Source organism: Molothrus aeneus, unplaced genomic scaffold (assembly GCF_037042795.1).
Source record: "Molothrus aeneus isolate 106 unplaced genomic scaffold, BPBGC_Maene_1.0 scaffold_49, whole genome shotgun sequence".
Lineage (NCBI taxonomy): Eukaryota > Metazoa > Chordata > Aves > Passeriformes > Icteridae > Molothrus > Molothrus aeneus.
The window spans coordinates 767,317-839,405 of NW_027099165.1; the positions used below are offsets into that span (position 1 = coordinate 767,317).

General features: G+C 45.8%; 1 pseudogene; it reads right to left on the reverse strand.

Moving 5' to 3' along the window:
* Positions 1–15,987: 15,987 nt before the first annotated feature.
* Positions 15,988–39,278, reverse strand: LOC136571015 (RNA polymerase II elongation factor ELL2-like; annotated as a pseudogene).
* Between the last annotated feature and the right edge of the window lie 32,811 nt (positions 39,279–72,089).

The window sequence follows — 72,089 nt, forward strand, 5'->3', positions numbered from 1 at the left end:
CACTGGAACTCAAAAATCACAAATGTCTGTTGGCATAAGCATATCTTTTAGCAAAAACAACTACTGCCATCCAACTACTTCATTCTGAAGGCAAAATTGGCGGAGATAACATCTAAAATGCTATGATAAATGGACTGAAAATTGTGGACTAATTACCATGAGAAGGGAGCCATCACTACCCAATAGAAGATAGAATATTAAACTTTGGAAGGAATTCTGTAATTTAGAACCAATGAAAATTAATTTCTTTGTTTACTACAAGTGTATCATAACTAGAAAAGCTTTGAAATGGTGTGCATGTGGCTGGAGCTCTCCACTATGCATCACAGCCAGGAATAAAGTAATGGCTACTCCAAATACTAAAAAAAAATTTTAGAGAGTTTCCTTTATCCTGACATATTCGGTGAGTGCAGTACAACCATGTAACCATAAGAAATCCACACATTTTGGCCATGCGCCATGCCCAGAGCATGAATTTCCCGAGTGTCAAAGCACAGAGAACATGTGACTTCCACTGGCACCTCCTCAGTGTCATCCCTGAGAGCCACTTGCATCCATGAGAGCAACATCCCAGTTCCACTGGCACCTCCTCCGTGTCATCCCTGTGAGTCGCTTCCCCCGGGCAGCTGCCTCAGAGGGGCCCTTGGAGCACCAGTGGGGCCCCAGCCCTGCCCAACGGGTCCCGCGGCCTCAGCAGCACCTGACACCAACACCATGGCCAAGCCCCCACCCGCTGCCAACCCGCAGAGCCCCACACCTGCCCCTCACCTGTTGCTCCTGGCACCCCTGGGTCACCCTGACGGGCATCGCAGTGCTGGTGGGGGCCCTGCGGGACGCAGTGCAGATTGGGGCCCTGCGGAACTCCCTGGATCCTGCCCAGGCCCGCAGCTCCGCCATCCCGCTCTGCCTCGGCTGCTCCCGCTCCCTTACAGACCCTGATCCTGCTGAAAACCTGCACAATGCAAAATACTTGTTTGGAAAATGTGTTTTTGGATGTTTGGCTATTGCGGCTTTCAAGGCTCATCAACACAAAAGGAGATGACTCCCATGAAAGAGGAAGTAGCCAGCAAGCTGGAAGTGATGGCCAGGCCTTGGAAAGGCAGGTGACTTCTTGGCTGAATTGCCTTGTTGAGGTGCAGAGCTTGAAAGGCTTCAGTGGCCTCAGACAGAGGAAAGGTCAGCAATGCTTGGGAAGAAGGGTGTACCACTGATGGTGGACACAAAGAATGCAGAATTTATGGGCACCAGGACATTTGGCAGAACCTCCAAGAAAAGGACCAAACTGATAAAGGCAATGCAGCAACTGTGCTCCATCAGCTCTGGCAGGGTAAAAGGCCATTCCAGCAAGGCCAGACCATGGCCACCCACTCAAGAAACCTCTCACTAAGAAGAAGCAAGAGACTGAGCATGCAGACTAATGAGCATGAGAAGTGAGAGGCTCATTATGGAGAGAACTAGGGAACTTGCAGGCAATGAACATTAATTGCTTTCTTTCCTCAAATATATAAATACTAAGACGCTCTGGATTCTCATGGTGCTGGCTTTGTGAATTTGTCCCTGAGCCCCTCTTTCTGCACAGAACTGTAAGTAATTACCTCCACTCACTGGGTGGATCGGCCTCTTGAACAATGGGTGCTGGAACCAGCCAAGCTGGAACAACACTCGCTGTGGCTCTGACACCTCCGCTCTCACTGCAGCCACTGAAGGCTCTGAGCAGTCCTGCCCTGTGCCGGTGACAATGGCCACGTGTCCTTGGAAACGGGGAGTTCCATGTGCCAGGCTGGCTGGGATGTCACTGAGGAGCAGGACAGGACACAGTGGGGGCAGAGGGATTTCACAATGGGCACAAGTAGGGAATTGTGGGATCTCAGCACATCGTTCCCGATGTCCAGAGATGCCAGGAGAACCCTTGGGGGTCTCGAAAATCCTGGAGTGTTGCCAGGAGTGTTTGGTGGCTTGATTTTGATCCATCCACAGAAGTAACAAGAGTTTGAGGACAAGAGAATCACTTTAGAGTAAAAGGTGTAAAAGAGACACATTTAGAGGGTGAAATATAGACTTTAAGGTTTTTGGTACAGGGGAGTTATGGAGACAAGATGGAGGGATCAGGGCGTGTCTCGTCCTTCTTCTTTCTTCTTCTTGTCCTCCATCTCCTGTGGTGATGTTGGCACTTGGGGATTGGTTTATGGTGAAGGTGCACTTGCTAATATGGGTGAAAAGCATTGGAAAATAAAGGTAAATATTATGTACGTAGATTTTAGTATAAAAAGACATGACCGCCCCGTGGGTGGTCAGAGAGTGCCTGTGACTGCTTGCAGATCAGACCTCTGTTGGGCAGACAGAAAATTTTGTAGATAAGAAATGATAAACAATCTGAAGATCGAAAAGCTGAAGAGTCCAGGCTCGTCCTTTGAAATGCGTGCCACCCAAGAACCACACTACCCGTGTCAGGGCAGAGACAGACAGCCGAACCCGACATTTGGCGTCCCTGGGTGGGCCCCCGGTGGGCACCCGGTGGGCACCCAGCGGATGACCTGGTGAGCTACTCGGCAGCAACCGGCGATCCAGCAGCATCCGGCAGCACTCGCTGAGCCACGGTGAGCTCTGGTGTGCACCTCTTGCACAGGGCAGCCTTGAAGCACCGAGTGGGCAGCTCCCGAGCTGGACTCATTCCCAGGAGAGCACTGATAACTCCTTGGGAAAACAGCCAGAAAGCAGCCAGGAGAGTCTGCAGACGCAGCAGCCACAGAGAACATTGCACTCCACTTCAGCCGAAGAAAGTTCGTAGCAGGACAGCCCGAATCGGAATCGGAAAGGCGCCTCTGAATCCATCTCCTGTGACCTGCAGGCCAGTGACCAGGAGCCTTCGGACTGCTCTGACGACAGGAATTCGGTGAGAAGGTCAAGAATTAAGAACATGGGGGGTACACTTTCCCAGGAACAAATAGAGATTCTGTCCGACCTACAGGGCGTGGCAGACACACACACTAGGGGGATCCCAAAGAAAAAGCTTAGAGAATTACTGCTGTGGGTGCGGTGTAATTACCCGTACTCAGAAACACGGTTGTTATTTGAAGTAGGCTTTTGGCAAGAAGTTAACAGATACCTATATTTTCTAGCCACCAATGATGATAAGACAGCCTTGAAATTGCTGTCTTCAGCAAGAATTATGTTAGAGGCGACCTCGACTCAGTTGAGAGGGTCAGCCAGGCAACAACTTGTTGCAGGTCCCAAAGGGGCGGAGGGACCAGAGCAAGGCTCAAAGCAGAGATTGGCTCTGATCTCAATTGGCCCGGGGGAAAAGATGCCCGAGAAAAGGGGACAAGGAGAAATGTCATTGCCTTCAGTCCCACCATCCCGAAAACCCAAGGGAACCCTAAAGCGCCCTGAGACTCCAGAGAGTGCAGGGGCTTCAGACTCTGACTCAGACACAGATGATACCATTCTGCTCCCTGATGAAATAAAGTTTTCTCCTAGTGATATTGAGGAGGCAGGTCGCTCTCTAAGAGCGTACCATCCCGATTCACAGGGGTCAGAGGGAGAGGAGGTGGAAAAGGTGGCGGAGTCGGGGAGAGGGGTTCAAAGGGAACAAGCGGGGAGGGGGGATGCGCTCTCTCGCGGCAGGCGCGGCGGCGCAGAAGTGGCGGCGGCCGGTGGGGGGGGCGTGGAGGCGATGGGGGACACGGGTTCTGGTGCGGCTTTTGCGAGCGCAACGCCGAAAGCGGCGGCAGCCTCATTTGGCGCGGTGCCAAAAGCGCGCGGGTCGAGGAAGGCTCGGGGACCGGCCGGGGAGGGCTCTCAAACCGATGCAGCAGCGTCAGACACAGGCAGCAAGGGCGGAGCAGCTGCAGAGCTCCAGCGAGCTGCCATGGGGGGACGCAGGAGACGCGCGGTGGTGACGTCAGACCCGGAAATCTGGACCCGGAGATCGGCTCGAATCGCAGCGAGAAAGGGGGCACCCGCGGAGGGGGGGCTGCGTGCTTCGGCGGGGGGTGTGGATACAGCGTCAGAGGAGGAGGAGAGAGGGACAGGAACAGACAATAGGGAGGAGACTTCGGAGGTGGAGCGGGATGGAGACAGTGACGTCAGTACAGGGGAGGCAGGGGGCGTCCCCGAAGGCACGCATGCGCGGGAAGTGCCGGCGGAGCGAGGTCGGGGGCGGGTCCGATCCTCTGTGACGTCTGGGGCGAAGAGGAGGGGCCACGCTCGGGGTTCGACATCCCGGGGCTCCACCCCCTCTCCGAGACCGATGCCTTTAGCCTCAAACCCTATGGTTCAAACCCCTTCCACTCAAAAGAAACATTCAAGTATTCAACCCTCAATGCCAGCTCAATTAACAGCCATGCAAACTCGATCTCAAACACGGTTGCAAGCGTTGCAGTCTGCCGAGCAGGAACCGATCGAGTTCGTGTCGTCATCAAGGTTGTCCAGGCAGGCGACAGCGCCACCTCGTGGAGGGACGACCACATTGCAGGACATGTCGGAACTGCTCGACAGCGCCACCACATCACCTGCTGGCCAAACTGCAACAATGCAGCAATTTTTCCCAACAATTTATAAAAAGAAAGCTACATTAAAGAAAATAAAAACAACAACAACAACACAGCAAAAGGATAATATTCCATCAACTTCAGGATCATATGAAGTTGAAGACAGCTCAGATGAAACACAGCCTCAAGAAGAATAAATGATACACATTACAGCAAGAGAGGGAATTCCAGCATGGATGCTTTCAGCGGCGGAAGCAGCAAGGAATCTTCTGCAGTCTGTTGATGCAGCAAAAAGAACACGTTCAAGAGAGCCTCAAGTTTCTTTTCCAGATTTAGGAGCAAGACTGAAGACCTCAAGTCGAAGAACGTGGAGCGAAGGATCACCAAGAACCTCCACGATTCCATTGTGCAGGCAATGGCCAATGGAGTTTCCAGAGGAAGAAGAAGAACAGCCAATAGAACCAATAGACTGGAAGGAAATTCGAAATGAATTATCAAAAGAAAAGGGTTTGATCAGAGGATCAGGAGACATAATAATGCCAGTGACATATGATGCACAAGGCCAAAATCCAAGGTGGGAAAGGCTGGGTCACGAGGTGATCAAAGACTTATCAAAAGCCATTCAGAACAATGGTCTGAATTCGCAGTTCTTCAAACAGCTCCTGAAGGGGACATTCAATACGTATGATTTCACGCCATTTGACATTCGATGTCTTGTGTCGATGATTCTCACTGACACACAAAGTCTTATCTGGGACAGAAGATGAAGAAGATATCTCACAGAGTTGAGAGCCAGCTATCAAGGTGGGCCAAACGCAAACCTCACAGAAGCACAGTTAGCAGGAGATCCTCCAGATGACAATCCAGTGGAGCAAGCAGCACGGCTTCCACGACGGGTGTTGAATGACATCAAAGAAGCAGCACGCAAAGCAATCTTGCAGATTGCGCCAGCGGGAGTTCCGGACGTCCCATTCTCATGCGTCAGGCAAGGTCCCACAGAACCATTCTCATCTTTCATAGATCGACTCTCGCAAGCTGTGGATCGACAGGTGACGATTGACGAGGCAAAGCAACCTCTCATGGAAAGTCTAGCTTTCGGCAATGCCAACCCGGATTGTCAACGGGTCATCAGCGCAATGCCAGGACGGCCATCCTTGGCAGAGATGGTGGAGGCATGCAGCAGAGTGGGAACACCTCAGCACGTCACGTCGATCGTGAGGGATGAGCTGAGAGGAGAATGGGGAGAACAGATAAGAAGAAACCCGGAGAGGCAGTCAGAAGATCAGGACAAGGTTGAAAAGATGCTGGAAAAGGTACTCCAACAACAGAGTGAAAACATAAATAAAGTTCTTGCAACCATCCAGAAGAAGAGCAATCCATCAGGAGGACAATGCTACAAATGTGAGGCGTTTGGACACTTGAAAAAGAATTGTCCACAAGCACACGCACAAGTGCAGACACAAAAACCTGCAAAGCCACTTTGTGCGCGGTGCGGAAGAGGAAGACACTCTGTGAAAGAATGTTTTTCCCAGACAGACGTGGAAGGGAATCCTCTACCGCTTCTGGGAAACGGGAGAAGGAGCGCGCCCACAAACCGTCAGTGCGTGTCGACACAAGTGATGGCGGTGACACAACAACCAACAGGACAATCATCGGGGATCGTCAAGCAGACGCCCTCAGCAAACTCCTCAGCCGATTCTCAAGCGACCCAGAACTCCTTCCACCAGGGGCACAGTGCACACTGGCAACTTCCAAATTAATTTGCTTTCTGGATGAAAGTCATGCGGAGGTTCCAACAGGAATCCGCGGAGATTCATACAAAAAACAAGATTTCTTAATAATAGGACAGGACAGGAGCAGAATCCTTGGACTTATTGTTTATCTGTCAGTTGTTTCCGCAGACAAAAATACGGAACTGACAGTTCTGGCAAAAGCACTTCGTCCACCATTGACCGTGGCGGAAAACACTCAGATCGCGAGGGCTTTTGCTCTGCCACCACATGCCATTGAAGTCATGTCAATCTTCGATGAAGAAGGGCTTCCTTTGAGAGAACATGTCGAAATACATACCACATGGGTAAAACACATAGGCCGAGATCGACCCACGCTCACATGCCAATTAACTTGTGGAGACAGAACAATAGAAGTCAGAGGCATGCTCGACACAGGGGCAGATGTCACAGTAATATCCTATATCTTTTGGCCTCGCAACTGGAGCTTGATTGCGCCCTTGGGATCGCTCGCAGGCATAGGGGGAGTTTCTCTGTGTCTGCAGAGTGAGAATGCCATCGTTGTCACGGGACCAGGAAACAAGACGGCGATCATTCGTCCTTTCGTTGTGCAGAAGCCAATCACAGTTTGGGGACGAGATCTCTTGGCACAATGGGGCACGAAGATCGAGGTGGATTTTTAGTAGGGGTCACTGCGGCACTCTCCACATTGAAGTTGACTTGGAAAACAGATGATCCAGTCTGGGTGGATCAGTGGCCCCTGGAGCGAAAAAAGTTGAGTGCATTGAAAGCCCTGGTCCAAGAACAGTTGCAGAAAGGACACATCAAGCCGACAAACAGCCCTTGGAATTCTCCAGTGTTTGTCATCAAGAAGAAGCTGTCAGGCAAATGGAGGCTGTTGCATGATCTCAGGAAGATCAATGAAGTCCTCGAAGACATGGGACCGCTTCAGCTGGGTCTTCCATCTGTTTCGATGATTCCCAGAGATTGGCCGCTTGTGGTCATTGACCTCAAGGACTGTTTCTTCAGCATTCCACTTCATCCGGATGATGCTCCGAGGCTTGCCTTTTCAGTTCCAAGTATCAACAAGGAAACGCCTCTGCAGCGGTACCATTGGGTCGTTTTTCCTCAAGGCCTGAAAAACTCGCCGACAATCTGCCAATGGTACGTGGCACGAGCTTTGTCGCCAGCGCAGAAGAAATTCCCAAAGGTGAGAAGCATTCATTATATGGATGATTTGCTCATTGCGGCGTCGACACAACAAGAGCTGCAAAAGGCTCGTGACTGTGTCATTGCAGAAGTGCAAAAGGCAGGTCTGGAAATCAGTGTTTCAAAGATTCAAGAGGTTGCGCCTTGGAAATATCTAGGGTGGAAAATCTCGGAGAAAACAATAAGGCCTCAAAAGATGGAAATCAGCACAAAAGTCAACAATCTGCATGATTTACAACAACTTCTAGGGGAAATCAACTGGATGAGGTCGATTTTGGGAATCACAAACAATGACATTCCAGCGTTGCTTGATCTCTTGAGAGGAGATGCAGACATTCGATCTCCCAGGACGCTCACAAAGGAAGCGAAGAGGGAGTTGGAAAAAGTTACTGTTGCCATTCAGAAGAGACAGGCACATCGATTCGTTGAATCGTTGCCTTTCCAGTTAGCAGTGTTGGGAAAGAAAGCACAATTCCATGGTTTGATCTTCCAATGGGACGCATCTCAGAGAGATCCTTTAATAATCATAGAGTGGATTTTCTTACCATATAGGCCTTCAAAGACAATTCTGACAGATTTGGAGATGGCAGCACAGATCATCATAAAGGGGAGAACAAGATTGCTGACAATGGCGGGACGAGAATTTTCAAAGATTTATCTGCCTTTGAAAAAAGATTATTTTGATTGGGCGATGCAGAAATCAAAAGATTTGTTAATTGCATTGTTAACTTTTCCAGGAGCTTGCACAATCAATTTTCCACAACATAGAATGTTGCAATCGCAAATATGCTACAGAGCAAAGCCAAAAATAAGTGAAGAACCTCTGGACAGGATCACAGTGTTCACTGATGGCTCAGGAAAGACACACAAGTCAGTGATCACGTGGATGAACTCAACGACAGGGGAATGGGAATCAAACGTGAAGACAGTTCAAGGCTCTCCACAAATTGTGGAGTTGGCAGCTGTTGTCCGAGCATTTCAGTTGTTCCAACAACCGCTCAATTTGGTCACGGACTCTGCATACGTTGCAGGTGTGGTCAAGCGATTGGAAGGTTTGCTCTTGAAAGAAGTCAGCAACGAAGTTTTATATTCCTATCTAGTGAGCATGAAAACAGTGCTAGAAAGCAGGAAAGAAGAATATTTCATCACTCACATCGGAGCGCACACAACACTTCCAGGATTTCTAGCGGAAGGGAATGCTCAGGCAGACAGATTGACAATGCCCATTTCACAAACACTTCCGGACATTTTTGAGCAAGCACGACTGAGTCATGCATTTTTTCATCAGGATGCGCAGGCGCTGATGGAATCCTTTCGTCTCACAAAAACTCAGGCGAGGGAAATCATTAGTGCTTGTCCAGATTGTCAACTCGTGCAACCACCTGCTTCAACAGGAGCAGTCAATCCACGAGGACTGCAAAGTCTTCAGCTGTGGCAAACAGATGTTACAAAATATCCATCATTTGGGAGACTCAAAAATGTTCATGTCAGTAGATACATTCTCAGGAGCAGTCTTTGCTTCAGCACATGCAGGGGAAACAGCAGAACATGCTTGTCGACATTTTTTACAAGCATTTGCATCATTAGGTGTGCCTCAAGAAATAAAAACAGATAATGGTCCAACATATACAGGCAGGGTGCTTGACAGATTCCTGAAAAAATGGGGTGTCAGACACACATTTGGCATTCCACATTCACCCACAGGTCAGGCAATCATTGAAAGAACACATCACACCCTGAAATCTCTTTTGGACAGGCAGAAAAGGGGGGAGCCAGAGGCGACACCACACATGAAGTTAAACAAAGCATTGTATGTGTTGAATTTTCTTAACAGTTTGTCTTCTGAACCCAATCCACCAATTGTGAGGCATTTTTCAAACAGCTCTCAGGCAAAACTAAGGGAAAATCCTTTGGTTTTGATCAGAAACCCAGAGACAGGACAAATAGAGGGTCCTTTCAAACTAATCACTTGGGGCAAGGGTTTCGTATGTGTTTCCACAGGGCGAGGGCTGAAGTGGGTGTCAGCGCGACACATGAAGCCATTTCGGACAAGAGAGCAGGAGAGCACAGATCCCAGAGGCAGAGAAACGAGTACGCAGACGGAGGAAGAAACTCAAGTTGTGAGCAGCGACTCAGAAGAGGGACGAAAAGAATAAAAACTTTGGGAGTTTTTTCCTTTGTGGCTTTGAGTGGGAGCATGATAATGAAATTTTATAAGGGTGAAGTCTTGAGCTTCATGATGCTCATGCTTTCATCTGTTGCTTTAAGCAACGGAGCAAATCTACCCGTCAGTCAACCAAAACAAAATGTTTGGGAAACGTTAGCCCAGGCAGCAAATTTAGAAAGTATCTGCCTGACACATTTGAAACCAGGGAAACCATTCACAGCATGCATGGTTGGGTTGCCAGTGGGCGAATGGCCAATTCCAGGGCATTCTCCAATGGAGATTTCGCAGGTCATCAAAGATCCTGTGAATGAATGGTGTGCTTGGACACATCTTTTACCTGTGGCTTCTACCAAACCGCAGGAACTGGAAATTTTCAGGTCCACAACAATGGAATTATGCATGAAATTCGAAATTTCGAATGTGTCAAGGACAAACAAAAGCGTTGATGTCACACCAAATCACAAATATTATAGAAACACATCAGCTTGATGCAATCACACTGTGACGACAGCCAAAGGATCAATCCAGGTCCCAGTGCAATTGCCACGTGGATTGTTTTTAATTTGTGGGGACAGAATTTGGCACGGCATTCCTGCAAATGCCAAGGGAGGTCCATGCAGCATTGGGAGAATTTCAATGTTATCACCAGATCTGAAAGTATTGAGAGAGCAAAAACACAAAGAAAAAAGGTTCTTGCAACATTACAGTGCAGACTGTGATGATGAAGTGTACACCTGGGACAAGGCAAGGAGAATTGCGGCAGCAATTTTCTCACCTCAGACAGCGTCGGGGGTGGCCTTGACTCAACTGGACCACATGGGTTGTTGGTTGAGCAAGCATGCTCAATCAATCTCTCTCGCTTTGAGTGATATGTTAAAAGACATAAGCAGTGTGAGAGAGGCAACTCTGCAAAATAGAGCAGCAATCGATTATCTATTGCTTGCTCATGGACATGGATGTGAAGAGTTTGAGGGAATGTGCTGCATGAATCTCTCGGATCATTCAAGATCAATTCATGAAAGTATTCAAAATATAAAAGACAGTATAAAGAAACTAGGCAAAATCACTGGGTCATGGATTGATGATGTGGCGGGATTTTTTGATCTTTCTCCCTTAAGGAGAGGGTTTTTAAAAATGGGATTTTATATTTTAATAATACTCTTAGTCCTCATGCTCATCGTCCCATGCATCTTTTTGTGTGTGAGATGTGTCATGAGTCAAGTTGCCAAAGAAGTCTTCTTGGTGCAAACAGAAGGGGGAGATGTGGGATCTCAGCACATCGTTCCCGATGTCCAGAGATGCCAGGAGAACCCTTGGGGGTCTCGAAAATCCTGGAATGTTGCCAGGAGTGTTTGGTGGCTTGATTTTGATCCATCCACAGAAGTAACAAGTTTGAGGACAAGAGAATCACTTTAGAGTAAAAGGTGTAAAAGAGACACATTTAAAGGGTGAAATATAGACTTTAAGGTTTTTGGTACAGGGGGGTTATGGAGACAAGATGGAGGGATCAGGGTGTGTCTCATCCTTCTTCTTTCTTCTTCTTGTCCTCCATCTCCTGTGGTGATGTTGGCACTTGGGGATTGGTTTATGGTGAAGGTGCACTTGCTAACATGGGTGAAAAGCATTGGAAAATAAAGGTAAATATTGTGTACGTAGATTTTAGTATAAAAAGACATGACCGCCCCGTGTGTGGTCAGAGAGTGCCTGTGACTGCTTGCAGATCAGACCTCTGTTGGGCAGACAGAAAATTTTGTAGATAAGAAATGATAAACAATCTGAAGATTGAAAAGCTGAAGAGTCCAGGCTCGTCCTTTGAAATGCGTGCCACCCAAGAACCACACTACCCGTGTCAGGGCAGAGACAGACAGCCGAACCTGACAGGGAATGCCCTGCCCTGTCCCATCACTGACTCTGCTCATTCCCAAGTGCAGAAAGGGGCAGCCCACCAAGCCCAGCAGCTGCAGCTGTGCAAACCAGGGCTAATGAAGTGTTTCTACACAAAAGCGCTGCACTTGGCTCTCTCTGAGGCAAAGGAGCCGCTGAACACCTCTCACCAGGGCAGCAAGGTGCAGCCCTGACAGCTCTGGGCAATCCTGTCGTGGGCCCCTCAGTCTCTAAGGCTTCCAGCATGTACACGGGCACTCAAATATCATCTCTTTGACACAACCCTCTGGCCTTTCCTCATCCCAGCCTCCTCAAAGGAAACAAGCCAGCAGCATGCCCAGGCCCCCTGGCTGCTCTGCAGCAGGAGCTGACATGGAAAGACCAGGGAGGACCATGAACACAATTCCAGGCTGACAGTTGTGCTGACTCCAGGTGGCCATTGAAATTACTGACGCTTCTGGAAAAATATTTTACACTCAGCTTAGGATGCTTTGGTTTTCATATCCCCCATACCCAAGCTTACTCCTGATTTCAGTCAGCTGGCACCAGTGAAACCCTTGTCCAGTCATTACAGGGAGAGGTAATAAAAGCATGGCATTGAAAATGGCTTGAATATTACCATTCAAAGCTCATTTACGATATCACAAAATCTTGTCTTTGTCTTCAGTACCATGACCATATCTGCCCATGTCTCATCTGGCTACCACACTCACAAGGACAGTGTAGTTGGGTAGAGAAAGGAAGGAAGCAAATTGAAAAACACCAGAACTTACATGTATAAAAGAACTGTGTCCCTTTTTGGGAATGACTGGATTGTGTTTATAATGGATACCCAGTAATGCACTGTGGGAAAAGCCTTTGTATGAATCATGAAATAAATCCAAGGAGGTGTTCCACTGGACTCTGGAATGTCAGACAGCCTTTCCATATCTTAAAAAGACATTGATGACAGCCCCTGCTCTGGAGTTACCAGATTTGACTGGTAACCTTTTACACTGTTCCTACATGAGTGCCTTTGCCTTGTACATTATCCCTATATTTAGCTCAAAGACTGAGAATGCTGGAAAGAAACCTTTGGAAAAGATTGTATTTCTTAAAACAGAACTAAACATTGTACTTGAGGGATGACCAGTGCACCTCAGAGGAGGAGCCACCATGTTCCTGATTGATAGAATCAGCTTGAAAATACATGGGAAAATATATGTCAGTTTATGTGCTGCACTTGTTTTGTCTGGTGTAGAGCAAAAAGGAGTTCACTGGTTTTCCTAAAGTAACAGGGGCTACTCCTGGAACAAAAGACGTGGTGCTAAAGACCGCTACTGCCTTGAATGCTTCCATGTTCCTCAATCCTTCTGCAAGGAATCAGCATCTCCAATCAAACAGGGACAGCTTTGGGAGCATCCAGTTCCCTTTTGAAGTTTCAATAATCACTGCAAAGCTCAGCAGTTCAGACAAGCCCAGGAGACTGATGAGCAGACCAAAGTGCTAGAGAGGTTGCAGAACAAAGCATCTGCTTGGCAATTCTTTCCAAAGCTGTGAACCTTTCCAAATCAGACACAAAACAGCTTGATGAAAATAATCATTCCACAAAATCCTTAAATATCTGATTTAGTCCTGGAGGCTGATGGGTAGCAACAAATCAACAAGTTCAAGTGCCTCAAGCAACAATGATTCAAACTAGAGGAGACAAAGCTAAAGAAACCCATTGGGGTATTGAAAATACAGTAGACATCTTGGAAAGGCAACTACTTAGTGTTAGGCTGATAGGGACTGTGATAGGTGAAATGTAAACTCTGCTTTCCGACCAATGCGCAGTTTTACAAAAGCTGCCCTTAGGGATCCCAAAACAGGGAAGTAGTGCAGAAGATTAATGCCCATGACATTTTTTCTCAGTTACCTCAGCAAGAAGGATAAAATTACTTAGGTTAATAGACCCATTTTCTGCATGACCAGAGGCTTTTCCTTGTCACACCAAAGAGAGCTAAAGAAGTACCTCTAGTAACAATAAAAGAAATACTACTAAGACTAGGGATTCCTTTTGGAATGTCATCAGATACAGATTCTCATTTCATAAACAAACAAAATTTATCTGAAACACTCCCAGTTAAATGGGACCTACGTAGCCCTTGGAGGTCATGCCCCAGCAGCGAGGCTGAGAGACCAAATCAGAGTCCAAAAACAGAAAGGAGTAAAAGTTGCCAGGAAAACTCATTGAAGTGACCACAAGTGCTTCCCCTTGCACTATTGAGGATCGGAATTCCAGTGACTTCGAAAGAAAACGTGAGCCCTTAGGAAATGCTCTATGGAAGACAATACCAAATAACAATCCTTTCTAGAGAAAGTCATATGATAGGAAAAGATAATTTAAGTCAGTTTTTCCCATCCTTGTGAAAAGTGCTCTCAATTTTGCACAGGTTTCTGGTGTAAGCATCCATGATTGCTTTGGATGCTCAGGTACATCCTCATCAGCCAGGCGACTGTGTCTTATGTCAGAAAGTACAGCAACAAGGCACTTAAAGAAAAGTGGAAAGGAACTTTCAAGTGTTTTGTGTTCCCAAGCACTCCTGCAGCAATTAAAGGGGATGGGACCAGTACATTGATACACCTTCCCCCAAGAAATGCCAGCCCCAAGACAAAAGGAACTGGATGGGAAAATATAGACAGGAATTTGAAGCCTCAATTTGTTAAAGCATGAAAATAAAACCTTTTTATGCAGTGTAGAATTAGTTAGAAGAAATGTCATAAAAGGAAAGATGAGCCATGAAGGTGTAATAATGAAAAATCCTCAGTCTCTGCCCACCCTCACCAGCAGCACTCCTGCATGCTCTGTCAACCAGCAGCAGCCCCCAGGCCAAGGGGAGGCTCCCCAGCACAATTCACCCCATGTCCCCCACAGCAGCGTTCCTGGGGCTGCTGCACTGCAGAGCTGTAGGAGCAACCCCTGCCCCAGGCAAAAAAGCACCCAAGTCTCAGGGTTTAAGAGGTGACATTTTGTGGAACTTCCCTTGAAGGAGAACAGAAGGGCAACGATGGCTCAGCTGTTCAATCACAAAACACCCCAAGATCTCTCAGGATTGGGGACTCAACATCACTGGCTTGGAGGCCATTGAGAAATTTGCAGAATACTCTAAGGAAGAAAGGGCATTCGCAGCCACCTTTGAGTGTTCCCAAATATTGCCCTCCCTCCTTCAATTTCATATCCTTTCCCAAAAGAAAGTTATGACCTTGTTGGTAACATGTCTTCCTTTTCAGCTAAATAAATAAATGGCAGGAAATTTAGGAAAAGGACTAGACTTTAAAGTCCCCATAGGTGTGTGCAGGAATCAGCATCTCGAACTCTCTAGAAAGGCTGGTTGTGACAGACTAGTTTGGACAAAGCTACAAAACTCATAGAGGTCCTTTGGGGACACTTGAACCCCATTTCTCTTTAAAACCCATTGAACTACCTTGCCTCCAACATTTCTCCATGTGTTTTAGAAAACTCTTGCAGGGGGAAAAGACATTTCTGTGCTGTTCTTCTAAGCCAGCAGAGGCTTCTTGAAGATAAGGAAGCCTCATATCTCTCTTGAGGAATCACCAAGGCTATCACCATGACAATGTGAAGAAAGAGAGAGAAAAAAGTGTAGGCAAAATGATCTGGACTGTGATTGCCTTACACTGTGGCGTGGCGCCTGTCACCTGCAGAAAGCTTTGTATCTTTTTTATGACCGCTGGGCAGTGTATGTGTTGGTTAAGTAAATGTAAACACCTTGTAAAACTGTAAAAGCAACTTCTTCCTTAGATAAATAAGTCTAAACAGCCTTCTGAGTGAGTCCTGCTGCTTTGCACCATGTCGGGCTCAATAGCGACACTTGCAAAGATCTGATATTCCTTGGATCACTGACAAGGTGAGGCCATGATTTACAAGCAGTCCTGAGAGCTGCTACAGCTGACAGCTTAGAGCAGCCCATGTGCACTCCTCTGTAACCCTCCAGAACAAAGTGATTTGGGACTGTGTTGTACAAACTTCTAAAACTTTGACTACTTAGGCAAGGAGTTTGCATTAACAAGAAAGGTCAAAAAACATCCCTATACTTATCATAAACCATTTCCATTTGCTGCAATATTTTCTTTAAATGTGCACAACTTCATCATACAGGCAGTGGGCTTCCAGCCTCTACTGATAAATTTATTTCAGTGGACAAACTTAGGACTTGAAGGACAGAATTGACCAGAAGAAACCCACTCCAAATATGATACAAGCAACAATGAGAGAAGGAATTACCAATAGTGAGATTTCTTTATTGTTAATGTTCAATACTATCATCTTTCAACTTCTTAAACTTACTAAACTTCTTTAAACTAATCCTATATTTTAAAGAAATATTCTATGGCTCAGTGCTAACATAACCTACTGTTCAACACTAACTTAAGAAATCCTAAAAACCTAATCTTCTAGTTGAAATAAAAAATCCAGGGTTTGCAGATGTCACCAGGCTGAAGCAGATGTCTGGTGCCAGGACTCCACTCACTGCTGGTCATATTCAGAAATGCGGCTCTGAATATGGGCCAGCTTGTTGTGGAGGTACAGGCACCTGCTCTTCATTTCAGAGTAGCTGGGGCTACCCTGGGAAGGAGAAAGCAAAAGAAAATTAGGGCATGCAAACACTTCTGCAGAGGCTGGAGTCTGATGTCCTTTGCTTTAAAAAAGCCTTGAGGCAGACTCAGCAGTTACCATGGCCCTGCAGCTCTGGTGTCACACGTACCTGTTGTAACTGCTGATACTCTGCTAGGATTCGATGATGCAGCATCTACAAGAAAAAAAACATGAGGAATGTTTCACCATCATCATAAAATGCAAACTTTGGTAAAACACTAAAAGTTCACTCAGTCTGACTCTAGAGCTTTTCTTCTCTGTCAGCCACCACTCTTCTGGGACATTTGCAAAAACAAATCTCCATCTCCCAGCATCACCCAAGAGATGCAATTTGGCCTCTCAATAGGCAACAGAAAAAGCCCATGCTCTAACCCTCTGTCTGGGACTCCTCTCCCCTTACTGTTTCTTCAGAGAAAGCTCAAACAGGGGCTTTTGGGCAGGGTCTGGAAAAAAACAGACCCAGCCCAAGCAGTGTCTGAGCATATATGCCAATTCTGCAGGTTCCGTCCTGACTCACTAAGCAGTGACATTCCCGGCAATCCAAAACACTGCAGTGATGATGAAGCACAGTCTTCATGGTTTTATCCTTCTTTACCTGATAGGCTTCAGAGCCGGGAGTCAGAGACTTCCATTGCTCCTGAAACTGTCTGTACTTCTTTGTGGTCTTGTCAATCAGAGAATGTAAATTCCGGTATTCCTCATACTCTGCATTGAAGTCATCCTTGTAGCGCTGCCGTTGCTCCAAGGAGACAATGGCTACGTATTTTCTAATGGAAAAAATGAGAACATTTTTCCATGAGTGAACTCTAAGAGAACATTCCAGTATGTTTCTAGTCCATAAAACACAGGTGTAATTTTACACCAAGCACAGGGTAATGTCAAACACAGACACCCAAGCTTTGAGTCAGTTGCTCTGGGACTGACAGTTTCTACTTTCAAGCTCACGCAAGTCAGGTAACTCTAGGAATCTGCCACATTTCTAGGTGTCCGATTCTTAGTTACTATTAGCTTACATTGTAGAAGTTTTGTTCATTAGCAAGTAGAGAACATTTAGAAAAGATTTGCCCTCTTTTCAAATGTCAAATGACAAACACAGCAGCTTCAGAAAGAGGAGATACATTACTAAAGTATAATCTCTTCTTATGTAGGAAAAGCTTAAATTTGTTACATTTACCTGTGAAACTATATCTGTGAAACATTTTTGTAATGGAATGCATTTATGCAGTTGAGAGTTGCAAAGAGCTGGACTTTTGAGCCACATTCTTGTATAATGGCAAACAGAGTTAATAACAATATCCGGTTCTTCAAGCAGACAGCAATTACATCACTGACCATGGAACTGAGGCATTTGGAAAACAGCCACAAATGCAAACTCTAAATCAGCCTAAAACTACACCTACTACCCAAACAGCATCTGCTCCTAAAAAGGGCAAGACTCATTAATGCTTAAACCTACTGATGATGGGAGTCAAATCTTCTTCATTCCCTTCTCCCTCAAATCAACAGGCCTGAGGTTTATTAAGCTCATGATACAAATCCAAGATGAAGTGGCAATGAGAACAATAGATACCACTTCCCAGAACTCTCACACCAATGCTTCTGCTCCTCTGGGCCTTAAGACTTGGTTCTTTTTGGATCACAAAAACACTTTCCACGTGGGGATAAACATTTCAAACCATCCTGAGATTAATATTTACAAGCAGTAAATCCTCAACAAGTTGAAGTTCAGCCCCAGAACAGACAACAGTTTGTGCCAAGGATGCATCCCAGGCCAGATACACCTGACTAGCGTGCAGGTTAAGTTTGAAAAGAAAATTGCAGATGCCTTGCAACATTTTGGGAGGCACCGGACTGAAGGCCCGTCCGGGCCTAACCCACCTTGGTGTTCATCTCTGCTCTGAGCCTTCCAGGCCCAGCTAAACCTGCTCAAACTCATCCTTTCAGCACAGGAAAGAGCTTGACACTGCACCCCACTGACAGGGACAAGGCTGAATTGTTCTTTTACTCACCTCAAATAGTCAGGTTCATTGCTTGTTGCAGAGCATGCGGAGGCAATGGAAGTATCTTTTCTTGTTCCTGCAGAAAAGTAGAATTTTGACACTCTTCATCAGGAGATCATTAAAAGGCCAAAAGATCCCCATTGGACAGTCTTGAAAAAGTCCTTCAGAGCATTCTTCTCACAGTAAATTACTGACAAGAAGCAACATCATTTAATAATACAATAGACACAACCTCCACACTATACAGTCCTGGGAATTAGAGAGAGGGAGTGGCCAATTTATTCTACAGACTGTGCATTCCCACAGTGTTAGCCCCAGCTCAGCTTTTCTTATTTGAAGGCATGAGGTGGCATCTGCACAGCCATTCAAGTCATGCAGCAACAGATGCAGCTTCCAAAGACAACGGCTGGAGAGAAATCAACATCAAGGTTCCAAAAAGAAATATAGAAGAAAGCAGAAGTTCTTTGCATGCCATGTTTTTATCCCCACTTCCCTGCCAATTCCAGGGGCCCACAGTTCCAATGAGTGCCTGCACTCTTGTCAGCAGGAAAGCCAATTCCATTCTCTAGGGCTTACTGGCACTAAGGCTCCAATACCCTGCAGCCAAAACCCAGTGCTCCTCACTGAAGTGGCAGGATGGGGTTGGAAACAGCTCTGCACTTGGGAATTGCCCTTTGCCTCTTGGCAAAGGGATTTGGCAATGCCTTTTTTTAAAGGTGTTTGTGAAGCATAACCTTGCAGCCCTCTTTCCAAAGAAATATTCAAGAATTATGATGATATTAAAAAGAGCTGCCATAAGGAAAAGTCAGCTGAAACAGGAAGGAACAATCAAGATCATGGTCGTCTCTCTCTGCTTTCCATTTCAGGTTTTGTTTCAAGCATAAAAAGCCCATCCTTGTCAATTTTTAAGCTACCTGAGCTTCAATTCTTGAGAAAAGAGATGTTCTTTGATGTTCCACTTGCTTTTGTTGATTTTAGTTGTATAGCAGAAGTATAAATATTAGTGTAATTGTGGTAATGAAACTGGACAGAAATACCAATTGTCACAGTATGTTCAATACAACTTGGAAGAACAGCTTTGCTGTGAGCATTTCATTTCCAAAAGTGCATTTGCTCTCTCTCAATCCACATGACAGCTTCAGCCTAAGTCCCAAACTTCAAACAAAGAACAGATTTTTCCTTCACCAGATGGGCAGAATTTGGGAACTGGCTCCTGAAGAAAGCTGCTGATGTGTTTATGGATTCAAGCAGGAATCCTTCCAAAGACATCCCGAGGTTTGAAGGTACTCTGTGTATGTCCAGAAGAAATGTGGAAAGACCATCTCAAAGCCCCTGTCTCTACAAGCACACCACCACTTGCAAGAGGCATCTGCACGCTCCAAACCTGCCTCCAGGCTGAGCCCAGCTTGTCATTTGCAAGGTCAACCTCCAAAAGGGAGAACCCACAGATTTAACCAAGCAACTGAACTCTGCCCTGCTGGGTGTATCTCCGTCATCAGAAATCAAGTGTTCTTTATGCATTTCTGTTTAGCTTTTCAATGTTGTTTCCAGCCTGTACCACTCCCACAGCTTTTGAAGAATGAAATTCTGCAGCTAGGATGGAGAGGAAACTCCCAGTCCAGTTGAAAGTAGAACGCCAGGAAACCACAGCCCAGGTTTTGTAGCTTTTGCAGTTTCCAAGTAAAGGCTGAGTTCAATGAACAACCATGGAATCACTGAGATTTGATCCACAGGTTTCAGTAAACTGGTCTGCAATAAATGTGTGACAGATTTCTGCCTTCAGCATGCAGTCCTGAAAATCTGCTGATGGAAAAAGTGCTGTCTCAGTCAATGCATGTCATTTTACTAGAAATCAGAGGGAAAGGAAAACATCCATTCCCATTGGCTTCTAGTGTCTGGCTCTTTCTTTGAACCAGATTCTCCCAACAGCAATCTATTTCACATTTCTTTGTTCTTGATTGGTTTTGCACTACTTAGAGGGAGAATTTCTAAAAATCAATGTACTTTTAGAAAAGGTTCCAGCAGCACAGATTCTGGGCTTTGTTGTTGTCTTTTAAACCAAGAGTTACAATCTAATGTAATGGCAGAAAAAATAAAAAAGTCTTGATTTATCATGACCGTCCCGCAGGGACAATGGTAGAGCCGTCATGTAGAGCAGTGCCTTCGTGTATCCAGTGCCCACTTTCAAAGCTCCCTTTTCACCAGGTGCAAGAGCACAATTAAATATTTCAGAGCATTCTCAAAGAAGGATTTTCCCATAAGACAAGCCACCACAAGTGGAATTTGAGAGAAGTACAACTGGCAAGAAGAAAAGCACAAAGCCTTGGCCTAACAGAGGTGAAGGTTTGGAATTAGGACACCAGACAAAAACCTCCACTGTAGAGACTATGAGTAAGGAAAATCAGTGCTTGCATGGCTTCTAGCCTGGGATGTGGGGACAGCTGTGACCACCCCGTGGATACTCCAATCCTGGAGAGTATAAAGGTGGTACTTCCAGACAGTCTTGGGGATCCCCACCACTGAGAAGACCAAGGGTTTGGTAGGACTGGCTGGACAGCAGAGAGTCCATGTGGTGATGATATCTCCCCACATAAAGTCTCTCTCTTCCCCTCACCCTGCCTCTCTTCCCTTATTTCTTCCTATCTCCTTAGTTTGCATTTCCTCTTCAATAACATTTTTACTATTGACTGTGGAGAAGAGTTATGCTTGCACCTTAATTTGGGCAGAAGCTTCTCTTAATAAGGAAATCTTTACACCACAGTTATCCACACAGGAGTCAGGAAAACCAGCACATCAATACCTTCATCGAAATCCAAGCGGTGCCACTGCTTCAGCCTCCCCAATTCATTTTTCTCCCCGTTTGAACTGGGGATCTCCTTCTGCTCCCTGGCAGGTGCTGGGACCCTGGAACTCTGAAATTTCTCTGTCGCTTGCACCACATGGGTGCAGGGGGAAAGGGAGCCGGCACTTGGAGCCATGTCCAAAGGGAAAAGAGATGTGGAAGGCAGAAGGAAGGAAGAAAAGTGGCCACCAGCTGCTGCCTGGACATGACTGGTCTGGTGGCCAATTCTCCTCTTCTTGCTCGTCACAGGACTGGAAACCTCAGAAGCCAGAGGCCGTTTCTGCATCAATAACAAAATAATTCATTCATTAACCTATGATCAGGATCAGCTTTTGCTCCCATTCTGAAAATGTGGTGTTTCCGATTGGGTAGAGTTTTAACACACATCTTTCTTCACTAAAAAGAGCATTCAAACCAGGAAGGACTGCAGGTAAATGCAGGCTCTGTCTCATTCCTACTTTCCCATCTTAGCACTTAGCAAGTCCTACTTCAAGTCTGTAGCTAAAATGCTTTGGGAGAAAGACATTCCCTTCAGGAGCTCCATCAAAGGCTTCCCCAAAAGGGAAGATCCTGCACATTCACATGACAATTTTACACCACCAGCAAGTCTGCTAAAACTTACCAGAGAGTCCAGAATGTTAAAAATGCACAAAATACCTGAGCAGGTCTTGCTGGAGCATCTCTCTCAGAAGGCCCTGGAGATGTCTCTTGGCCAGGGTTGGTGGCATTCAGAGATTTTCTGTATGGATGGTCAAATATTTTATGTTACAAGGCCTAAATATCAACTGTCAAAATTCATTCCTTGCAAGGAAAACAGAGACCTTCAGTGTCAGGACTCAAGGAAACAGCATGAAGCTGAGTTGGGGGAGCTTTAGGCATGATATCTGGAAAACATTTGTGCCCCAGCAGGTGCTTGAGCAGTGCAACGGTCTCCCCAGGCCAGTGGTCACTGCAGGAGGCTTCAAGAAGTGTTTGGACAACACTCTTGGGCACAGGGTGTGCTTCTTGGTGTGTCCTGTGCAGGGCCCGGATCCTGGCAGGTCCCTGCTACCTCAGCATATTCTAACAATCTAAGCTTCTTTTCCCAAGGACTTTTTTCCTTTCTCTGAAAGACTGAACTTACCCAGAAAGTATTAACTTCAAATTCTGTCTGTCTATTTCAGTGTAGCCAGGCCAATCAGTCTGAAGGGTTTGAAATAGATGTTCCTTCAGACTGAAGGAATTATCCTTTGCATTCCACTTGGCTACCTACAAGCAGACATGTAGGAAAACAAATCTTTATTATGCTTGCTGCATGCAAACTACAGAAATACGATTGGTCCTGCACAGCTGCTTGTGAGCACCCAGCTTCAACTAATTAATGTCTTTTTGTTCAGAGCTTGATTATTCCTCTATCACATGAGTTTTCAGCCATATTAATGTTTCACCAATTGAAAACAACCCAGTAGCTCCATTCATATCTAGCAAGAGTTCCTTTGAAAACAACATTGAGAGCTACAATGTGTAAGGAGAGGGGGTCAGGCCCAGAGTCCCTCCTTATGTGGCAGATCCAGGGTTCATTCCAGCAAAGTTCTGCCATGAGAAGGCCGTGCACATGCCTTGCTGTATTCCTTTGCAAAGAAATGAGGTTCATATCTTCCACAAGGCAAATAGAGAGTCTACTCACAAAGGTAAATTGAGGTAGTAAAACCTTGAGACCATTGATATATTTATTGATATATCTAAAGTGCAGGTTTAGACTTCGTCATCTGACACCTGCTCAGAATTCCACAGTAAAGCCCATTGGAAAAGTCTCCATCAATTTGACCCCTGCAACACATGGAATAACTCATCTAACACACCACCAACAGCAGCCACAACTTTGACTTTTCTTTTCTCCTTGAAAACATGATAAACATTTATAATATGGGTCTCTGTTGATGCCTGTCTGCCCGCAGTTGAATAAGAAATGTAAATGTGACAATGATACCCAGAATCAGGGATTTACTCCTTGGAAACAGAACTCAGGTTGTGTTGGAAGGAAAGCCAGTGTTTGTGTACCAGATCTCAGCAAGTTCACACTGCCCATTTGAGATTTATACCAAAGAAACCCCCACTTGCTCTGATGTCCACAAAAGCCTGAGCAAGGCATTTCAGGCTGCAGGGCTGCTCACACAGAATTTTCAGAATGCAAACCTGGACCCTGAGGCACTTCACACCTCCTGCAGCACATTGATTCCAGGGATATCTCCTCAAATATTGCAATGGAACAGGAAAAAATGTTTACATCCTTTACCTTCTAAGGAGCAGAGCTTTGAAAATTTATAATCAACTTGAAATCTAAATGGGCTAATTCGGCTGGGATGGCAGAACATGGCTCTCATTATATTGGGAATGTCTTCAGGGTGAAAAAGCCCTGCCATTGCCCTGGGCAAACTCAGCAAGAAACTTCCCAGGTTCAGGGAATGAGTTCTTAAAAGTCACTGTGGGATCAACTGTATTGAATTTTCCTCCCTTGAGCAGGTTCCAAGACACTGTTTTCCTAGCTGAAAAGTAAATGTTCCTGCTTGATGTAATAATGCTGGCATAATGCAGCAACAGCCTAGAGGAGCAGGGAAGATTGAAAAAGGAAGGAAAGAACCACTGCATCTTTCAATGCATGTGCATCCTATGGCTGGCTATAATAAGGAAATACCAGTGGAATTCAGAGGAGCACTGGAGAAGTTACCGAATAAAAGAGTTCCAAGGAAGATGGAGATTTAATTCACATGACAGTAAAGAAACACTCCGCTCAAAGTTTGGCTACCATCTTTATCAAGGAGGATTTGCCTGGAACATCCTGGGAAGGCAATCCCCACAGATCCCAGAGAAGCCAAGTACCATTGGGAGGCCACCAACAGCGTTCAAATGAAATACTGGCCTCTGCAGTTCCTGATCTCCTCTGCTCTGGAACTTCTCCCAGGAAATTTTAAGTGCCATGACAAACCATTTCACACAATCAAGGAAGCCCTGTGAAGTTACTCCATGAAGCAGTTAAACATTGCACAGAAAAGAAAGAGAATGGAATTAGGCATGAGGAGCAGAGCATTACAAAGTGTTACTCATTGCCAGCCATTCTAGCAAAACAACAATGATCCAAAAGTTTTGAAGTTTTCTTTCTTTTTGTCACATTGACCTGCAGCTTGAGACCTCTGGATGAAGTTGATGGAAAAAATTAACAGGGAGCATTTGCTAACTTGTTCATCTGTATCTAAAATTTAAACAGTAATTTAAAAAGTAGAGGGACAAGTGACAATTAGGAACAAAAGACTAGTGTGGTGGAATTAATGCTGGCACAAACTCCACAATCTCACCTGCTGGAGGATCTTTGCAAGGGTGCCCTTGTCCTTTTGCATGATTCCATCTCTCTGCAAGTGAGCAAGTAACTCTGGCTTCTTGTAAGTCCTCAGAGCAAGTAAATGAATCACCCTGTCCCTGTAGGGTCGCCGATAAACAGCACTGCAAGGATTCTGTTCCCTCTCTGCAGGCTTCATGGGCTTTGTTCTCTTGTCCTCAGGGGCAGGACATGAAGGATTTGGTTTGGCTCTTCTTCTCACATCTGCTTGTTTTCCCAAAGGAAAGGAAAGGAGAGAAAGAAGTGTCAAATGGGAAGTTGGCAGAAGGCAAAAGAGTTGACTTAAAATGATGATGGGTATTCTTGGGGACAGAGCTGATTTTGAATATCCTGGTGTATCCCTTTGAACTCAGCATATTCTCTGATTCTGTGACAAAGCCCAGTCCCTAACTGGTCCTTTATGGAGCATGTTGCAAAGTCACCCTGTACCCATCCAGCAACCAGACCTGTCTCACCTGAGTTTATCTGTGCCAGCCCAAAGCAAAATTGCCACCAAGTTCAATAATTGATTCACTACTGCCAGTCCTCACACCCCAGGTACTCAATATTAAATATTCCCTTAGGATCTATGTAGACCACCACCAAGAATCACACAAATTATCACTCACATTTGAAACAAAACCTCTCAAATGAGAAATTTAGAAGTTGAGTTTTGTCTCTCCAAAAAGCCACCATGATGCTGCCTTAAAATGCTGTGCACTAGGCTAAGGCAGAGCAAGAGCTGCACTTGCAGGGGCAGGGATGTCCCTGCAGGCAGGTGACTGCAGCCACAGCCAGGTGAGAGCCTGTTTTGCTCAGGGCAGCTGGCTGGACCTGGCTCAGCTCACTGCTGCAGGCAGCACCACTGAGTGCCTGGAAGGGGAATGGGCACCTCGTGTCTGCCTGGAGCCAGGCTCCTGGGGGAAACAGCACTCAGAACAGATTAATACAAATGGCACCTCCTAAGCACATTGTGCTTTGAGGGGAATGTTGGAATCCATGGGCAAGATGACATCAATATCTTCCTGTCACTTTCCTTGAAAAGAACCCAGTGTACTATTGTGGCAACATTCACTTATTAATGACCAAGACAAACAATTAAATCAAGCATGGTTTTCCATATTGACCTTATGAAATTCTCTAAGCCACTTCCTCAAGGTCATTTGCTTTCAATTTCCCAATTAGATTTAATGGGTAATGACTGTGCCTAGGTGTTCCAAACCCAAAATCTTATCTACCAAGACTGTGAATGTAAGTGCATAAGGTGGTCCAAACCTTGACCTCCATGCTCCAACTTCCAACCCATCAAGCAGTATGGGAACAAGGAAGCACTGGCAGGCTTTCTTAGGGGAAAACAAACCAGTGGCTGAATGCTGAGACATGAGACTGCAAGGCTGACCTGAGGCCAAACAGCCTCCAGGTTGAGATTGTTAGCGTTCAAAAACACATAATCACAGAAGCGATTATATGCGGTGCTTTTTATTGAAGAGCTCTGGGAATCGGGGTGATTTCCACCCAAATCTGATTCCAACCATACATTCAAGGTGAACGTGTTTTATACTCTATCATTATATAACTTTCATGATAATTATCAAACTTATATTTTACTATTGTATACACAGATTTCAGCTAAACATAGCCCCCTTTAAATTTCCAACATAATTTCTCACGATTCTTCTTATGGTTATATAATAATTACAATTAACTACTAAACAATCATCACATCTAACAATTATATCATTTATCATACTGCTTACGCACGTGCAGTGATCTGAGAAAATACAAGGCCTAATATTTTCAAAGACTATTTTTAACATTTTCCAGGACTCCACTATCAAGATCTCTGAACACAAGTGATCCCCTGTACTGAGAATATGCTTCCAAAATTTATTACCAAGTTGAAAATCTTACAGGCATTGAGCAAAATATGAAAGGCAGCCATACCTCCAAGTGTGTTATACAATTTGACATCCTTTGCACTTCCATTGTGCGATCCCTCACGGGCGTTTGACTAAAAAGGAAAATAAATTTTCTGTAAAATCTTCAGCCGACTCTCCATTAATGCTGATTAACTAGGCCCGCCATTTTCAACAAGAGTTCCATTTGCAAAGGTTTGCTGTCACATCACCAAAAAGGGCTGCTTTGACACAGTTCTCCCTCTGAAAGCAGCCGGCTGCAAAAGTGCCCTGAGAGAGCCACCCTCATTTAGCCTCTAATGCAGCCAAGCCTTCAAGTAGCAAGTCATCCTTTCCCAGTTGCTGGAATTTCTAGGCACAGGCTTCCCTTGAAATCAAGTGTCTGAGTACAATGGACCTGGCCAGCTTGACTCAGCTAACACTCCTGGTGAGAGTGGTTCACAAAACGATCAAGAACTCAGGGCAGGACCCAGCACTGGGATGTATTTGGCACTATGGAAGCACAACACAGGGTCAGCTCTGAGAAGAATTTCATCTGCACAATCTGAATTGCAACTCTCAACACACATGAAATCCCTTTCTCTTTTCCTCAGCTCTAGATGCAATTTTTTGCATAGATGTGAAATGGAAACAGTTTATCAGATGTAACAAAATTTGGGCTGAACTTGGCTGAACTTGCTTGGCTGAACTCATCATTTAGTACCCAATGTGCCACATTCCGGTAGAGGTTAAAAATCACTAAAATGTTTGTCAGCCTAAGTACATTTTAAACAAAAACAGCTACTGCCATGCAACTGCCTCATTCAGAAGGCAAAATTGGCTGAGATAAAATCTAAAAGGCTATGATAAATGGACTGAAAAATGTGAATTAATTAGCATGAGTAGGGAGACATCAATACCAAAAGAATATAGAATATTACTTAATGGAACTCTAAATTAGAACTAATGAGGGTTAACTTCTTTGTTTGATAAAAATCAAATCAATAAGGGGAAAAGCTTTGAAAATGGTGTGCATGTGTTTGGAGTTCTCCACTATGCATCACAGCCAGAAATACAGTTATATATCCTCCTAATAGTAGAAAATACTGTTAGAGAATTTCCTTTATCTGGACCTTTTCCGTGAGTGCAGTACAAACTTGGAACCATGAGAAATCCATGCATTTTGGCCAGGACTCATGACCAGAGCATGAATTCCCTGTGTCACCGTTTGGAGAATATCTGACTTTCACTGGCACCTCCTCAGTGTCATCCGTGAGAGCCACTTGCATCCATGAGAGCAACATCCCAGTTCCACTGGCACCTCCTCCGTGTCATCCCTGTGAGTCGCTTCCCCCGGGCAGCTGCCTCAGAGGGCCCCTTGGCGCACCAGTGGGGCCCCAGCCCTGCCCAACAGGTCCCGCGGCCTCAGCAGCACCTGACACCAACACCATGGCCAAGCCCCCACCCGCTGCCAACCCGCAGAGCCCCACACCTGCCCCTCACCTGTTGCTCCTGGCACCTCTGGGTCACCCTGACGGGCATCGCAGTGCTGGTGGGGGCCCTGCGGGACGCAGTGCGGATTGGGGCCCTGCGGAACTCCCTGGATCCTGCCCAGGCCCGCAGCTCCGCCATCCCGCTCTGCCTCGGCTGCTTCCTCTCCCTCACAGACCCTGATCCTGCTGAAAAATCTGCACAATGCAAAATACTTGTTTGGAAAATGTGTTTTTGGATGTTTGGCTATTGCAGCTTTCAAGGCTCATCAACAAGAAAGGAGATGACTCCCATGAAAGAGGAAGTAGCCAGCAAGCTGGAAGTGATGGCTAGGCCTTGGAAAGGCAGGTGACTTCTTGGCTGAATTGCCTTGTTGAGGTGCAGAGCTTGAAAGGCTTCAGTGGCCTCAGACAGAGGAAAGGTCAGCAATGCTTGGGAAGAAGGGTGTACCACTGATGGTGGACACAAAGAATGCAGAATTTACAGGCACAAGGACATTTGGCAGAACCCCCGAGAAAAGGAACAAACTGATAAAGGCAATGCAGCATCAGCTCTGGCAGGGTAAAAGGCCATTCCAGCAGGGCCAGATGATGGCCACCCACTCAAGAAACCTCTCACTAAGAAGAAGCAAGAGACTGAGCATGCAGACTAATGAGCATGAGAAGTGAGAGGCTCATTATGGAGAGAACTAGGGAACTTGCAGGCAATGAACATTAATTGCTTTCTTTCCTCAAATATATAAATACTAAGACGCTCTGGATTCTCATGGTGCTGGCTTTGTGAATTTGTCCCTGAGCCCCTCTTTCTGCACAGAACTGTAAGTAATTACCTCCACTCACTGGGTGGATCGGCCTCTTGAACAATGGGTGCTGGAACCAGCCAAGCTGGAACAACACTCGCTGTGGCTCTGACACCTCCGCTCTCACTGCAGCCACTGAAGGCTCTGAGCAGTCCTGCCCTGTGCCGGTGACAATGGCCACATGTCCTTGGAAACAGGGAGTTCCATGTGCCAGGCTGGCTGGGATGTCACTGAGGAGCAGGATGTGACACAGTGGGGGCAGAGGGATTTCACAATGGGCACAGGTAGGGAATGCCCTGTCCTGTCCCATCACTGACTCTGCTCATTCCCAAGTGCAGAAACGGGCAGCCCACCAAGCCCAGTAGCTGCAGCTGTGCAAACCAGGGCTAATGAAGTGTTTCTGCACAAAAGTGCTGCACTTGGCTCTGTCTGAGGCAAAAGAGCGCTGAACACCTCTCACCAGGGCAGCAAGGTGCAGCCCTGACAGCTCTGGGCAATCCTGTTGTGGGTCCCTCAGTCTGTGAGGATTCCAGCACGTACACGGGCACTCAAATATCATCTCTTTGACACAACCTTCCGGCCTTTCCTCATCTCGCTCTCCTCAAAGGAAACAAGCCAGCAGCATGCCCAGGCCCCCTGGCTGCTCTGCAGCAGGAGCTGACATGGAAAGACCAGGGAGAACCTTGAACACAATTCCAGGCTGACAGTTGTGCTGACTGCAAGTGACCATTGAAATTATTGATGCATCTGGAAAAATATTTTATACTCAGCTTTTGATCATTTTACTTTCCCTTTTCCCCATACCCAAGCTTACTCCTGATTTCAGGCAGCTGGCAACAAAGAACCCATTACAGGCAGAGGGAATAAAAGCACGGCATTGAAAATGGCTTGAATATTACCATCCAAAGCTCATTTCCCTTGTCACCAAGTCTTGTCTTTGTCTTCAAGACCATGTCCATATCTGCCCATGTTTGCTTTCCTGGCTGCCACACTCACAAGGACAGTTCATTTTAGGGACAGAAAGGAAGGAAGCACTTTCTCAAACATCAGAGCCGACATCTGTAAAACAACTGTGTCCCTTCTTGGGAATGACTGGATTGTGATGGTTATGGATCCCCAGTTAGGGACTGTTGGAAAAGCCTTTGTATGAACCATGAAAGGAATCCCATCAGGTGTTATAGCGGACTCCAATATGTCCAACAGCCTTTCCATATCTTAAAAAGACATTGATGACAGCCTCTGCAGTGGAGATACCAGATTTGAATGATCCCTTTGCCCTGTTCACACATGAGTGCCTTGGCCTTGCACAGTAACTCCATATTTATCTCAAAGATTGGGAATGCAGGAAAGAACCCTGTGGAAAAGAGCATTATTCTTAGAAGAACACCTAAGAAAACATTGTCTCCAAGGGGTGGCCAGTGCACCTGAGAGCAGGAGCCACCACAGTCCTGATTGATAGAATAGGCGTGAAAGTAAATGGGAAAAAAATGTCAGTTTATGTGCCACACATGGGTATGTCTGGTGTAGAGCAAAAAGGAGCTCACTGGTTTTGCTAAAGTAACGGGTGCTACTCCTGGAACAAAAGATGTGGTGCTAAGGACAGCCACTGTCTTGAATCCTGCTGTATTCCTCAATCTTTCTGCAAGGAATCAGCATCTCCAATCAAACAGGGACAGCTTTGGGAGCATCCAGTTCCCTGCTAAAGTAGCAATAATGGACTGAAGAGCTCACCAGTTCAGACAAGCCAAGGAGACTGATGAGCAGACCAAACTGCTGGAGAGGTTGCAGAACAAAGCATCTGCTTGGCAATTCTTTCCAAATTGTGAACCTTTCCAAATCAGACACAGAACACCACAATGAAAACAATCATTCAGCAAAATCCTTAAATTTCTGATTCAGTCCTACAGGATGGTAGGTTTCAACAAATCAACAAGTTAGAGTGCCTCAAGCAATAATGACATAAACTAGAGAAGACAAAGAAACCCATTGGGGTATTGAAGGTACAGGAGACAATTTGGAAAGGCAGCTCCTTAGTGTTAGGCTGACAAGGACGGTGACAGCTGAAATGTAAACTCTGCTTATAGATCAATGCACAGTTTTACAAAAGACTGCCCTTCAGGATCCCAAAACAGGGAAGTAGTACCAGATATTAATGACAAGGACAATTTTCTGAGTTAATAAAAAGTACATATAAATATTTATTGGGTTTAGGGAACACATTTTCTGTATGGCCAGAGGCTTTTCCTTGTCACATCAACAAAGCTAGAGAAATACCTCCAGTCAAAAATCAATAGTACTCTGATTAAGGATTCCTTTTGGAATGCCAGCAGATTAAGATTCTCATTTCATAGCTGAAAGTGTACAAAATGTATGCAAAACACTCCCAGTTAAATGAGACCTACTCTGCCCATGGAGGTCTTATCCCAGCATCAAGACTGAGAGAAAAAATCAGAGTCAAAAGAGAGAAATTAGTAAAATTTTCCAGGAAACTTCAATAAGGTGGGCAAAAGTGCTTCCCCTGCCACTTCTGAGGATCAGAATTCCAGTGGCTTTTAAAGAAAAAGTCATCCCACATGAAATGCTCTATGGAAGACCTTACCAAGTTCCTATCCCTTCCAGATAGAGGCAGTCATGTGATAGGAAATGATAATTGAATTCCTTTTTTACCATCTTGGTGAAAAGTGCTCTCATCTCTGCTGAAACTTTGTGTATGAGCATCCCTGATGACTTTGGATGCCCTGGTACATCCTCATCAACCAGGGGACAGTGTCTATGTCAGAAAGCACAGCAACAAGGCACTTAAAGAAAAGTGGAAAGGACCATTTGAAGTGTTCCCAAGCACTCCTGCAGCAATAAAAGGGGATGGGACCAGGACATTGATACACCTGCCCCCTAGGGAAGCCAGCCCCAACACACAGGGAACTGGAGGGGCAAATAGAAACAGCCGAGAACATGAAGATTAGACTTGTAAAAGCATGGAAATATAACTTTTTTTATGATGTGTAGAATTAGTTAGAAGAAATTCCATAAAAGGAAAGATCAATCATGAAGGGGTCACCATGAAAAATCCTCATTCTCAGCTCACCCTTTGGCCAGCAGCACTCTTGCTTGCTCTGTCAACCAGCAGCAGCCCCCAGGCCAACTGGAGGCTCCCTCTCGGGGTCTCTCGCTGGTCAGAGTGACCCCAAGAAGAGTTAGAAAGTCTCTTTTCCCTGCCCGGCGGTCGAAGAAGGAGTCAGAGCTCCTCATTTCTCATTCTCAAGGTTGTTTATTGTATCTTATCTATAAAATTCTTTCTCCTGTCCTGCCGAGGTCCACTCAGCAAGACAGTCCAAGGCACTCTGCCTGCACCTGGGCGGTGTTATCTTTTTATACTAAAAACTACGTGTACAATATTTACAATTACTTTCCAATATTGATCATCTAGGTTAGACAGTGAGCTTCTACTCTAAACCGATCTAAAAGTGCCAACATCACAGCAGAAGTTGGAGGCCAAGAAGAAGGAGAAAGGCTGGACACGCCCAGATTCCTCCATCTTGCCCCCTGAACCCCCATTCTAAAAACCCCAAAAATCCATTTTTCTACCCTGTGATAAATTCACTCTCCTTCTACTTTAACTTTGGTGGCTTGTAATTCTTCATACAAGGTTGGTGATGGTTTTTTCCAAGAGCTAAATCAAAGGCACAGGGGTCTTGGGCTCTGGGCCAAGGTCTCTGAGCCCCCTGACAGGGTCCCCAGTCCTCCAGAGCAGCCAGAGGAATTTCCTGGGTTCCCACAGTTCCCCAGCACAATTCACCCCATGTCCCCCATGGCAGCATTCCTGGGACTGCTGCACTGCAGAGCTGTAGGAGCAACCCCTGACCCTGGCAAAAATGGACCCAAATTTCCACGTTTAAGAGGTGACATTTTGTTGAACTTCACTTGAAGGAGAACAGAAGGGCAACGATGGCTCAGCTGTTCAATCACAAAACACCTCAAGGTCTCTCAGGTATGAGGGCTCAACATCATTGCATGGAAACAATTCAGGAATTGGTAGAATACTCTCCAAGGAAGAAAGAAGCATTCACAGTCCTAATGAGTCTTCCCAAATGTTATCCTCCTTCAATTTCCTGTTTTTCCCCAAAAGAGGTTATGGCTTTGCTGATAACTGGTCTACCATTTCAGCTAAATAAATAAATGGCAGGAAACTTAGGAAAAGGACTTGACTTCAAAGTCCCTGTGGGAATCCACAAAATCAGAAGGTTTTGGGGAAAGCTGCAAAAGGCAGGCCTCAGATACAGCAGAACTGTGAGTAGAGCTAAAGCAGCAGTCATGAGATGGGTCAGCAGAAAAATTATTTAAACTGTAGAAAAAGCAAGGGCAAATAGAACAATGGCCTGTGTATTAATGCTTGTCTGAAAAGCTCTCCAAGTTGCAGAAAGCTTATCTAGCAAGATATTAGGAAGATTAAAGCTTAATAAAGGAGCTCTGTGCGTTGTGTTTTAAGGCTTACAAGTGGGTATTGTATTCCAAATAAGCAAGCATTGTTTTAACCAAAGGCACGTGTGCTTATGGTGATTGGCTAGAACTACTGTCAATATGCTTTTGCTTTGTGTGATTGGTCAAGAAGCTTATAAAGTAAGTTGTAACATTAAGTATTCTGGCCTGCTGCCTGGAATGTGAGCTGCCAGCATCTTCCCATTGTCATAATCCTGTAATGAGACTGATACTGAAAAATAAAACAGCTGGAGGCACTTTCCACAGCAGCCCCGTCCTGTTCGTGTCTGTGAACAGGCCTCCTTGCCGGCGTCAGTCCCCATAGGTCTGTGCAGGAACCAACATCTGTGTCTCTCTAGAAAGGCTGGTTGAGACAGAGCAGTTTAAAATATGTAAAGAAATGGACAGCATTTCCATAGGGACACCTGAACATAATTTTTCTTTTAAAACCCATTGAAGCACCTTGTCTCCAACACTTCTCCAACTGTTTTACAAAACTCTTGCAAAGATCTGAATATTCCTTGGCTCACTGACAAGGTGAGGTCATGATTTACAAGCAGTCCTGAGAGCTACTTCAGCTGAGACCTTAGAGCAGCCCATGTGCACTCCTCTGTAACCCTCCGGAACAAGGTGATTGTGGGAGGGGGTGGTCCAAACCTCTACACCTTCCACCACTTCAGGCAAAGAAATTAACAAGAAAGGTCGGAAAACAGGCTTCTTCTAATCATAAAGAATTTCCATTTGCTGCAATCTTTTCTTGAAATGTGCACAACTTCACAGTAGAGGCAGCGTGCTAACACCCTCTACTGACAAAACTCATTCAGTGGGCAAACCTAAGTCTTGAAGAGAAGAATTGACCAGAAGAACGACACTCTGAATATGACATGAGTGACAACAAGAGAAGGAGTTAAAAATAAAGCAACTTCTTTATTACTACAGTTCAATGCTAACTTCTATAATCCTAGAGGAACTAATCCTATGTTTTTAACAAATAATTATCTCCTCATTGATAAGTTGAAGAATCCTAAAACAACTAATCTTCTTCTTTTAAAATAAAAAAGCCGGAGTTCAGAGATTTTCCCTTGCTGATGCAGACGACCGGTGCCAGCACTCCTCTTGCTGCTGGCCAAATTCAGACACTCATTGCTCAATGTGGGTCAGTTTCTTGTGGAGGTACTGGCACCTGCTCTTCATCTCAGAGTAGCTGGGACTACCCTGGGAAGGAGAAATCAAAAGAAAATTAGGGCATGCCAACATTTCTGCAGAGTTTAGAATTTCATGATCTTTGCTTTAAAAGAGCCTGGAGGCACACTCAGAGGTTACCAAGCCTGGCCAGTTTGTTTTATTCATGTAAAACAGTACAAATACTCTCAGTTTGACATTTGAGCTATTTTTCTCCATGAGCCACCACCCTTCTGGGAAGTTTGCAAAACTGAGGCTGTTGTAATACAGACCTAAAACCAAACTCTAGACAAGTCTGAAACCACAACAAAAACAACAACAACCCAAGACACATCTGCTCCTAAGGAGGCCAAAACACATTAATGCCTAAAGCCACTGACAGAAGTCAAACCTTCTTCAATCCTTTCTCCCTCAAATCAACAAAGTGTGGTTTATCAAGCTTATGATACAAATCCAAGATGAAGTGCCAATGAGAACAATAGATGCCACTTCCCACCACTCTCACACCAATGCTTCTGTTCCACTGGGCCTGAAGACCTGGTTCTTTTTGGATCACAAAATCTCCCTCCCCAAGGGAATAAACAATTTAAGCCATCCTGATATTAATATTTACAAGCAGTAAATCTTTAACAAGTTGGAATTCAGTACCAGGACTGAAAACAACTTGTGCCAAAGATGCATCCCAGGCTACATGCACATGACTGGTGTGCAGGATAATTTTGAAAAGAAAACTACAGATGCCTTTCAACATTTTGGGAGGCACCTGAGAAGCAGTAGCCTTCACTGCTGCCTTCTGCCCAGTGACATTTGTTGGCAAGAGCCCCAGCACAGGCCTGACTGCACTGCTCCCCTGCAGGGCCAGCCTTGCCCTCAGCCTTGCACGGAGCATCCCTGGCTGTATCCAGTGTGACCCAGGGCCCTGCCGCGCCTGCTCCAAAGGCCGCAGCTGCCCCAGAGCCCAGAGCTGCAGGAGGCCTGACTGCCCTTGCCAACATCCCTGCTCTGACACAGGCTGGGAGCAATTTCCAGTCTTTTGTACCACACACACACACACTTCTCCCTCCCCTCCTGCACTGCACATTCGATGAGGGGATGCAGCACCACTGCTGCAGCTGAGCCTGTGCAACTGCACTGCAGGAAGGGAGGGCCCGTCCGGGCCTAACCCACCTCGGTGTTCATCTCAGCACTTCCCCCCACCTGGCCCACCTCCTCCTTTATTCTTTCTATCTCCCTAGTTCACATTTACTTCTAAATAACATCTGTAGTATTAACTCTGAAATATGGTCTTGCTTGCACCTTAATTCATACAGAGGCTTCTCTTAAAAATCAAGTTTTACTCCACTGGTATCCACACTGGAGTTAGGAAAAGCAGCACATTAATACCTTCATTGAAATCCAAGGGACACTACAGCTTCAGCCTCCCCAGCTCTCTTCACATCTCTTTGCACATGGTAGTCGTCTGCACACAAGGGCTGGCATTCAAGAACTCCAAATTTGTCTTTTTCTTGAAACCTTAAGGGTGCAGGGGAAATGGAGCCCAGACTTGGAGACAGGTCAGAAGTAGAATGGGATGTCAAAGGCAGCAGCCAGGAAGAGGAGTGGCCACCAGCTGCTGCCTGGACGTAACTGGGCTACTGCTCCATCCTTTGCTTCTTGCTCCTCACAGGACTGGTCAAGCCAGAAGCCTGAGGCCGTTTCTGCAACAACAGCAAAATAATTCCTTCATCTATGATCAGGATCAGCTTTGGCTCCCATTCTAGAAAAGCAGCATTTGGGAACTGGCAAAGGTTGAAAATACATCATTTTTAACTCAAACTAGCTGTCAAACGTGGATGACCTGCATGTAAATATCTGCTCTGCTACATTCCTACTGTCTCATCTTAGGACTTAGCAAGTCCTTCTCCAAGTCTACTGCTAAAAGGCTTTGGGAAGTAGACACTGCCTTCAGCAGCTCCAGCAAAGCCTCCCCAAAATGGGGATGCCCAGTAAGTTTTGTCTACGTCCCAATTACTGCTTGCACACACCAGGAAAAGACTCAGCTTTTGCTGTCTCACACCCACATGATTTATTAAAGAGGAACCTGGCTGTTTTAGAGTTTTATGTGTTAAAAAGAAGATTATTGCATCACTATTATAACCCAGCAGTACAGGGTGTGATGGTTGGCTGTGAATTCTCATCAGGATGAACACAGATGGCAGCCACATGTCAAGAAACCCTTGTGCTTTTAGGTACAGCTGTCTTAAATCCAGCAGGCTCCCCACTCTGCAGACTCAAAAGCTGTTGGCTAACAAGCCCTTCCATTTGTACAAGAGAGTTTCACAAGTGGTTCCCAACAAGCCCTTACTGTTGCTCAGGGCCCTTTACTCATCTCTCAGCTCCTCCCAAGGAGCTTCTCAAAGGTGCTGCCTCACAAGGCACAGCACACGGCCACAAGCTCCCCACAAGCACAGCAAAGCTCAGGGCCAAGGATGGAGCAGAACAGGACAGCCATGCTGTGCCCAGGCACAGGGAGGGAGGAGAGAAATTAAGGCAGAGCAGGGAGGGAGGGAATATCACCATTCTGTAGATCCTGTGCTTTGTCCAGCCATGTGGATAGTGCAGAGCTGGGGTCAACAATGAGAGGGACAGAGAGACAGAGGGAGAAGGGAGAAGGGAGAAGGGAGTGAGAGGGCCCCATCTGCCTCAGCCTCGTGCAGCCTCCAATGCACAGGAGATTTTTTTTATGCAGTTCTGTCACACATGAAGAGCCAGCCCTTGGAGCCCTTCTCCAGGGAATGAGTTGAGGCTGGGGACGGAGCTCAAGTCTCCAGGCAGAGCAGAAAGTTGGCTCAGGACAATGCTGCTCCACCCCTGCAGGATCCTCTCTTCTTGTCACACCCTCCCTGTCACAGCACTCAGAATGTCTGAGGCAAAAGATGCTTAGGCCTGCTCCTGCACATTCCATCACAGCTTTTACACCACCAGCAAGTCTGATGAAATTTACTCTACAGTCCAGAATGTTAAAAAATGCACAAAATACCTGAGCACGTCTTACTGGAGCATCTCTCTCAGAAGGCCCTGGAGATGTTGCTTGGCTGCGGCTGGTGAGGTTGTGAGATGGAGCTGATTTTCTGTATGGATGGTCCAATATTTCATGTTACAAGGCCTAAATATCAACTGTCATAGTTCTTTCCTTGTATAGAAAACAGAGTCCTTCAGTGTCAGGTCTCAAGGAAACAGCATGAAGCTGCCTTGAGGGAGCTTTAGGCAGGATATCAGGAAAATATTTGTGCCCCAGAGGGTGCTTGAGCCCTGCAACAGGCTCTCCAGGCCAGTGGCCACTGCACCAAGAGCTCAAGAAGAGTTTGGACAACACTCTTGGGCACAGGGTGTGATGCCTCTGGTGTCCTGTGCAGGGCCAGGAGTTGGATTCCATCACCCTGATGGGCCTCTGCTGGGGCAGCATATTCTAAGAATCCCGGCTTCATTTCCCTGGGCTTTTTCTGAAAAGGCTCTTTTCCTTCCCCAAAAGACTGAACTTACCTAGAAAGTATCAACCTCAAAATCTCTCTGTCGATTTTACTGTAGCCAGGCCAATCAGTCTGAAGGGTTTGGAACAGATGTTCCTTCAGACTGAAGGAATTATCCCTTGCATTCAGGTTGGCTACCTACAGGCAGACATTCAGGAAAACAAATGTTCATTCCACCTCTATGCAAACTACAGCAATCTAAAGGAGCTACTTCAGCTGGGATGGCAGAACATGGCTCTCATTATATTGGGAATGTCTTCAGGGTGAAAAAGCCCTGCCACTGCCCTGGGCAAACCCAGCAACAAACTGCCCAGGTTCAGGGAATGAGTTCTCAAAAGTCACTGTGGGATCAACTGAATCTGCATCCACATTGAATTTGAGTTCTTTGATTAGGTTCCACAATGCTTTTTCCTGGCCATGGAGGAAACAATCCTATTTAATATAATAATGCTTGCATAATTCAGCAACTGCCTATGGCTATGGGGAATTTTTAAATAGGAAAGAAGGAGTTAAGGCATCTTTCCATGGTTATTCCTCTTATGAACGCCTATCAGAAAGAAAAAGCAGTGGAACTTAACTCGAAGAAGAATTGGAAAAGCCTCTAATTTGAACAGGTGAGGAAGTAGTACAATTATGAACAGCAGAACAGCATGATGGAAGAATTGCTGGCACAGGCTCCAAGATCTCACCTGCTGAAGGATCTTTCCAAGGGAATCCTTGTCCTTTGGCCTGACTCCATCTCTCTGCAGCCGAGCAAGCAACTCTGGCTCCTTGTAATCCCTCAGGGCAAGTAAATGAATCACCCTGTCCCTGTAGGGCCGGCCGTAAACAGCAGCGCAGCCGCTCCAGTCGATGTCTGCAAGCCTCACAGGCATCATCCTCTTCTTCTCAGGCACAGGCCCTGAATTGTTTTCTTGGGCTCCTCTCACCTCTGCTTTTTCTCCTAAAGGGAGGGAAAACCAGAAACAAACAGTTCAAACTGGACGTCTGGAGAAGACAAAGATGTTGGGACAAAACGATGTACCAAGGCTGTTGAACCTCTAATGGTTTGGCATTCACAGGTCTATAAGAATCCAAATAGTAAAGAAATAAAAAGAAACAGTCATTACAAGCTGGTAAAGGAGTGATACTGGATGGGAGCTTTTTGTGAAAATTCTTTTTATGCATGCTGCTTTTATACGATTTCCCCAGTTTGTAAGTTCAAGCATGGAGCTGTGTCAACAATGACATAGACAGTGGGATTAAATGCACTCTCAGCAAGTTTGCCAACACCAGAGTCCTGGGATGCCATCCAGAGAGACGAGGACAAGCTTGGGAACTGGGACCCTGGGAACCTCATCAGATTCAGGCAGGGCAAGTGCAAAGTGCTGCATCTTTGAGTTTGTGACATGCCCTGGCACCAGAGACAGGCTTGGGGATGAAGGTGGGGAGGACTTGGAGGTGCCGGTGGATGAGAGGCTGGATAAGACTAAAGAATCATACAAATATCCAGTAAAAATTAAATGGAAGCATACGTAAAAGTGGTCCCTCTGTTTAATACCCTTGGCACTTGGATTGTATGACTCCTTTTCTGCCTGGGTCCTGTGCTCTCTGCTCATCTCTTTGGCTTTGATCATGGCAAGCATTTTATAAAAATCCAAAGCGTGGGATGTTTGACACCCTGTTGTATTCTCTTTTCTCACCTTTGGATTTGGGAGTCTTCCCCTGCACCGTGGCAGACACTGGGAATCCAGACTGTGTCTGAATGCTACTTTTTTGTTTTACTTCAGTGGTGGAGCTTGAAAAGGAGCTGACACTTGGAGGCAGGTTCAAAGTTGAGCAGGATGTGGAAGGCAGGTCCAAGGAAGAAGGAGCATGGCCACCAGCTGCTGGCTGGACATCACTGGGCTCTTGGTCAATCCTCTGCTTCTTGCTCATCACAGGATGGAGAAAGTCAAAAGCCAGAGGTCGTTTCTGCAAAGATGATCCCAATTAGTTTTGCTCCCATTCTGAAAACGCAGCATTTCTGAACTGGCAATGGCTGGAAAAACACCTTTCTTACCTAAAATGACCTGCAATATGAGGAGCTGCTGCAGCTAAAAATGTTCTCTATTTCATTCCTACTTCCTCCCCTGAGTATTCAGTAAGTCTTTCTCCTGCTCTGTGGCTCACAGGCTTTGGGAGAAACACACTCCCTTCAGCACTCTGTCAAAGGCTTCCCCAAAACGGGGAGCTCAGGTTGGTTTTATCTTGCTCCCTGTTTCTGCCTAGACTCGCGAGGAACACACTCAGCTCTTGCTGTCACAAACCCACACCATTCCCTAAAGCTGCCCCAAGAAGCCGCCGGTGGCTGCCGGTCACAGCGTGTCCAGAGCAGAGATGATAACAACAGAGAGAAGGGGAAGGCAGAGCTGTGTCCTCCCTCCTCTGTTTAAAGGGAATTCTTTAAGGTATAGAAAAGGAATCTTTTATGCAGCATTTTCCAAGATACTTTCAAAGGGTTTGCCTTGCCCTCTTGTGTTGCTAAGAAAACAGGCCATGTCTTGATTTTAAGCCTGACAAGTCCAAGGCATTCCCTCATGACTCAAGAGTTCCCTCCTCACCCATGGAACAAAAATTGGGGCCTAAGTGCTGCTTAGGAGAGAAAAACAAGTTTCCTACAAAAGCCTCACTCCTGGAATTTGTCCTTATTCCTGACTTCCCTAAGATTTCTCTTCAAACAGTAGCACTGGCGTGTCCGTGCACGTTTCAAGTACTAGAGCTGCCATATCATCAAGAAGCCCGCACAGACACGGCCAGGAACCAAAAACATGTCCACATCTTGTCCTTAGCAGAGTTCCCTATGCACCATGAGAAACAAGGCATGTGTGCAAGCTTGTTGCAGGCTTTGACATTGCAACCATCTTGAAAAGCATAGAGGAATCCCATTAGAAGTGCATGCTCCAGGTTCATATGATATAAAGACAACAGAACTGCTTCACATCACAGCTTGGACATCAAGAGCAAGTGGGATAAAAAAGCAGACATGGGGGGAGAAGGTTTAAAATATTCACAAAATACCTGAGCAGTTCTGGGTGGAGGATCTCTTTCAGAAGGTCCCAGAGATGGTGTCGGGCTGGTACTGGTGGCATTCTGAGACGCAGCTGGTTTTCTGTAAGCATGGTCCAATATTTCACGTTACAAGGCAAAAATATCAACAGTCATGGCTCTTCCCTTACAGGTAAAACAGACCTTCATTTCCCCAGAGGGTTTTCTGAAATGCTTGTTTTCCTGAATGAACTGACTGAGAAAGGGTCACCTCCAATGTCTGTCTATCCCTTTCACTGTAGCCAGGCCAATCTTCCTGAATGTCTTTAAAGAAATGTTCCTTCAGACTGAAAGAATCCTCATTTGCATCCAGGTTGGCTACCTAAGGACAGACATTTCAAACATACATGTTCATTACACCTGAAGGCAGACTACACATGTAATACTGATAGTGCAAAGCTAAAGCAAAGCTGAAAAGGAAATCACGCACCAGATTTCCAGGACTTTTGTTCAGTGTGAAGAACAGAGCAGCTGACATGTAAGAGGCAACAAGATTTAACAGGCGTGGTCCATTTGGGCTGTAGAAATTTGGATGTAAGTAAATGCCTAACTGCTGTAAGCAAAGGAGGAAATGGACACTGTGAAAACCTCTCCCTGCACCAGGGATCCAGGAGTTTTGGTCTTTAACACAGCTTTGAGAGTCAAAGTACACTATGCCAGAAGTCTCAGTCTTCACCATTTGAAATACATGGAGAGGCCAGGTTTTTCCTTTCTGTTTCCTTTTCTTTTGAGTAGGACATGAAGAACATCATCTCCACGGGCAAATCCCTATTTTTCCACCCTCAGGAGGACTCCGGCTGCCCTCTTGTTTCACCCAGCTGCATTGCCATGGCAGAGCACAGCCTGGGCCTCTAACAGGGCACGTTTTCACCATCCCATGTCGCACCACAGGATGCTGGCATTTGTCTCTGCAAACAGAAGTGCTTCTCTTTCTCAAGGGCTTGCTCAGAGGAAGCTTCAGCTTTCTATGGAACACTTGTATGAGATAATCTGCCTAGAGCTACACTTCAACAGTTTAAAAGTAACCAAGATACTCAGAATCACAAATTCACTTCCTAAAAGCAGAGCTAAGGCTTTGTTGGAAGAAGGAAGGCTGGGAGTATAAGAGCTCAGCAAATTCACCCAACTGGTTTTTCATCTCTAGCCAAAACCAACACCACCTCCCTTTGAAGTTGAGAAAAAGGTGAATAACAGTTTTCAGGATGAAGTGCTGTTCACACAGGCCTTTCAGAATGCAAACCAGTACCTTGAGGCAGTTCACACTGCAAACAAGAAAATACTCCTTCAAAATCTCCTTAAACATTGACATAAAGAAAGAGAAAGGTAAAATTTTTTTCACCTCTTACCCTCTAAGGAGCTGAGCTTTGAAATCCTAGCATCACTTCTTTCATAGCTAAAAAGGCAATATTGCCACTTTAGATGCTACTTAAGGCTTGCATAATTCAGCAACAGCCTACAGGGATGGGGAGTATTGAAAAAGGAAGGAAACAGCCACTGCATCCTGCAATCAATGTCAATTGTATGAATGATAAAGAAATAAGGACATCAAGTGATAAAGAAAACCAGCAGAACTAAAAGGACAACAGGAAAAGTCACTGAATAATAATAGGGTTCCAAGGAAGCTGAAGACTCGATCCACACAACAGCAAAGAACCCCTGTGCTCAAAGCTGGGCCACCACCTCTATCATGGGGGATTTGCCTGGAACACCCTTCCCTGGAAGGCAATCCCCACGGATCCCAGAAGAAGCCAGGTACCATTGAGAGGCCACCAACTCCATTCAAGTGAAATGCTGCCCTATGCAGCTACCAAAATTCTCTCCTCTGAAACTTGTCCCAGGATATTTTAAGGAGCTCAGCTAAGTGTTTCACCCAGTTGAGAGTTTCACCCTGTCAAGTTATTCCATGAAGCAGTTAAACAGTGCAAGGAGAAGTGTGAGGATTAAAAAAAGGCATGAGAAGCAACAGCATTACAAAGAATGTATCATTGCCAGCCATTCTAGAAAAACAACAACAATGCCTCCGAAGTTTGGAAGGTTTCTTTCTTTCCTCACATGGATTTGTCATTGGGGGGAAACTGGGTCAAGCTGATGGAAAAATGTAAACAGGGAGCATTTCCTAAGCATCTCCTTAATTTCTGATTGAAACCCTAAGTTTCAATCAGAAATTAAGAAGTAAGACAGCTAAGAGGTAGCATTGCCAGCAGCAACTCCAGGTTCTCACCTCCTGAAGGATCTTTCCAAGGGATTCCTTGTCCTTTTCCACAATTCCCTCTCTCTCTAAGTGAGAAAGTAGCTCTGCCTTCTTGTAATTCTTCAGAGCCAGTAAATGAATCAGCTGGTCTCTGATGGGATGTTGAGAAACAGTCCTGAATGGTCTCTGGAAGAATTTGGCAGGGTTCGTGGGCATCGTTCTCTTCCTCTCAGGAGCAAGGTCTGGAGAGCTGTGTGGGGCTCTCCTGAGCTCGGGAATTTTCACTTCAGTAAAGGAAAAACAGAGGAACAATTGTCAAATGGGGGGTTGGGAAACAGCAAGGAAGTTGATTCAAAAGGATGTACTGAGACTCTTGAAACTCTGTTTGTTCAGCATTTATGGATCAGCAAAGATCCAAACAGTAAAGCATTAGGAAGCAACAGTCATTAAAATACCTGTAAAGGAGTGATATTGGAGGGGTGGTATTTATGAAGAATTACTTTTATGCATGGTGCTTTGATATGATTTCCCAATTTGTAAGCCCAAGCATTGGCTATGTCAAGAATGACATGGACAGTGGGATTAAATGCACCCTCAGCAAATTTGCCAATACCAGAGGCCTGGGATGCCATCCAGAGGGACGTGGAAAACCTTGGCCAGTAGGGCCCTGGGAACCTCATCAGGTTCAACCAGGGCAAGAGCAAAGTGCTGCGTCTTTGGGGCTGGGACATGCCCTGGCACCCAGGCACGCTTGGGGATGAAGGTGGGGAGGACTTGGAGGTGCTGCTGGATCAGAGGCTGGGCATGAGCTGGCAAGGTGTGCTGGCAGCCCAGAAAGGCAACCGTGTCCTGGGCTGCATCAGGGGAAGCATGGCCAGCAGGTTGAGGGAGGGGATATGACACACCAGGCACTGTTCTGAAACAGGAACTCGTGCTCCATGGCTGATGGAGACTTCATGAGTACTGCTGAGAAATCCAGGAGCTTTGTCTCTTCCATGCCACACACAGAGACTGACCTTTCTTGACACGCTCCTTCAATCTGTCAATGTAGGTCCAACTTTTAATGCCTTTCTCCACTTGCTGTTCCTTGGACCATGCCTCTCTCAGTTTGGCCTGCAAACCTAATTGCACAAATATCACACACTTCAATTCCATAGAACAGTGTAAACGTGCCAGTTCTAGAGTGAAGGCACTGCTAATGTTTTGAGAAGTTCAATCCCATGAAGATACAGAAACTTCCCACAGCATTCAAGCAAAACACCTCCTAAAATCATACCCCTGAATGACTTCTAAGAAAAAGTGCCTGGAACCATGACCAAAGATGAAGATGAAAATGAGGTAAGAGTTCTTCACCCAGAGAGTGGTCAGGGTCAGGCATTGGGAAAGGCTCCCCACAACTTAGTGGGCTCATGGCACCAAGTCCAGCAGAGCTCAGGAAGCATTTGGACAAGGACCACGGGTACCTGGTGGATTCTTGGGGACAGAGCTGCACTTGCATATCCTTGTGGATCCCTTTCAAACTCCCATATTCTCTGATTCTGTGACAAAGCCCAGTCCCTAACTGGTCCTTTATGGAGCATGTTGCAAAGGCACCCTGTACCCTACCAGCAACCAGACCTGTCTCACCTGAGTTTCTCTGTGCCAGCCCAAAGCACATGTGGCACCAAATTCCACAATTGACTCTCTAATGCCAGTCCTCACACCCCAGGTATTCAATCTTAAATATTCCCTTAGGATCTATGTAGACCACCACCAAGAATCACACAAATCATCACTCACATGTGAAACAGAACATCCCCAATGAGAAATTCAGAAGTTGAGTTTTGTCTCTCCAAAAGCCACCATGATGCTGCCTTAAAATGCTGTGCACTAGGCTAAGGCAGAGCAAGAGCTGCACTTGCAGGGGCAGGGATGTCCCTGCAGGCAGGTGACTGCAGCCACAGCCAGGTGAGAGCCTGTTTTGCTCAGGGCAGCTGGCAGGACCTGGCTCAGCTCACTGCTGCAGGCAGCACCACTGAGTTCCTGGAAGGGGAATGGGCACCTCGTGTCTGCCTGGAGCCAGGCTCCTGGGAGAAACAGCACTCAGAACAGATTAATACAAATGGCACCTCCTAAGCACATCGTGCTTTGAGGGGAATGTTGGAATCCATGGGCAAGATGACATCAATATCTTCCTGTCACTTTCCTTGAAAAAACCCAACACAGAATTTTGGGAAACTTATTAATGACCCAGACAAAATATTAAATCAAGCATGGTTTTCCCTATTGACCTTATGAAATTCTCTAAGCCACTTCCTCAAGGTCATTTTCTTTCAATTTTCCAATTAGATTTAATGGATAATGGCAGTGCCTAGGTGTTGCAAACCCAAAATCTTAGCTACCAACTGTGAATGTAAGTGCATAAGGTGGTCCAAACCTTGACCTCCATGCTCCAAATTCCAACCCATCAAGCAGTATGGGAACAAGGAAGAACTGGCAGGCTTTCTCAGGGGAAAACAATCCAGTGGCTGAATGCAGTGTCAAGAGACTGCAAGGCTGACCTGAGGCCAAACTACCTCCAGCTGAGAGCCCTGAACACAAGAGATCCTCTTTCCAATGAAAATGGTGCAAAAATGAATTACCAAGTTGACAATCTTACAGACATTGAGCAAAATATGAAAGGCAGCCATACCTCCAAGTGGGTTGTACAATTTGACAACCTGCACATTTCCATCGTGTGACTCCCTGCTGGCATTTTGCTAAAATGAGAAAGAAATTTTCTGTAAAATCTTCAGCCTACTCTCCATTAATGCTGATTAACTATGCCTGCCATTTTCAACAAGAGCTGGATTTGCAAAGGTTTGCTGTCACATCACCAAAAAGGGCTGCTTTGACACAGTTCTCCCTCTGAATGCAGCCAGCTACAAAATGGCCCTGAGAGAGCCACCCTCATTTAGCTTCTAATGCAGCCAAGCCTTCAAGTAGCAAGTCCTCCTTTCCCAATTGCTGGAAATTTATAAGCACAAGCTTCCCTTGAAATCAACTCCCTGAGTACAAGTGAAATGGCCAATGCTAAGCAAAGAATCCAGAGAGGCTCACAAAGAGATCTGAAATTCAGGACAGCACCTGACACTGGGATTTATTTGCTACTAAGGAGGCACATCCAGGAGTCAGCTCCAAGAACGACTTCAACTGCAAAAAGATGAATTTCAACACTGTCATAGACAACAAAACCCTTTATCTTTTCCTCAGCTCTCGATGCAATTATTTCAATAGATGTTAAATAATTTCTCCTAAGTTATAGGAAATAGTTTATCCTAAGTTAGTCAGAGGTTACAAAATTTGGGTGCCTGGCTGAACTCATCAGTTAGTACAGTATGTGACACATTCCACTGGAACTCAAAAATCACAAATGTCTGTTGGCATAAGCATATCTTTTAGCAAAAACAACTACTGCCATCCAACTACTTCATTCTGAAGGCAAAATTGGCGGAGATAACATCTAAAATGCTATGATAAATGGACTGAAAATTGTGGACTAATTACCATGAGAAGGGAGCCATCACTACCCAATAGAAGATAGAATATTAAACTTTGGAAGGAATTCTGTAATTTAGAACCAATGAAAATTAATTTCTTTGTTTACTACAAGTGTATCATAACTAGAAAAGCTTTGAAATGGTGTGCATGTGGCTGGAGCTCTCCACTATGCATCACAGCCAGGAATAAAGTAATGGCTACTCCAAATACTAAAAAAAAATTTTAGAGAGTTTCCTTTATCCTGACATATTCGGTGAGTGCAGTACAACCATGTAACCATAAGAAATCCACACATTTTGGCCATGCGCCATGCCCAGAGCATGAATTTCCCGAGTGTCAAAGCACAGAGAACATGTGACTTCCACTGGCACCTCCTCAGTGTCATCCCTGAGAGCCACTTGCATCCATGAGAGCAACATCCCAGTTCCACTGGCACCTCCTCCGTGTCATCCCTGTGAGTCGCTTCCCCCGGGCAGCTGCCTCAGAGGGGCCCTTGGAGCACCAGTGGGGCCCCAGCCCTGCCCAACGGGTCCCGCGGCCTCAGCAGCACCTGACACCAACACCATGGCCAAGCCCCCACCCGCTGCCAACCCGCAGAGCCCCACACCTGCCCCTCACCTGTTGCTCCTGGCACCCCTGGGTCACCCTGACGGGCATCGCAGTGCTGGTGGGGGCCCTGCGGGACGCAGTGCAGATTGGGGCCCTGCGGAACTCCCTGGATCCTGCCCAGGCCCGCAGCTCCGCCATCCCGCTCTGCCTCGGCTGCTCCCGCTCCCTTACAGACCCTGATCCTGCTGAAAACCTGCACAATGCAAAATACTTGTTTGGAAAATGTGTTTTTGGATATTTGGCTATTGCGGCTTTCAAGGCTCATCAACACAAAAGGAGATGACTCCCATGAAAGAGGAAGTAGCCAGCAAGCTGGAAGTGATGGCCAGGCCTTGGAAAGGCAGGTGACTTCTTGGCTGAATTGCCTTGTTGAGGTGCAGAGCTTGAAAGGCTTCAGTGGCCTCAGACAGAGGAAAGGTCAGCAATGCTTGGGAAGAAGGGTGTACCACTGATGGTGGACACAAAGAATGCAGAATTTATGGGCACCAGGACATTTGGCAGAACCTCCAAGAAAAGGACCAAACTGATAAAGGCAATGCAGCAACTGTGCTCCATCAGCTCTGGCAGGGTAAAAGGCCATTCCAGCAAGGCCAGACCATGGCCACCCACTCAAGAAACCTCTCACTAAGAAGAAGCAAGAGACTGAGCATGCAGACTAATGAGCATGAGAAGTGAGAGGCTCATTATGGAGAGAACTAGGGAACTTGCAGGCAATGAACATTAATTGCTTTCTTTCCTCAAATATATAAATACTAAGACGCTCTGGATTCTCATGGTGCTGGCTTTGTGAATTTGTCCCTGAGCCCCTCTTTCTGCACAGAACTGTAAGTAATTACCTCCACTCACTGGGTGGATCGGCCTCTTGAACAATGGGTGCTGGAACCAGCCAAGCTGGAACAACACTCGCTGTGGCTCTGACACCTCCGCTCTCACTGCAGCCACTGAAGGCTCTGAGCAGTCCTGCCCTGTGCCGGTGACAATGGCCACGTGTCCTTGGAAACGGGGAGTTCCATGTGCCAGGCTGGCTGGGATGTCACTGAGGAGCAGGACAGGACACAGTGGGGGCAGAGGGATTTCACAATGGGCACAAGTAGGGAATTGTGGGATCTCAGCACATCGTTCCCGATGTCCAGAGATGCCAGGAGAACCCTTGGGGGTCTCGAAAATCCTGGAGTGTTGCCAGGAGTGTTTGGTGGCTTGATTTTGATCCATCCACAGAAGTAACAAGAGTTTGAGGACAAGAGAATCACTTTAGAGTAAAAGGTGTAAAAGAGACACATTTAGAGGGTGAAATATAGACTTTAAGGTTTTTGGTACAGGGGAGTTATGGAGACAAGATGGAGGGATCAGGGCGTGTCTCGTCCTTCTTCTTTCTTCTTCTTGTCCTCCATCTCCTGTGGTGATGTTGGCACTTGGGGATTGGTTTATGGTGAAGGTGCACTTGCTAATATGGGTGAAAAGCATTGGAAAATAAAGGTAAATATTATGTACGTAGATTTTAGTATAAAAAGACATGACCGCCCCGTGGGTGGTCAGAGAGTGCCTGTGACTGCTTGCAGATCAGACCTCTGTTGGGCAGACAGAAAATTTTGTAGATAAGAAATGATAAACAATCTGAAGATCGAAAAGCTGAAGAGTCCAGGCTCGTCCTTTGAAATGCGTGCCACCCAAGAACCACACTACCCGTGTCAGGGCAGAGACAGACAGCCGAACCCGACATTTGGCGTCCCTGGGTGGGCCCCCGGTGGGCACCCGGTGGGCACCCAGCGGATGACCTGGTGAGCTACTCGGCAGCAACCGGCGATCCAGCAGCATCCGGCAGCACTCGCTGAGCCACGGTGAGCTCTGGTGTGCACCTCTTGCACAGGGCAGCCTTGAAGCACCGAGTGGGCAGCTCCCGAGCTGGACTCATTCCCAGGAGAGCACTGATAACTCCTTGGGAAAACAGCCAGAAAGCAGCCAGGAGAGTCTGCAGACGCAGCAGCCACAGAGAACATTGCACTCCACTTCAGCCGAAGAAAGTTCGTAGCAGGACAGCCCGAATCGGAATCGGAAAGGCGCCTCTGAATCCATCTCCTGTGACCTGCAGGCCAGTGACCAGGAGCCTTCGGACTGCTCTGACGACAGGAATTCGGTGAGAAGGTCAAGAATTAAGAACATGGGGGGTACACTTTCCCAGGAACAAATAGAGATTCTGTCCGACCTACAGGGCGTGGCAGACACACACACTAGGGGGATCCCAAAGAAAAAGCTTAGAGAATTACTGCTGTGGGTGCGGTGTAATTACCCGTACTCAGAAACACGGTTGTTATTTGAAGTAGGCTTTTGGCAAGAAGTTAACAGATACCTATATTTTCTAGCCACCAATGATGATAAGACAGCCTTGAAATTGCTGTCTTCAGCAAGAATTATGTTAGAGGCGACCTCGACTCAGTTGAGAGGGTCAGCCAGGCAACAACTTGTTGCAGGTCCCAAAGGGGCGGAGGGACCAGAGCAAGGCTCAAAGCAGAGATTGGCTCTGATCTCAATTGGCCCGGGGGAAAAGATGCCCGAGAAAAGGGGACAAGGAGAAATGTCATTGCCTTCAGTCCCACCATCCCGAAAACCCAAGGGAACCCTAAAGCGCCCTGAGACTCCAGAGAGTGCAGGGGCTTCAGACTCTGACTCAGACACAGATGATACCATTCTGCTCCCTGATGAAATAAAGTTTTCTCCTAGTGATATTGAGGAGGCAGGTCGCTCTCTAAGAGCGTACCATCCCGATTCACAGGGGTCAGAGGGAGAGGAGGTGGAAAAGGTGGCGGAGTCGGGGAGAGGGGTTCAAAGGGAACAAGCGGGGAGGGGGGATGCGCTCTCTCGCGGCAGGCGCGGCGGCGCAGAAGTGGCGGCGGCCGGTGGGGGGGGCGTGGAGGCGATGGGGGACACGGGTTCTGGTGCGGCTTTTGCGAGCGCAACGCCGAAAGCGGCGGCAGCCTCATTTGGCGCGGTGCCAAAAGCGCGCGGGTCGAGGAAGGCTCGGGGACCGGCCGGGGAGGGCTCTCAAACCGATGCAGCAGCGTCAGACACAGGCAGCAAGGGCGGAGCAGCTGCAGAGCTCCAGCGAGCTGCCATGGGGGGACGCAGGAGACGCGCGGTGGTGACGTCAGACCCGGAAATCTGGACCCGGAGATCGGCTCGAATCGCAGCGAGAAAGGGGGCACCCGCGGAGGGGGGGCTGCGTGCTTCGGCGGGGGGTGTGGATACAGCGTCAGAGGAGGAGGAGAGAGGGACAGGAACAGACAATAGGGAGGAGACTTCGGAGGTGGAGCGGGATGGAGACAGTGACGTCAGTACAGGGGAGGCAGGGGGCGTCCCCGAAGGCACGCATGCGCGGGAAGTGCCGGCGGAGCGAGGTCGGGGGCGGGTCCGATCCTCTGTGACGTCTGGGGCGAAGAGGAGGGGCCACGCTCGGGGTTCGACATCCCGGGGCTCCACCCCCTCTCCGAGACCGATGCCTTTAGCCTCAAACCCTATGGTTCAAACCCCTTCCACTCAAAAGAAACATTCAAGTATTCAACCCTCAATGCCAGCTCAATTAACAGCCATGCAAACTCGATCTCAAACACGGTTGCAAGCGTTGCAGTCTGCCGAGCAGGAACCGATCGAGTTCGTGTCGTCATCAAGGTTGTCCAGGCAGGCGACAGCGCCACCTCGTGGAGGGACGACCACATTGCAGGACATGTCGGAACTGCTCGACAGCGCCACCACATCACCTGCTGGCCAAACTGCAACAATGCAGCAATTTTTCCCAACAATTTATAAAAAGAAAGCTACATTAAAGAAAATAAAAACAACAACAACAACACAGCAAAAGGATAATATTCCATCAACTTCAGGATCATATGAAGTTGAAGACAGCTCAGATGAAACACAGCCTCAAGAAGAATAAATGATACACATTACAGCAAGAGAGGGAATTCCAGCATGGATGCTTTCAGCGGCGGAAGCAGCAAGGAATCTTCTGCAGTCTGTTGATGCAGCAAAAAGAACACGTTCAAGAGAGCCTCAAGTTTCTTTTCCAGATTTAGGAGCAAGACTGAAGACCTCAAGTCGAAGAACGTGGAGCGAAGGATCACCAAGAACCTCCACGATTCCATTGTGCAGGCAATGGCCAATGGAGTTTCCAGAGGAAGAAGAAGAACAGCCAATAGAACCAATAGACTGGAAGGAAATTCGAAATGAATTATCAAAAGAAAAGGGTTTGATCAGAGGATCAGGAGACATAATAATGCCAGTGACATATGATGCACAAGGCCAAAATCCAAGGTGGGAAAGGCTGGGTCACGAGGTGATCAAAGACTTATCAAAAGCCATTCAGAACAATGGTCTGAATTCGCAGTTCTTCAAACAGCTCCTGAAGGGGACATTCAATACGTATGATTTCACGCCATTTGACATTCGATGTCTTGTGTCGATGATTCTCACTGACACACAAAGTCTTATCTGGGACAGAAGATGAAGAAGATATCTCACAGAGTTGAGAGCCAGCTATCAAGGTGGGCCAAACGCAAACCTCACAGAAGCACAGTTAGCAGGAGATCCTCCAGATGACAATCCAGTGGAGCAAGCAGCACGGCTTCCACGACGGGTGTTGAATGACATCAAAGAAGCAGCACGCAAAGCAATCTTGCAGATTGCGCCAGCGGGAGTTCCGGACGTCCCATTCTCATGCGTCAGGCAAGGTCCCACAGAACCATTCTCATCTTTCATAGATCGACTCTCGCAAGCTGTGGATCGACAGGTGACGATTGACGAGGCAAAGCAACCTCTCATGGAAAGTCTAGCTTTCGGCAATGCCAACCCGGATTGTCAACGGGTCATCAGCGCAATGCCAGGACGGCCATCCTTGGCAGAGATGGTGGAGGCATGCAGCAGAGTGGGAACACCTCAGCACGTCACGTCGATCGTGAGGGATGAGCTGAGAGGAGAATGGGGAGAACAGATAAGAAGAAACCCGGAGAGGCAGTCAGAAGATCAGGACAAGGTTGAAAAGATGCTGGAAAAGGTACTCCAACAACAGAGTGAAAACATAAATAAAGTTCTTGCAACCATCCAGAAGAAGAGCAATCCATCAGGAGGACAATGCTACAAATGTGAGGCGTTTGGACACTTGAAAAAGAATTGTCCACAAGCACACGCACAAGTGCAGACACAAAAACCTGCAAAGCCACTTTGTGCGCGGTGCGGAAGAGGAAGACACTCTGTGAAAGAATGTTTTTCCCAGACAGACGTGGAAGGGAATCCTCTACCGCTTCTGGGAAACGGGAGAAGGAGCGCGCCCACAAACCGTCAGTGCGTGTCGACACAAGTGATGGCGGTGACACAACAACCAACAGGACAATCATCGGGGATCGTCAAGCAGACGCCCTCAGCAAACTCCTCAGCCGATTCTCAAGCGACCCAGAACTCCTTCCACCAGGGGCACAGTGCACACTGGCAACTTCCAAATTAATTTGCTTTCTGGATGAAAGTCATGCGGAGGTTCCAACAGGAATCCGCGGAGATTCATACAAAAAACAAGATTTCTTAATAATAGGACAGGACAGGAGCAGAATCCTTGGACTTATTGTTTATCTGTCAGTTGTTTCCGCAGACAAAAATACGGAACTGACAGTTCTGGCAAAAGCACTTCGTCCACCATTGACCGTGGCGGAAAACACTCAGATCGCGAGGGCTTTTGCTCTGCCACCACATGCCATTGAAGTCATGTCAATCTTCGATGAAGAAGGGCTTCCTTTGAGAGAACATGTCGAAATACATACCACATGGGTAAAACACATAGGCCGAGATCGACCCACGCTCACATGCCAATTAACTTGTGGAGACAGAACAATAGAAGTCAGAGGCATGCTCGACACAGGGGCAGATGTCACAGTAATATCCTATATCTTTTGGCCTCGCAACTGGAGCTTGATTGCGCCCTTGGGATCGCTCGCAGGCATAGGGGGAGTTTCTCTGTGTCTGCAGAGTGAGAATGCCATCGTTGTCACGGGACCAGGAAACAAGACGGCGATCATTCGTCCTTTCGTTGTGCAGAAGCCAATCACAGTTTGGGGACGAGATCTCTTGGCACAATGGGGCACGAAGATCGAGGTGGATTTTTAGTAGGGGTCACTGCGGCACTCTCCACATTGAAGTTGACTTGGAAAACAGATGATCCAGTCTGGGTGGATCAGTGGCCCCTGGAGCGAAAAAAGTTGAGTGCATTGAAAGCCCTGGTCCAAGAACAGTTGCAGAAAGGACACATCAAGCCGACAAACAGCCCTTGGAATTCTCCAGTGTTTGTCATCAAGAAGAAGCTGTCAGGCAAATGGAGGCTGTTGCATGATCTCAGGAAGATCAATGAAGTCCTCGAAGACATGGGACCGCTTCAGCTGGGTCTTCCATCTGTTTCGATGATTCCCAGAGATTGGCCGCTTGTGGTCATTGACCTCAAGGACTGTTTCTTCAGCATTCCACTTCATCCGGATGATGCTCCGAGGCTTGCCTTTTCAGTTCCAAGTATCAACAAGGAAACGCCTCTGCAGCGGTACCATTGGGTCGTTTTTCCTCAAGGCCTGAAAAACTCGCCGACAATCTGCCAATGGTACGTGGCACGAGCTTTGTCGCCAGCGCAGAAGAAATTCCCAAAGGTGAGAAGCATTCATTATATGGATGATTTGCTCATTGCGGCGTCGACACAACAAGAGCTGCAAAAGGCTCGTGACTGTGTCATTGCAGAAGTGCAAAAGGCAGGTCTGGAAATCAGTGTTTCAAAGATTCAAGAGGTTGCGCCTTGGAAATATCTAGGGTGGAAAATCTCGGAGAAAACAATAAGGCCTCAAAAGATGGAAATCAGCACAAAAGTCAACAATCTGCATGATTTACAACAACTTCTAGGGGAAATCAACTGGATGAGGTCGATTTTGGGAATCACAAACAATGACATTCCAGCGTTGCTTGATCTCTTGAGAGGAGATGCAGACATTCGATCTCCCAGGACGCTCACAAAGGAAGCGAAGAGGGAGTTGGAAAAAGTTACTGTTGCCATTCAGAAGAGACAGGCACATCGATTCGTTGAATCGTTGCCTTTCCAGTTAGCAGTGTTGGGAAAGAAAGCACAATTCCATGGTTTGATCTTCCAATGGGACGCATCTCAGAGAGATCCTTTAATAATCATAGAGTGGATTTTCTTACCATATAGGCCTTCAAAGACAATTCTGACAGATTTGGAGATGGCAGCACAGATCATCATAAAGGGGAGAACAAGATTGCTGACAATGGCGGGACGAGAATTTTCAAAGATTTATCTGCCTTTGAAAAAAGATTATTTTGATTGGGCGATGCAGAAATCAAAAGATTTGTTAATTGCATTGTTAACTTTTCCAGGAGCTTGCACAATCAATTTTCCACAACATAGAATGTTGCAATCGCAAATATGCTACAGAGCAAAGCCAAAAATAAGTGAAGAACCTCTGGACAGGATCACAGTGTTCACTGATGGCTCAGGAAAGACACACAAGTCAGTGATCACGTGGATGAACTCAACGACAGGGGAATGGGAATCAAACGTGAAGACAGTTCAAGGCTCTCCACAAATTGTGGAGTTGGCAGCTGTTGTCCGAGCATTTCAGTTGTTCCAACAACCGCTCAATTTGGTCACGGACTCTGCATACGTTGCAGGTGTGGTCAAGCGATTGGAAGGTTTGCTCTTGAAAGAAGTCAGCAACGAAGTTTTATATTCCTATCTAGTGAGCATGAAAACAGTGCTAGAAAGCAGGAAAGAAGAATATTTCATCACTCACATCGGAGCGCACACAACACTTCCAGGATTTCTAGCGGAAGGGAATGCTCAGGCAGACAGATTGACAATGCCCATTTCACAAACACTTCCGGACATTTTTGAGCAAGCACGACTGAGTCATGCATTTTTTCATCAGGATGCGCAGGCGCTGATGGAATCCTTTCGTCTCACAAAAACTCAGGCGAGGGAAATCATTAGTGCTTGTCCAGATTGTCAACTCGTGCAACCACCTGCTTCAACAGGAGCAGTCAATCCACGAGGACTGCAAAGTCTTCAGCTGTGGCAAACAGATGTTACAAAATATCCATCATTTGGGAGACTCAAAAATGTTCATGTCAGTAGATACATTCTCAGGAGCAGTCTTTGCTTCAGCACATGCAGGGGAAACAGCAGAACATGCTTGTCGACATTTTTTACAAGCATTTGCATCATTAGGTGTGCCTCAAGAAATAAAAACAGATAATGGTCCAACATATACAGGCAGGGTGCTTGACAGATTCCTGAAAAAATGGGGTGTCAGACACACATTTGGCATTCCACATTCACCCACAGGTCAGGCAATCATTGAAAGAACACATCACACCCTGAAATCTCTTTTGGACAGGCAGAAAAGGGGGGAGCCAGAGGCGACACCACACATGAAGTTAAACAAAGCATTGTATGTGTTGAATTTTCTTAACAGTTTGTCTTCTGAACCCAATCCACCAATTGTGAGGCATTTTTCAAACAGCTCTCAGGCAAAACTAAGGGAAAATCCTTTGGTTTTGATCAGAAACCCAGAGACAGGACAAATAGAGGGTCCTTTCAAACTAATCACTTGGGGCAAGGGTTTCGTATGTGTTTCCACAGGGCGAGGGCTGAAGTGGGTGTCAGCGCGACACATGAAGCCATTTCGGACAAGAGAGCAGGAGAGCACAGATCCCAGAGGCAGAGAAACGAGTACGCAGACGGAGGAAGAAACTCAAGTTGTGAGCAGCGACTCAGAAGAGGGACGAAAAGAATAAAAACTTTGGGAGTTTTTTCCTTTGTGGCTTTGAGTGGGAGCATGATAATGAAATTTTATAAGGGTGAAGTCTTGAGCTTCATGATGCTCATGCTTTCATCTGTTGCTTTAAGCAACGGAGCAAATCTACCCGTCAGTCAACCAAAACAAAATGTTTGGGAAACGTTAGCCCAGGCAGCAAATTTAGAAAGTATCTGCCTGACACATTTGAAACCAGGGAAACCATTCACAGCATGCATGGTTGGGTTGCCAGTGGGCGAATGGCCAATTCCAGGGCATTCTCCAATGGAGATTTCGCAGGTCATCAAAGATCCTGTGAATGAATGGTGTGCTTGGACACATCTTTTACCTGTGGCTTCTACCAAACCGCAGGAACTGGAAATTTTCAGGTCCACAACAATGGAATTATGCATGAAATTCGAAATTTCGAATGTGTCAAGGACAAACAAAAGCGTTGATGTCACACCAAATCACAAATATTATAGAAACACATCAGCTTGATGCAATCACACTGTGACGACAGCCAAAGGATCAATCCAGGTCCCAGTGCAATTGCCACGTGGATTGTTTTTAATTTGTGGGGACAGAATTTGGCACGGCATTCCTGCAAATGCCAAGGGAGGTCCATGCAGCATTGGGAGAATTTCAATGTTATCACCAGATCTGAAAGTATTGAGAGAGCAAAAACACAAAGAAAAAAGGTTCTTGCAACATTACAGTGCAGACTGTGATGATGAAGTGTACACCTGGGACAAGGCAAGGAGAATTGCGGCAGCAATTTTCTCACCTCAGACAGCGTCGGGGGTGGCCTTGACTCAACTGGACCACATGGGTTGTTGGTTGAGCAAGCATGCTCAATCAATCTCTCTCGCTTTGAGTGATATGTTAAAAGACATAAGCAGTGTGAGAGAGGCAACTCTGCAAAATAGAGCAGCAATCGATTATCTATTGCTTGCTCATGGACATGGATGTGAAGAGTTTGAGGGAATGTGCTGCATGAATCTCTCGGATCATTCAAGATCAATTCATGAAAGTATTCAAAATATAAAAGACAGTATAAAGAAACTAGGCAAAATCACTGGGTCATGGATTGATGATGTGGCGGGATTTTTTGATCTTTCTCCCTTAAGGAGAGGGTTTTTAAAAATGGGATTTTATATTTTAATAATACTCTTAGTCCTCATGCTCATCGTCCCATGCATCTTTTTGTGTGTGAGATGTGTCATGAGTCAAGTTGCCAAAGAAGTCTTCTTGGTGCAAACAGAAGGGGGAGATGTGGGATCTCAGCACATCGTTCCCGATGTCCAGAGATGCCAGGAGAACCCTTGGGGGTCTCGAAAATCCTGGAATGTTGCCAGGAGTGTTTGGTGGCTTGATTTTGATCCATCCACAGAAGTAACAAGTTTGAGGACAAGAGAATCACTTTAGAGTAAAAGGTGTAAAAGAGACACATTTAAAGGGTGAAATATAGACTTTAAGGTTTTTGGTACAGGGGGGTTATGGAGACAAGATGGAGGGATCAGGGTGTGTCTCGTCCTTCTTCTTTCTTCTTCTTGTCCTCCATCTCCTGTGGTGATGTTGGCACTTGGGGATTGGTTTATGGTGAAGGTGCACTTGCTAACATGGGTGAAAAGCATTGGAAAATAAAGGTAAATATTGTGTACGTAGATTTTAGTATAAAAAGACATGACCGCCCCGTGTGTGGTCAGAGAGTGCCTGTGACTGCTTGCAGATCAGACCTCTGTTGGGCAGACAGAAAATTTTGTAGATAAGAAATGATAAACAATCTGAAGATTGAAAAGCTGAAGAGTCCAGGCTCGTCCTTTGAAATGCGTGCCACCCAAGAACCACACTACCCGTGTCAGGGCAGAGACAGACAGCCGAACCTGACAGGGAATGCCCTGCCCTGTCCCATCACTGACTCTGCTCATTCCCAAGTGCAGAAAGGGGCAGCCCACCAAGCCCAGCAGCTGCAGCTGTGCAAACCAGGGCTAATGAAGTGTTTCTACACAAAAGCGCTGCACTTGGCTCTCTCTGAGGCAAAGGAGCCGCTGAACACCTCTCACCAGGGCAGCAAGGTGCAGCCCTGACAGCTCTGGGCAATCCTGTCGTGGGCCCCTCAGTCTCTAAGGCTTCCAGCATGTACACGGGCACTCAAATATCATCTCTTTGACACAACCCTCTGGCCTTTCCTCATCCCAGCCTCCTCAAAGGAAACAAGCCAGCAGCATGCCCAGGCCCCCTGGCTGCTCTGCAGCAGGAGCTGACATGGAAAGACCAGGGAGGACCATGAACACAATTCCAGGCTGACAGTTGTGCTGACTCCAGGTGGCCATTGAAATTACTGACGCTTCTGGAAAAATATTTTACACTCAGCTTAGGATGCTTTGGTTTTCATATCCCCCATACCCAAGCTTACTCCTGATTTCAGTCAGCTGGCACCAGTGAAACCCTTGTCCAGTCATTACAGGGAGAGGTAATAAAAGCATGGCATTGAAAATGGCTTGAATATTACCATTCAAAGCTCATTTACGATATCACAAAATCTTGTCTTTGTCTTCAGTACCATGACCATATCTGCCCATGTCTCATCTGGCTACCACACTCACAAGGACAGTGTAGTTGGGTAGAGAAAGGAAGGAAGCAAATTGAAAAACACCAGAACTTACATGTATAAAAGAACTGTGTCCCTTTTTGGGAATGACTGGATTGTGTTTATAATGGATACCCAGTAATGCACTGTGGGAAAAGCCTTTGTATGAATCATGAAATAAATCCAAGGAGGTGTTCCACTGGACTCTGGAATGTCAGACAGCCTTTCCATATCTTAAAAAGACATTGATGACAGCCCCTGCTCTGGAGTTACCAGATTTGACTGGTAACCTTTTACACTGTTCCTACATGAGTGCCTTTGCCTTGTACATTATCCCTATATTTAGCTCAAAGACTGAGAATGCTGGAAAGAAACCTTTGGAAAAGATTGTATTTCTTAAAACAGAACTAAACATTGTACTTGAGGGATGACCAGTGCACCTCAGAGGAGGAGCCACCATGTTCCTGATTGATAGAATCAGCTTGAAAATACATGGGAAAATATATGTCAGTTTATGTGCTGCACTTGTTTTGTCTGGTGTAGAGCAAAAAGGAGTTCACTGGTTTTCCTAAAGTAACAGGGGCTACTCCTGGAACAAAAGACGTGGTGCTAAAGACCGCTACTGCCTTGAATGCTTCCATGTTCCTCAATCCTTCTGCAAGGAATCAGCATCTCCAATCAAACAGGGACAGCTTTGGGAGCATCCAGTTCCCTTTTGAAGTTTCAATAATCACTGCAAAGCTCAGCAGTTCAGACAAGCCCAGGAGACTGATGAGCAGACCAAAGTGCTAGAGAGGTTGCAGAACAAAGCATCTGCTTGGCAATTCTTTCCAAAGCTGTGAACCTTTCCAAATCAGACACAAAACAGCTTGATGAAAATAATCATTCCACAAAATCCTTAAATATCTGATTTAGTCCTGGAGGCTGATGGGTAGCAACAAATCAACAAGTTCAAGTGCCTCAAGCAACAATGATTCAAACTAGAGGAGACAAAGCTAAAGAAACCCATTGGGGTATTGAAAATACAGTAGACATCTTGGAAAGGCAACTACTTAGTGTTAGGCTGATAGGGACTGTGATAGGTGAAATGTAAACTCTGCTTTCCGACCAATGCGCAGTTTTACAAAAGCTGCCCTTAGGGATCCCAAAACAGGGAAGTAGTGCAGAAGATTAATGCCCATGACATTTTTTCTCAGTTACCTCAGCAAGAAGGATAAAATTACTTAGGTTAATAGACCCATTTTCTGCATGACCAGAGGCTTTTCCTTGTCACACCAAAGAGAGCTAAAGAAGTACCTCTAGTAACAATAAAAGAAATACTACTAAGACTAGGGATTCCTTTTGGAATGTCATCAGATACAGATTCTCATTTCATAAACAAACAAAATTTATCTGAAACACTCCCAGTTAAATGGGACCTACGTAGCCCTTGGAGGTCATGCCCCAGCAGCGAGGCTGAGAGACCAAATCAGAGTCCAAAAACAGAAAGGAGTAAAAGTTGCCAGGAAAACTCATTGAAGTGACCACAAGTGCTTCCCCTTGCACTATTGAGGATCGGAATTCCAGTGACTTCGAAAGAAAACGTGAGCCCTTAGGAAATGCTCTATGGAAGACAATACCAAATAACAATCCTTTCTAGAGAAAGTCATATGATAGGAAAAGATAATTTAAGTCAGTTTTTCCCATCCTTGTGAAAAGTGCTCTCAATTTTGCACAGGTTTCTGGTGTAAGCATCCATGATTGCTTTGGATGCTCAGGTACATCCTCATCAGCCAGGCGACTGTGTCTTATGTCAGAAAGTACAGCAACAAGGCACTTAAAGAAAAGTGGAAAGGAACTTTCAAGTGTTTTGTGTTCCCAAGCACTCCTGCAGCAATTAAAGGGGATGGGACCAGTACATTGATAGACCTTCCCCCAAGAAATGCCAGCCCCAAGACAAAAGGAACTGGATGGGAAAATATAGACAGGAATTTGAAGCCTCAATTTGTTAAAGCATGAAAATAAAACCTTTTTATGCAGTGTAGAATTAGTTAGAAGAAATGTCATAAAAGGAAAGATGAGCCATGAAGGTGTAATAATGAAAAATCCTCAGTCTCTGCCCACCCTCACCAGCAGCACTCCTGCATGCTCTGTCAACCAGCAGCAGCCCCCAGGCCAAGGGGAGGCTCCCCAGCACAATTCACCCCATGTCCCCCACAGCAGCGTTCCTGGGGCTGCTGCACTGCAGAGCTGTAGGAGCAACCCCTGCCCCAGGCAAAAAAGCACCCAAGTCTCAGTGTTTAAGAGGTGACATTTTGTGGAACTTCCCTTGAAGGAGAACAGAAGGGCAACGATGGCTCAGCTGTTCAATCACAAAACACCCCAAGATCTCTCAGGATTGGGGACTCAACATCACTGGCTTGGAGGCCATTGAGAAATTTGCAGAATACTCTAAGGAAGAAAGGGCATTCGCAGCCACCTTTGAGTGTTCCCAAATATTGCCCTCCCTCCTTCAATTTCATATCCTTTCCCAAAAGAAAGTTATGACCTTGTTGGTAACATGTCTTCCTTTTCAGCTAAATAAATAAATGGCAGGAAATTTAGGAAAAGGACTAGACTTTAAAGTCCCCATAGGTGTGTGCAGGAATCAGCATCTCGAACTCTCTAGAAAGGCTGGTTGTGACAGACTAGTTTGGACAAAGCTACAAAACTCATAGAGGTCCTTTGGGGACACTTGAACCCCATTTCTCTTTAAAACCCATTGAACTACCTTGCCTCCAACATTTCTCCATGTGTTTTAGAAAACTCTTGCAGGGGGAAAAGACATTTCTGTGCTGTTCTTCTAAGCCAGCAGAGGCTTCTTGAAGATAAGGAAGCCTCATATCTCTCTTGAGGAATCACCAAGGCTATCACCATGACAATGTGAAGAAAGAGAGAGAAAAAAGTGTAGGCAAAATGATCTGGACTGTGATTGCCTTACACTGTGGCGTGGCGCCTGTCACCTGCAGAAAGCTTTGTATCTTTTTTATGACCGCTGGGCAGTGTATGTGTTGGTTAAGTAAATGTAAACACCTTGTAAAACTGTAAAAGCAACTTCTTCCTTAGATAAATAAGTCTAAACAGCCTTCTGAGTGAGTCCTGCTGCTTTGCACCATGTCGGGCTCAATAGCGACACTTGCAAAGATCTGATATTCCTTGGATCACTGACAAGGTGAGGCCATGATTTACAAGCAGTCCTGAGAGCTGCTACAGCTGACAGCTTAGAGCAGCCCATGTGCACTCCTCTGTAACCCTCCAGAACAAAGTGATTTGGGACTGTGTTGTACAAACTTCTAAAACTTTGACTACTTAGGCAAGGAGTTTGCATTAACAAGAAAGGTCAAAAAACATCCCTATACTTATCATAAACCATTTCCATTTGCTGCAATATTTTCTTTAAATGTGCACAACTTCATCATACAGGCAGTGGGCTTCCAGCCTCTACTGATAAATTTATTTCAGTGGACAAACTTAGGACTTGAAGGACAGAATTGACCAGAAGAAACCCACTCCAAATATGATACAAGCAACAATGAGAGAAGGAATTACCAATAGTGAGATTTCTTTATTGTTAATGTTCAATACTATCATCTTTCAACTTCTTAAACTTACTAAACTTCTTTAAAGAAATCCTATATTTTAAAGAAATATTCTATGGCTCAGTGCTAACATAACCTACTGTTCAACACTAACTTAAGAAATCCTAAAAACCTAATCTTCTAGTTGAAATAAAAAATCCAGGGTTCGCAGATTTCACCAGGCTGAAGCAGATGTCTGGTGCCAGGACTCCACTCACTGCTGGTCATATTCAGAAATGCGGCTCTGAATATGGGCCAGCTTGTTGTGGAGGTACAGGCACCTGCTCTTCATTTCAGAGTAGCTGGGGCTACCCTGGGAAGGAGAAAGCAAAAGAAAATTAGGGCATGCAAACACTTCTGCAGAGGCTGGAGTCTGATGTCCTTTGCTTTAAAAAAGCCTTGAGGCAGACTCAGCAGTTACCATGGCCCTGCAGCTCTGGTGTCACACGTACCTGTTGTAACTGCTGATACTCTGCTAGGATTCGATGATGCAGCATCTACAAGAAAAAAAACATGAGGAATGTTTCACCATCATCATAAAATGCAAACTTTGGTAAAACACTAAAAGTTCACTCAGTCTGACTCTAGAGCTTTTCTTCTCTGTCAGCCACCACTCTTCTGGGACATTTGCAAAAACAAATCTCCATCTCCCAGCATCACCCAAGAGATGCAATTTGGCCTCTCAATAGGCAACAGAAAAAGCCCATGCTCTAACCCTCTGTCTGGGACTCCTCTCCCCTTACTGTTTCTTCAGAGAAAGCTCAAACAGGGGCTTTTGGGCAGGGTCTGGAAAAAAACAGACCCAGCCGAAGCAATGTCTGAGCATATATGCCAATTCTGCAGGTTCCGTCCTGACTCACTAAGCAGTGACATTCCCGGCAATCCAAAACACTGCAGTGATGATGAAGCACAGTCTTCATGGTTTTATCCTTCTTTACCTGATAGGCTTCAGAGCCGGGAGTCAGAGACTTCCATTGCTCCTGAAACTGTCTGTACTTCTTTGTGGTCTTGTCAATCAGAGAATGTAAATTCCGGTATTCCTCATACTCTGCATTGAAGTCATCCTTGTAGCGCTGCCGTTGCTCCAAGGAGACAATGGCTAGGTATTTTCTAATGGAAAAAATGAGAACATTTTTCCATGAGTGAACTCTAAGAGAACATTCCAGTATGTTTCTAGTCCATAAAACACAGGTGTAATTTTACACCAAGCACAGGGTAATGTCAAACACAGACACCCAAGCTTTGAGTCAGTTGCTCTGGGACTGACAGTTTCTACTTTCAAGCTCATGCAAGTCAGGTAACTCTAGGAATCTGCCACATTTCTAGGTGTCCGATTCTTAGTTACTATTAGCTTACATTGTAGAAGTTTTGTTCATTAGCAAGTAGAGAACATTTAGAAAAGATTTGCCCTCTTTTCAAATGTCAAATGACAAACACAGCAGCTTCAGGAAGAGGAGATACATTACTAAAGTATAATCTCTTCTTATGTAGGAAAAGCTTAAATTTGTTACATTTAACTGTGAAACTATATCTGTGAAACATTTTTGTAAAGGAATGCATTTATGCAGTTGAGAGTTGCAAAGAGCTGGACTTTTGAGCCACATCCTTGTATAATGGCAAACAGAGTTAATAACAATATCCGGTTCTTCAAGCAGACAGCAATTACATCACTGACCATGGAACGGAGGCATTTGGAAAACAGCCACAAAAGCAAACTCTAAATCAGCCTAAAACTACACCTACTACCCAAACAGCATCTGCTCCTAAAAAGGGCAAGACTCATTAATGCTTAAACCTACTGATGATGGGAGTCAAATCTTCTTCATTCCCTTCTCCCTCAAATCAACAGGCCTGAGGTTTATTAAGCTCATGATACAAATCCAAGATGAAGTGGCAATGAGAACAATAGATACCACTTCCCAGAACTCTCACACCAATGCTTCTGCTCCTCTGGGCCTTAAGACTTGGTTCTTTTTGGATCACAAAAACACTTTCCACGTGGGGATAAACATTTCAAACCATCCTGAGATTAATATTTACAAGCAGTAAATCCTCAACAAGTTGAAGTTCAGCCCCAGAACAGACAACAGTTTGTGCCAAGGATGCATCCCAGGCCAGATACACCTGACTAGCGTGCAGGTTAAGTTTGAAAAGAAAATTGCAGATGCCTTGCAACATTTTGGGAGGCACCGGACTGAAGGCCCGTCCGGGCCTAACCCACCTCGGTGTTCATCTCTGCTCTGAGCCTTCCAGGCCCAACTAAACCTGCTCAAACTCATCCTTTCAGCACAGAAAAGAGCTTGACACTGCACCCCACTGACAGGGGCAAGGCTGAATTGTTCTTTTACTCACCTCAAATAGTCAGGTTCGTTGCTTGTTGCAGAGCATGCGGAGGCAATGGAAGTATCTTTTCTTGTTCCTGCAGAAAAGTAGAATTTTGACACTCTTCATCAGGAGATCATTAAAAGGCCAAAAGATCCCCATTGGACAGTCTTGAAAAAGTCCTTCAGAGCATTCTTCTCACAGTAAATTACTGACAAGAAGCAACATCATTTAATAATACAATAGACACAACCTCCACACTATACAGTCCTGGGAATTAGAGAGAGGGAGTGGCCAATTTATTCTACAGACTGTGCATTCCCACAGTGTTAGCCCCAGCTCAGCTTTTCTTATTTGAAGGCATGAGGTGGCATCTGCACAGCCATTCAAGTCATGCAGGAACAGATGCAGCTTCCAAAGACAACGGCTGGAGAGAAATCAACATCAAGGTTCCAAAAAGAAATATAGAAGAAAGCAGAAGTTCTTTGCATGCCATGTTTTTATCCCCACTTCCCTGCCAATTCCAGGGGCCCACAGTTCCGATGAGTGCCTGCACTCTTGTCAGCAGGAAAGCCAATTCCATTCTCTAGGGCTTACTGGCACTAAGGCTCCAATACCCTGCAGCCAAAACCCAGTGCTCCTCACTGAAGTGGCAGGATGGGGTTGGAAACAGCTCTGCACTTGGGAATTGCCCTTTGCCTCTTGGCAAAGGGATTTGGCAATGCCTTTTTCAAAGGCGTTTGTGAAGCATAACCTCGCAGCCCTCTTTCCAAAGAAATGTTCAAGAATTATGATGATATTAAAAAGAGCTGCCATAAGGAAAAGTCAGCTGAAACAGGAAGGAACAATCAAGATCATGGTCGTCTCTCTCTGCTTTCCATTTCAGGTTTTGTTTCAAGCATAAAAAGCCCATCCTTGTCAATTTTTAAGCTACCTGAGCTTCAATTCTTGAGAAAAGAGATGTTCTTTGATGTTCCACTTGCTTTTGTTGATTTTAGTTGTATAGCAGAAGTATAAAAATTAGTGTAATTGTGGTAATGAAACTGGACAGAAATACCAATTGTCACAGTATGTTCAATACAACTTGGAAGAACAGCTTTGCTGTGAGCATTTCATTTCCAGAAGTGCATTTGCTCTCTCTCAATCCACATGACAGCTTCAGCCTAAGTCCCAAACTTCAAACAAAGAACAGATTTTTCCTTCACCAGCTGGGCAGAATTTGGGAACTGGCTCCTGAAGAAAGCTGCTGATGTGTTTATAGATTCAAACAGGAATCCTTCCAAAGACATCCCAAGGTTTGCAGGTACCGTGTGTATGTCCAGAAGAAATGTGGAAAGACCATCTCAAAGCCCCTGTCTCTACAAGCACACCACCACTTGCAAGAGGCATCTGCACGCTCCAAACCTGCCTCCAGGCTGAGCCCAGCTTGTCATTTGCAAGGTCAACCTCCAAAAGGGAGAACCCACAGATTTAACCAAGCAACTGAACTCTGCCCTGCTGGGTGTATCTCCGTCATCAGAAATCAAGTGTTCTTTATGCATTTCTGTTTAGCTTTTCAATGTTGTTTCCAGCCTGTACCACTCCCACAGCTTTTGAAGAATGAAATTCTGCAGCTAGGATGGAGAGGAAACTCCCAGTCCAGTTGAAAGTAGAACGCCAGGAAACCACAGCCCAGGTTTTGTAGCTTTTGCAGTTTCCATGTAAAGGCTGAGTTCAATGAACAACCATGGAATCACTGAGATTTGATCCACAGGTTTCAGTAAACTGGTCTGCAATAAATGTGTGACAGATTTCTGCCTTCAGCATGCAGTCCTGAAAATCTGCTGATGGAAAAAGTGCTGTCTCAGTCAATGCATGTCATTTTACTAGAAATCAGAGGGAAAGGAAAACATCCATTCCCTTTGGCTTCTAGTGTCTGGCTCTTTCTTTGAACCAGATTCTCCCAACAGCAATCTATTTCACATTTCTTTGTTCTTGATTGGTTTTGCACTACTTAGAGGGAGAATTTCTAAAAATCAATGTACTTTTAGAAAAGGTTCCAGCAGCACAGATTCTGGGCTTTGTTGTTGTCTTTTAAACCAAGAGTTACAATCTAATGTAATGGCAGAAAAAATAAAAAAGTCTTGATTTATCATGACCGTCCCGCAGGGACAATGGTAGAGCCGTCATGTAGAGCAGTGCCTTCGTGTATCCAGTGCCCACTTTCAAAGCTCCCTTTTCACCAGGTGCAAGAGCACAATTAAATATTTCAGAGCATTCTCAAAGAAGGATTTTCCCATAAGACAAGCCACCACAAGTGGAATTTGAGAGAAGTACAACTGGCAAGAAGAAAAGCACAAAGCCTTGGCCTAACAGAGGTGAAGGTTTGGAATTAGGACACCAGACAAAAACCTCCACTGTAGAGACTATGAGTAAGGAAAATCAGTGCTTGCATGGCTTCTAGCCTGGGATGTGGGGACAGCTGTGACCACCCCGTGGATACTCCAATCTTGGAGAGTATAAAGGTGGTACTTCCAGACAGTCTTGGGGATCCCCACCACTGAGAAGACCAAGGGTTTGGTAGGACTGGCTGGACAGCAGAGAGTCCATGTGGTGATGATATCTCCCCACTTAAAGTCTCTCTCTTCCCCTCACCCTGCCTCTCTTCCCTTATTTCTTCCTATCTCCTTAGTTTGCATTTCCTCTTCAATAACATTTTTACTATTGACTGTGGAGAAGAGTTATGCTTGCACCTTAATTTGGGCAGAAGCTTCTCTTAATAAGGAAATCTTTACACCACAGTTATCCACACAGGAGTCAGGAAAACCAGCACATCAATACCTTCATCGAAATCCAAGCGGTGCCACTGCTTCAGCCTCCCCAATTCATTTTTCTCCCCGTTTGAACTGGGGATCTCCTTCTGCTCCCTGGCAGGTGCTGGGACCCTGGAACTCTGAAATTTCTCTGTCGCTTGCACCACATGGGTGCAGGGGGAAAGGGAGCCGGCACTTGGAGCCATGTCCAAAGGGAAAAGAGATGTGGAAGGCAGAAGGAAGGAAGAAAAGTGGCCACCAGCTGCTGCCTGGACATGACTGGTCTGGTGGCCAATTCTCCTCTTCTTGCTCGTCACAGGACTGGAAACCTCAGAAGCCAGAGGCCGTTTCTGCATCAATAACAAAATAATTCATTCATTAACCTATGATCAGGATCAGCTTTTGCTCCCATTCTGAAAATGTAGTGTTTCCAATTGGATAGAGTTTTAACACACATCTTTCTTCACTTAAAAGAGCATTCAAACCAGGAAGGACTGCAGGTAAATGCAGGCTCTGTCTCATTCCTACTTTCCCATCTTAGCACTTAGCAAGTCCTACTTCAAGTCTGTAGCTAAAATGCTTTGGGAGAAAGACATTCCCTTCAGGAGCTCCATCAAAGGCTTCCCCAAAAGGGAAGATCCTGCACATTCACATGACAATTTTACACCACCAGCAAGTCTGCTAAAACTTACCAGAGAGTCCAGAGTGTTAAAAATGCACAAAATACCTGAGCAGGTCTTGCTGGAGCATCTCTCTCAGAAGATCCCAGAGATGTCGCTTGACTGATGTTGGAGGTGTTCTGAGATGGAGCTGATTTTCTGTATGGATGGTCAAATATTTTATGTTACAAGGCCTAAATATCAACTGTCAAAATTCATTCCTTGCAAGGAAAACAGAGACCTTCAGTGTCAAGACTCAAGGAAACAGCATGAAGCTGAGCTGAGGGAGCTTTAGGCATGATATCAGGAAAACATTTGTGCCCCAGCAGGTGCTTGAGCAGTGCAACAGCTCCCCAGGCCAGTGGTCACTGCAGGAGGCTTCAAGAAGTGTTTGGACAACACTCTTGGGCACAGGGTGTGCTTCTTGTCGTGTCCTGTGCAGGGCCAGGATCCTGGCAGGTCCCTGCTACCTCAGCATGTTCTAACAATCTAAGCTTCTTTTCCCAAGGCCTTTTTTCCTTTCTCTGAAAGACTGAACTTACCCAGAAAGTATTAACTTCAAATTCTGTCTGTCTATTTCAGTGTAGCCAGGCCAATCAGTCTGAAGGGTTTGAAATAGATGTTCCTTCAGACTGAAGGAATTATCCTTTGCATTCCACTTGGCTACCTACAGGCAGACATGTAGGAAAACAAATCTTTATTATGCTTGCTGCATGCAAACTACAGAAATACGATTGGTCCTGCACAGCTGCTTGTGAGCACCCAGCTTCAACTAATTAATGTCTTTTTGTTCAGAGCTTGATTATTCCTCTATCACATGAGTTTTCAGCCATATTAATGTTTCACCAATTGAAAACAACCCAGTAGCTCCATTCATATCTAGCAAGAGTTCCTTTGAAAACAACATTGAGAGCTACAATGTGTAAGGAGAGGGGGTCAGGCCCAGAGTCCCTCTTTATGTGGCAGATCCAGGGTTCATTCCAGCAAAGTTCTGCCATGAGAAGGCCGTGCACATGCCTTGCTGTATCCCTTTGCAAAGAAATGAGGTTCATATCTTCCACAAGACAAATACAGAGTCTACTCACAAAGGTAAATTGAGGTAGTAAAACCTCAAGACCACTGATATCTAAAGTGCGGGTTTAGACTTCATCACCTGACACCTGCTCAGAGTTCCACAGAAAAGCCCATTGGAAAAGTCTCCATCAATTTGACCCCTGCAACACATGGAATAACTCATCTAACACACCACCAACAGCAGCCACAACTTTGACTTTTCTCCTTGAAAACATGATAAACATTTATAATATGGGTCTCTGTTGATGCCTGTCTGCCCGCAGCCGAATAAGAAATGTAAAAGTGACAATGATACCCAGAATCAGGGATTCACTCCTTGGAAACAGAACTCAGCTTGTGTTGGAAGTGTGTACACACACAGTATGTGTGTACCAGATCTCAGCAAGCTCACACTGCCCATTTGAGATTTATACCAAAGAAACCCCCACTTGCTCTGAAGTCCACAAAAGCCTGAGCAAGGCATTTCAGGCTGCAGGGCTGCTCACACAGAATTTTCAGAATGCAAACCTGGACCCTGAGGCACTTCACACCTCCTACAGCACCTTGACTCCAAGGAAATCTCAAAGATTGCAATGGAACAGGAGAAAATGTTTCCATCCAATACCTTCTAGGGAGCTGAGCTTTGAAAATTTATAATCATCTTGAAATCTAAATGGGCTAATTCAGCTGGGATGGCAGAACATGGCTCTCATTATATTGTGAATGTTTTCAGGGTGAAAAAGCCCTGCCACTGCCCTGGGCAAACCCAGCAAGAAACTTCCCAAGTTCAGGGAATGAGTTTTTAAAAGTCACTGTGGGATCAACTGAAAATGTATCCATATTTCATTTTCCTCCCTTGAATAGGTTCCAAGACACTGTTTTCCTAGCTAAAGAGGAAATGTTCCTACTTGATATATTAATGCTGGCATAATTCAGCAACAGCCATGGGGAACAGGGAAGATTGAAAAAGGAAGGAAAGAACCACTGCATCTTTCAATGCATGTGCATCCTATGGCTGGCTATAATAAGGAAATACCAGTGGAATTGAGAGGAGCACTGGAGAAGTTACCGAATAAAAGAGTTCCAAGGAAGATGGAGATTTCATTCACATGACAGTAAAGAAACCCTCTGCTCAAAGTTTGGCTACCATCTTTATCAAGGAGGATTTGCCTGGAACATCCTGGGAAGGCAATCCCCACAGATCCCAGAGAAGCCAAGTACCACTGGGAGGCCACCAACACTGTTCAAATGAAATACTGGCCTCTGCAGTTCCTGATCTCCTCTGCTCTGGAACTTCTCCCAGGAAATTTTAAGTGCCATGACAAACCATTTCACACAATCAAGGAAGCCCTGTGAAGTTACTCCATGAAGCAGTTAAACATTGCACAGAAAAGAAAGAGAATGGAATTAGGCATGAGGAGCAGAGCATTACAAAGTGTTACTCATTGCCAGCCATTCTAGCAAAACAACAATGATCCAAAAGTTTTGAAGTTTTCTTTCTTTTTGTCACATTGACCTGCAGCTTGAGACCTCTGGATGAAGTTGATGGAAAAAATTAACAGGGAGCATTTGCTAACTTGTTCATCTGTATCTAAAATTTAAACAGTAATTTAAAAAGTAGAGGGACAAGTGACAATTAGGAACAAAAGAATAGTGTGGCGGAATTAATGCTGGCACAAACTCCACAATCTCACCTGCTGGAGGATCTTTGCAAGGGTGCCCTTGTCCTTTTGCATGATTCCATCTCTCTGCAAGCGAGCAAGTAACTCTGGCTTCTTGTAAGTCCTCAGAGCAAGTAAATGAATCACCCTGTCCCTGTAGGGTCGCCGATAAACAGCACTGCAAGGATTCTGTTCCCTCTCTGCAGGCTTCATGGGCTTTGTTCTCTTGTCCTCAGGGGCAGGACATGAAGGATTTGGTTTGGCTCTTCTTCTCACATCTGCTTGTTTTCCCAAAGGAAAGGAAAGGAGAGAAAGAAGTGTCAAATGGGAAGTTGGCAGAAGGCAAAATGATTTAAAATGATGATGGGTATTCTTGGGGACAGAGCTGATTTTGAATATCCTGGTGGATCCCTTAGGATCTCTGTAGACCACCACCAAGAATCACACAAATCATCACTCACATTTGAAACAAAACATCCCCAATGAGAAATTCAGAAGTTGAGTTTTGTCTCTCCAAAAGCCACCATGATGCTGCCTTAAAATGCTGTGCACTAGGCTAAGGCAGAGCAAGAGCTGCACTTGCAGGGGCAGCGATGTCCCTGCAGGCAGGTGACTGCAGCCACAGCCAGGTGAGAGCCTGTTTTGCTCAGGGCAGCTGGCTGGACCTGGCTCAGCTCACTGCTGCAGGCAGCACCACTGAGTGCCTGGAAGGGGAATGGGCACCTCGTGTCTGCCTGGAGCCAGGCTCCTGGGGGAAACAGCACTCAGAACAGATTAATACAAATGGCACCTCCTAAGCACATTGTGCTTTGAGGGGAATGTTGGAATCCATGAGCAAGATGACATCAATATCTTCCTTTCACTTTCCTTGAAAAGAACCCAGTGTACTATTGTGGCAACATTCACTTATTAATGACCAAGACAAACAATTAAATCAAGCATGGTTTTCCATATTGACCTTATGAAATTCTCTAAGCCACTTCCTCAAGGTCATTTGCTTTCAATTTCCCAATTAGATTTAATGGATAATGGCAGTGCCTAGGTGTTGCAAACCCAAAATCTTATCTACCAAGACTGTGAATGTAAGTGCATAAGCTGGTCCAAACCTTGACCTCCATGCTCCAAATTCCAACCCGTCAAGCAGTATGGGAACAAGGAAGCACTGGCAGGCTTTCTTAGGGGAAAACAAACCAGTGGCTGATTGCTGGGACATGAGACTGCAAGGCTGACCTGAGGCCAAACAGCCTCCAGGTTGAGATTGTTAGCGTTCAAAACCACATAATCACAGAAGCGATTATATGCGGTGCTTTTTATTGAAGAGCTCTGGGAATCGGGGTGATTTCCACCCAAATCTGATTCCAACCATACATTCAAGGTGAACGTGTTTTATACTCTATCGTTATATAACTTTCATGATAATTATCAAACATATTTTTCTATTGTATACACAGATTTCAGCTAAACATAGCCCCCTTTAAATTTCCAACATAGTTTCTCACGATTCTTCTTATGGTTATATAATAATTACAATTAACTACTAA